We start from the raw sequence: 72,089 nt of genomic DNA, 5'->3' as shown, positions 1-72,089 counted from the left end.
AGTAATCTTATCTTTACCTCTCTATTGGGAAAGATTAGTGTTTTTCCACTGCAAATAATGTTGGTTTTTCAGATTAAAATGATTTTTTTGTGCCTGTGTTTCTTAAGGGTTTGGTTTTAGGTTTTTTGAGGCAATTTTGAGTGATTTGCCCAGAGTCACACAGCTGGTAAGTATTGAAGTTACATTTGAATGTCTGAGGACTCCAGGGCTGGTTCTGTTTTTTAAGGTTTTTAAGCATATAAGAATTAATACCCTCTTTGAAAGGTGAGGCTTTTTTGCATCTTTGTAGTTACCATATAGTAATCATGTTTGGAATTTGGAATCTCTGTAATATATCATTTCCAATAGGAAAGAAGAAACCACAATAAAATATTAAAATATAAAATAAATTTGGGGAAACTATTAGCATTTATATGTAATATTTTAAAAATCCAAGAACAAATAATAGAAAATGAAATCTATCCATAATAACTACAAAATATATTAAATGTCAAGAAGCCTATCAAGACATATAAATACTCTAGACATATAAATACAATTATAAATACAATTACAAAATACTCCTAAAAGAAATAGCATATGATAAATAATTGGAAGGATATTCATTGTTCATGATTATACCATACCAATATTACAATAATAACAATACTACTAACTAAACAATACTAGTTAACTAAATCGTATTGATTTAGTACTGTACCAATCAAAATAAACAAATAGATATATTACAAAGCCAGATAAAATAATTATAAAATTCATTTAGGGAGTGAAAAAACTCTAAGATTTTAAGAAGGATTAAAATTCGGAGGAGGGGACATACTTTCAGATGTCAAATCACATAATAAAGCAACAAACAACAAAACTATTTAAACAAAAATCAGAAGCAATCTAATTATAAAATAAGCCTTATTGGAAGAAATTCTCTGTTTGGCAAGAACTATTGGGAAAAATGGAATCAATTTGGCAGAAATTAGATTCAGATCAACAGGAAATCCTAAGATCATGTAATCATATGCCTAGGGTTAGAAAGGACCATGGAGTCTTATCTATTATAAGCCCTCTATCCTTTAAACAGAGAAAACACCTATAATGGCCTTTTCACAATGTGCCCCCAAGGGGTGGCTTCTCCAAGAGAACCAGTCTATCATCCAGGTGACAGTTCAAACCAATCAAGAATTGTCTCAGCTCTCTCCACAAAAATATCCAAGGGACACAAGACATATAGAAAGCAGAAGCTTGGAGGAGAAAGATAAATTGGATGAGGATGAGATTTCTGTGAAGTATAGACAAGAAAATGGTTTTGCTTTTAGGGTTTTCATTGTTAGTTATTTGTTGGGCTATTTATCTAGGCAGGTAATGTTGGAATCACAAAGTTTAAAAGAGTAAAAAGTGGGAAGTTGCAAGACATAGGATCAGGTAATTAATAGTTGATAAGGCCTGGATCTGTACAATGAAATAAAGTGATAGAGAAAAAGGGTCAATAAAACTTATATCCATAATCTTCCTATCTGCTGTGTAGAGGTATGTTCTGAGTAGGCTTTCTTCTAATCATTCAATGCTTATTTTTTAATGTGACCTGTACTTCAGATTTCAAGGTGCTGCTGAAGTATGAATTTCTTGATCAATCAAGCCCATGTCATTATTATCATTGTGACAATTATTATTATTTATTACAGGCAGTAATAGCTAGTACAATCCCCATTCTGAGAGACTCCTTTTCTAAGTGGAAGAAAAATTTGTACGAAGTTTGTTTACTTTAATCCTTTTTGCTTAGACATTTAGAGTTAATAGCTTTCTTTAAAGTGTTGCTGCTTCTAGTCTCATAAATGTTTTTCAAAATTACAATAAATTTTGGGTTTGAGTCTTTTTTATTTCTAACTTTTTCAAAAAGTTTTTCTCCTCTCATCTAAGATAACTAGCTCCTACAAAGGTTATTTTCAAGATATTTGTTAGTATCCAAATTGAGCAGTCAGCATAACATGAAATAACTACTGACTGGTTGTTATGATTAATTATGGGAACCATTTCTTGATAGATTTCCCCCTCTACACACATACATACGAGAGGTATCTACATATGAAGCTGCTGAGGTTTAGAAGCCAATCATAAATATGAAAAGGAATGTCTACTAGCTAGGTTAATGTACTCTGGCCAATTAAGACTGAGAAAAAAAAGTATCCATCAGTTCAGGGACATGTCCCATAGCTAACTGACACTTCAAAATTCCAAAAATCCTTGAAGAGAAAAGATTCACTAAGCAGTATGGTGTAGTAGATAGAGTGCTAGATTTGTAATCAAGAAGAGCTGCAGATGAATCATATTTCAGACAATTACTGTGTGATCTTAAGAAAGTTATTTGCTATCTTTGAGCCTCATTTGTAAAGTGAGTTGGTCTTGATACCTTCCAGCACTGGATTTATGATCCAATATCATAAGTAGAGCTTTTAAAAAAATTAGAATAGGAGAAATCTAGCCACAAATAAGATTATGGTTAGAGATTCATCTCCAATGCTCACACAGATATTAGTACTTACATTGGCATGAAAAAAGCTGGTATAGGATGAAAAGACTACAAATGAAGAGGTATGTCTTTTGGAAGTAACTGAAACAATGGCTGGCAGCAGTGTACACCTGATTTTCATTCAAAATCCAACAAACTATAATTCATCTCTCTAATAATTCAGATTTTCTAACATTTCACTGGAATAAATGTGAGCTGTATATTACCTTCAGTGGCTTAGGTGTATTAACTGCTAACCATTAGGTTAGAGCAACCTTTGAAATTAGCTTACAAACCTAGGGGGACAAAAAGGCATTTTTATATAAAAATTATTTCATCATCCTTACTTTCTGTTATGAAATTCAAGCCAAAGAAACTCCAACGTGCTTTGGAAATACCAATAATTCTCATTTGGTAAATTGCATAAATAAAGCATAATCTCTTGTTTAAACACGCAGTGAACTTTGTGAATAGAAGTGTCAACTATAGCACATTCATTAATATGCTAATTTTTCTATTCATGAGCACTTGCCAATATTATTCTGAATGTTACATATACAATAATTGAAGTCTGGCATCACCTTTATATTCAATTTAGAATAAAATCTGGCTAAGGGATTTAAAATTTTTCATGGTACTTCTAATATATTGAGGTGAACAGGTTGGCATTCAGCTAAGTTGGGTTTATATACCATGAAATATGCTAAAAGGAATATTTAAATTTTAGACATATGTTCAAGTGATAATTCCACACTTATTTCATTCTGTTTGCAAATGATTAGTTTGCAGCCATCTGGTCTTCTAGAGGGCAGAATGTCCTTTTCAAATACAGACACTTGCAAGTCTAGTGTAATATACACCGAAGAATTGATTTAGCACAAGTGTGAAGTTTTAAATATTTAGCATAACAATGGATAATACTATAAATTCTAATTTTTATATATTATTTACATTGTAATTCTTTTAATCTGGTGTTTATTTAAGACTGTATGATTTTTAAAAGATGGATATATTTAAAAAAGGCAAACGTTTTACAATACAAGTTTGTGGGAGGTATTTTTAAATTAGACATTTTAAACTCTTCTGCTCTATACTGTTCAAACAAATCTCTATACATGCCTATTGATAAAACATCTAGGCTTGTGCCAGTCTTCTCTAGACCACACTCTCTAAAAAACACTGTTAATAGTTGCTGGGAACTCTTCACCAGAAGTATGAAAAAATATTCCTTCCAATATGAAAATATTTATCTTTGACCCATAGACTTCCAAACTCACAAGGCCACCTACAATCCTGCACTTCTTTATCTCATTTAATTAAGATCTCTAGACCTTAGAACACAACACAAATACAAAATAAGTAACTCAAACTCAATTCAGTCTTGCTTAGAAGAACCAGAAAGAAACAAAATCTGAAGTTGATTATTCCCTTTTCTTCACCCATTGTGTCATAATTTCTTCCAGTTCTGTAGTAAATAAGGGGATCTTTCATTGATCCCATTAGTTCTGATTGCATACATGGCTAGAAACATCTCAAAGTTCTCAAGTGATTAGAGAGACAGAACCAGGATTGGCCACTCTGATATTGTTCCATAGTATGCTCACTATAATCTAATTCCACATAACCCTAAAAGAGCACTACTTTTAAAATAACTTTAAAAATGGCACAGAAAAGTTGCACCTGAAGGAAGAATAGCAGCAACTACCTTTAGAACAATATTCTATCCTATAAGCTGTTGTCTCTGCCCTACTGTATTTTTTGTGGTCCATAAAACTGATCTCACGTTTTGATGCTGAATTGTCACACAGCTATCCTAAGAATCTAGCCAAAGAATTGGCCATTAAAAAAAAAAAAGATTATATCATTGTTCTGACACTTGTACACTGGTCATGCAAGACAGTCTTGGAATGCTGATTTCAGCTGGCCTCTGATTTGTATCCCAAACTTGCATAGGGTTGGGAGAATATTCAAAAGTTCTCAAAACTTGCAAATTTGCTGTTGGGAAAGATGGATTCTGATTTTTCATGGCCAAAAGTAAACTTTCTTAAGAAAGAGAAGGCATTGATTAAAATTAGCCTACATGTCATTGATTAGTAAACCTTCACTAGTAAATAAAGGGGAAGTAAATAATGAAGAGTGATGCTCTCATAACAGCACACTGTACAAAGCAAGACAAGGAATTAGGTTAAAAGTGTAGAATATAATTATCAGAAGTAAAACCTGACCTGAGCCAACATAATCTGACATCTTGTCCTTTTTTTACAGCATGAAATACATTTTCCACACTGATGTCCTAACAAGACTAGGGTCATAAAAAGGTAATGATACAGGAAATATCCATAAGATTCTGGGATCAGAGATTGGGGATGGAGGAGGAGCATAAATAATTATAACTATGACTTTTCAGAGACCTGGGAAAAACATTTTGGAAAGCAAACACTATGCTAACAGTCTACAGAGTAGATATCAACGAAATTTCTTTTATTACACCCTTTACAAAATTTAGTACAATTGACATGAACATCTGCAAAAGCTGAACATTCTACTTAGTCAACAGGGAATTATGCAGGAAATGCAAAAATCAAATAAAAGCATTTTTTAAAAGGCAGAGACTACATTATCATACTAAAAATAAAAGACACTTCAAACTCACAATTGAAAATGGAAATAATTGAACTGGATGTCCTGTAGACATCTTGAATTCAATATATCAAAAAATGAATTTACAATCTTCTCACAAAAATTTCTTTTCTGAACTTCCCTATTATTGTCTAGTGTACCACCATCCCTCTCCAGTCAAACAGGCTGATAGCCTCAATTACCCTCATTGTCTCTTTCACCCCCATTTCCAAGCAGGGCTGTGGATTCTACATCTCTCCTACTTCCTTCTCCTGGCACTTTCCCTCCCTGGTGCAGCCCCATCCACCCCATGCTTCATCACCTGCAATAACAGACTAAAGGTTGATCTTGCTTGTCTCAGTCTTTCCCTATTCCAGTCCATCCTCCACTCAACTATCAAAATGATCTTCCTAAAATGCAGGTCAACCTTTCCTTCAACCATCAGCAAATAAACCCCAGTGCTTCCAAAATCAAATATAAAGTCCTCCTTGAGGCTTTTAAAGCCCTTCATAACCTGACTCTTTCATGTATTCCTAGTTTTCTTGTACTTACTTCATGCTTCCTCTTGTACTTCATGATCTAATAGCACAGGTTTTCTGGCTGTTCCTTGAACATTATAGTTCATCTCCAGACTCTCCACATTTTCACTGGTTGCTGTTTATACCTAGAATGCTCTCCCTACTGATCTCTGCCTAACTTTCTTGATTCCCTTCAAGTCTCAGCTAAATCCCACCTTTCCTGATTCCTCCTTAATATTAATGCCTTGTCTCTGAGATTATCTTCAATTTATCTTGTATGTATCTTGTTTGTACTTAATGTTTTTGCATATTGTCTCTCCAATTAGACTGAGAGCCAACATTACACCAGTAGCAGAGACAGGATGTGAACCCAGACCTTCTGTCTCCAAATCCAGTATTCTTTCTGTTAAAAAAGAAAATAAAGTACTTACTATTTGCAAAATTCTTAGAAGATAGGAAGTTTAAAGAAAATATCATCCTTGCCCCCATGGAACTTATATTACAAAAAACATATAGGCATAATTATATGGTAAAATAATGTTCAAAAATACATTAGAGTTCATGTAGAACATTATTTTAACTTCTCATGTATTTTTGAATATCATTTTACCTTATAATTATGTACTAAACCTGGGGCTACAAAGAAAGACAAAAAGACCACATCCTAATGTGGAAAAACATTATGCAAACAGTTAGACACATATAAAATGTAGAGTCTAGTTGGAAGATAATCTCATAAGGAAAGCTCTAGCATTGAGGAAAGCAGTAGAAATGACAATAAAGGAATATCAATTTAAGCCTCAAGAAAAAAATCAAGAAAGATCAAAAAAATTTCACTGATGGCTCTAGAAATTTATATAGAAATATACAGAATATGAACCATATACATATTAAACTAGAGATAAACATATGGAGATAAGTATTACTATATAAATATCCCTGCAATATGATGAAAGGAGACTTAATAACATGAATACCTTGGTAGAGAGTTCATAATACTCTTCTTCAAATGAAATGGAACAAAAAGAGGCAGCAGTGAAGTTGTACCAGAAATAAATAAAAACACTCTATTCGCAGATATCCACAAACAAGAGAGCAAAATTAAGCATAATCCTGAATGGGAAAAAAATAGATTTTTAATGAATTGCCAGACTTTAAGAATTCTGTTGCAAAAAGACCTGAACTTAATAGAAACTTTGACGTAGTTCAAGAGAAATATAAGGTAAGCATCAAAGAATAATTTCAAGGAACTCAATAAGGACAGATTATTTATATTTTATGTGTGGAAATATAAACTGTATGTTGAAGATTGTCATTAGTAACTAGGCACTTCAAAAGAAAGATTGAGGCACAGCTGAGTATGATATGATTCTAAAATGTAAAATTGTGGTAGGAAAAGGTAAAAAGAATAACACTAAGGGATTAGGAGAGCAAAAACTGACACAGAGGAATTAGATGGGGAAGAAGGGTGATAGTTCTGGAATCCTACTCACATCAGGAATGGTTAAAAATGGAACAGTACATCTATATCTAGAAAGGTATAAAAGTCTTCTAAATTTGTAAAGAAATAAGAGGGAGAGGAAGTATCACAAACTGGGATATAGAAGGGTGTATAGATTGACAGGAATGGGATATATAGATTAACAGGAACAGAATAAGAGGGAGGGAAAAGGTGGAGAAAGAGAAGGGAGAGATCCTTGGAGGAGGAGTAGGTTAAGTAATAACAAGGCAAAGTAGAGGTAAAAGTAGAAGAATCAGCAGGAATAGGAAATAAAGATAACGATCAGAAGTAGAATTTATTAGGGAAAAAAAGCAAGAGTAGTAATCACTGATCTCAAACAAAGTTAAAGCTCAAATACATTTAACCAAAAAATAGGGAAACTACACTATATATCAACCATATTAATCAATATTGATTTTAGACTATTTAACATAACTAGATAGTAAAAGGTTGGAATATTGCTGGGATGAAGGAAATGAGTTGATGGATTTAGAAAAATATAGAAAGACTTGGATTTATGAAGGATAATGTGATCCCACCTTTAGAGAAACAGAGGACAAACAAGCATACTACAGTCTTACCTAGATAGATGTATATGAAGATTTATGTGTATACATGTATGATTATAGATAAATATGTATGTCTATACATACATAAATATGTGTAATTATACATAAATATACCCATATTTAATTGTAGCCTTCATGGGGAGTGGGGAGGAGATAGAAAAGGGCAAAAAGAATAAAGGAAAATGTATACAGCAGAAAACAAAAGTTACAAGGAAGCAAAGAAATAATCTATAGATTTCTTTGAACACAATGTGTAGTATTTAATAAATAGGTTTTTTGGAATGGAAATTTATTGTTTCATATTTTGAATCCTCTTGTGTTCGACTGTGCATGTGTCAATGTTTTGTTTTGTAGGGTTGTGGGGGGGTTTGCTTTTTTTTCCTTTTTTTGTTTCTTTTTTCTATTGTCTGTTTGTTTTAAATAAACAAACTTCTTTAAAAAAAAAAAAAAAAAAAAAAAGGAGAATGACTTCCCCACCACTGAATCTTTTCAAGTTAAGGTAAAATTGACAAATAAGGTAATAACCATTACACAATGGTTCAAGAGTAGGTGTACATTGGACATCTGTAATAGGGATAAAGAAAACTTGAATTTCTTTAATGAAATAACCAAATTCCAATTTAATTTTAACTTCCATCATATTCTTTTCCAAAACATGAAATAATAATTCCTAATAATACATTCAGTTACTACATTTTCTTTTTCTGTTTCTGGCAAAATGTGTTTCTCCAAAAAAAACTCCATTGTGGTAATGACTCCATTGCCAAATGAGAAGGTATATTCATTCACATGCCAAGTTGGTGTGCTTACATTAAACCCCTAAAAGAAGAAACTCATACGACCTCTTCCCTCAACTGTTATATAGTCTTCTGCGATCACCACATGACTCTACTCAGCTATTAATTCCAGTGAACTCACTTTGGAATAATTGGAAATATTTTACTTACATGTTAAGGCCCCTTGGGCAAGATACAAGTTCAAATATGAGCTGCCTAAAAATTGTGTTATTTGTTCGAAGAACACAAAGAACCCCATAGATAAATCAACACCAAGAGCATTAAAAAAGATCATTTATCATGAGAAAATTGGAAGCAAACTGCTTGCAAACTAAGAAAATAAAAGAAATATGATCCATATATTATTAGTACAAGTCCCTATTGTATGTGCCTTAGTTTTCCTTTCTACTTATGTCACATTTTCCCCAGGCAAGTGGGGAACTTCCCCAGAGAAGTTAGAAAAACTATCCCCATTAGAGAAGAGCTAATATAAGTTAGTATGATGAAAATGATACCCTAAATGACTGCTTTTGGGTAAACACATCATTTTTTAATCCTAACAAACACAAGTAAATTATGTTTTTCATCAACTTTTGAACTTTCACTTAAATTTTTTTCATTTATTTAGTATTTTACTTTTCCCCACTTGCAGGTAAAAACAATTTTTAACATTCCCTTTTAAAACTTTTAGCTCTGGGACAGCTAGGTGGTACAACTGGATAGAGTGCCAGCCCTGAAGTCAGGAGGACATGAGTTCAAATCTGACCTCAGACATTGAACATTTCCTAGCTGTGTGACCCTGGACAAGTCACTCACTTAACCCCAATTGCCTCAGCAAAAAAACACAAATCAAAAAAACCCTTTTAGCTCCAAATTCTTTGCCATCTCTCCCCATTCCTATCCTGCATTGAGAAAGACAAGTAATTCTATCTAGAGTATACATGTATAGTCATGCAAAACATTTCCATAGTAGCCATGTTGTAAAAGAAAACAGACAAAAATCCCTCAAGAAAAACAAAGTTTTTTTTAAAAAAAGTATGCTTCAATCTGTATTCAGACACTATCAGTTCTTGCTTTAAAGATAGATAGTATTTTCCTTCAGAGTTGTCTTAGATGATTATCTTATAGGGAAAAAATGGTATTCAATGAAATAGAGGGTTTTCATCTTATAATATTGTTAATCATCTTATAAATATTGCTGTTACTTTGTACACAATACATTTCCCTTTGCATCAGCTCATGGTTTTTTTAGGCTTTTCTGAGAGTATCCTGCTAATTAGTCAATTTTTACAGCACTATAGTAATTCCATCTTAATCACATACAACAATTTGGTTAACTATTTCTGAAATGATGAGCATCCCTTCAATTTCTAATTTTTTGGACCCAGAAATGAGCTGCTATATTTTTCTACATATAGGTCTTTTTCCTTTTTGTCTTTTAACTCTTTCAGGACAGAGACTTAGTAGTGGTGTTGGTAAGTCAAAAAGGATCCTCTGGGCATAGTTTGAAGTTGCTGTGCAGAATAGTTGAATCATTTCACAACTCCATTAAGTCTCATTTTTCCCACATCCCCTCCAACATTTGTCATTTTTATTTTCTTTCCTTTTGCCCATCTAATAGGTATGAGATAATACCTCAGAATTGTTTTAATTTGCATTTCTACAATCAATAGTAAGAGCATTTTTTCATATGGCCATAGATAAATAGCTTTGATTACTTCATCTGAAAGCTTCATATTTTTTGATCATTTATCAATTGGTCAATGACTCTTATTTTTATAAATTTGACACAGTTCTCTATGTTTGAGAAATGAGGCCTTAGAGAAAGTTGCTTAATTTTTTTGCAATTATTATTGCTAAATATATTTCCCTCTCTGTTTTTTTCTGTTCTCTCTCCTTTCACCCTGTCCCACCTTAAAAATGTTTTTCTTTTTACTAACTCAGTCACCAATCTGCCCTCCCTTCTCTTTTTCTCTTTGTCTCTGTCTCTGTGTGTGTGTGTGTGTGTATCTCTCTCTATTTCTCTCTCTCTCTCTCTCTCTCTCTCTCTCTCTCTCTCTCTCTCTCTCTCTCTCTCTCTCTCACACACACACACACACACACACACACACATACATACATACAGACACCTTTCTCTTATCCTCTTCCTCTTCTCTTTCTTTAGGGTAAGATAGATTTTATACTCAATTTAGTGTGTATATTATTCCCTCTTTGAGCCAGTTCTGATGAATAAGATTCTCAATCCCCCTTATCTTTCCAATATTTCTTTCCATTGTAAAAAAGCTTTTTCTCAACCTTTTATGTGTAATAATGTATCTCTCTCTTTCCCTTTCTACCAATAGTTCCCTCTTTTACCTCTCATTTTTTTTTAGATACCATGACTTCATATTCAATCACATGTGTATTTTCTGTCTATATACACTTCTTCCAACAGCCCCAGTAATGAGAAAGTTCTTAGGAAATACAAGTATCAGTTGCCCATGTAGGTATGTTAACAATTTAACCTTATTGTTTCTCTTTCCTGTTTACCTTTTTTTGCTTCTTGTGAGTCTTGAATTTTAAAGTCAAATTTTCTATTCAGTGCTGATCTTTTCATCAAGAATGCTTAAAAGCCCTCTATTTCATTGAAGATCAATTTTTTCCCTAAACCATCAAAACTAATGGATAGGTAATTCTTGATTATAATTGTAATATTTTTGCCCTCTGGATTAGCATATTCCAAATTCTCTGATCTTTTAGAAGCTGATAATCTTATGTTACCCTGACTGTACCTCCACAGTAGTTAAAGTATTGCTTTCTGGCTGTTGGCAATATTTTTTCTGTGACCTGAGGGCTCTGGAAATGGCTAAATATTGCTAGTTTTCATTTTGTGATTTCTTTCCGAAGGCGATCACTAGATTCTCTCTATTTCTATTTTAACCTTTGGTTGTAGACTATCAGGGCAGTCTTCCTTGAAAACTTTTGAAAGATGATGTCTAAGCTCTTTTTGATCATGACTTTCAGGTAGTTCAATAATTTTTAAATTTTCTCTCCTGGATCTATTTTCCAGGTCTGTTGTTTTTCCAATGAGTTTTTTGTATTTTCAATTCAATTTGGTTTAGTCTGTTTTTTAGGTGTGATTCAGTACCAATATATGTATAATTTTCTTGGAAACTTTGGGTGCAGGAACTTTGATTTTATTGTATTCTGAGTGTGTTTTGATCTTTATTGTTACCACAGTAACTTTCTATGATCAAAATTTTTTTGTTACTTGCTCATTTTTCCAACCTGTTATTTAACTTTTAACTCTTGGTTAAAGTAGGACTCTGCTTCGGTGGAGGGTGCAACGTCCTAAGGTTCAGCTTTTTTCAGCTGTTTTCAGCTATTTTCAAAGATCCTTCTAGGGACCTTTAAATTTTCAGTACTTCCAAAGTAGTATGATCTAAGGAGAGTTGTTTATTATTTTCCTGACCTGTATGCTAGTCTGTGAGGGACCACAAGAACTCTTTTTTGCCCTGGAGTTATGAGGAGAGTCCCTGTCCACTAAGGCTACAGACTCTGGCTTGCTAGTGCTCCTTCTCACCCTGGAACTACTACCTGGTACTGCAACCCAGATCTAAGAATGGACAAAGCAACAGAGTCCTGCCTCAGGACTAGCAAAGACACCCATGTAATCTCCTAATGACCAGTTGTTCCATCTTGTTACCATCTATGAACCTCAGAAAAAGGCACTTTTTTTGCCGATTCATTGGCTCTCGAGTTCTGCTCCTAGTTTTCTGGAGCTAAGGCTGTGCTGGAGAGGTCTGCACTGGATTTTGCTCTGCTCTCAACCAGATGCTACAGAACTTTCCGGCAGGCCTTTTAAGTTGTCTTTGGCATCATCTGTGGAATAGGGGTCTAGAAACTACCACTCCTGCCACTAATTTGGTGGCCTCAGGCCTGCTCCTGTTTTGCTGAGACTCTGGTCTGCAATGGAATGACCAGCACTGTACTGCACTCCACTCTCATCCTGATGCAACAGACATTTCTTGCCAAACTTCTAAGTATCTTGGGCTGGAAAATTGTTTTACTCCATGTTTTAGTGGGTTCTGCCACACTTGAAATGTTTAGAATGACTATTTAAAGATATTTGGAGGGGGTTGGCTCTGCTCCCTTCTTTCATTTAAAAGTTGATTGTTACAGCTGGAAGCCTAAAATGCTGTTTGGATAAAAGAACAAATTACCATAGCAAGAACATATTAGACGTGGATAGCAAAGCCTCTCTGTCATACTTAGAAACTATAAGAGCTGGAAAAAGTTGTTGGTATCATTTGAAACATAGCAACAGCTGGTTTGTATCAAAAGAAAAGGTCACATAAATGAGCTAATACTTCACCACAGAATGTACACCATGCTCTGAAAGGGAACATTCACCTTCACAACTTAGATTTTTAAGCTATCCTGTTGCTTGACACTGTCTTGTTCATATGAAAATGTCCTGAGTGTTTTAAGAGCAAAAGATGAAAATGTTTCAGCTTTTAAATATTCAAGAGTTTTCATCAATTCTGCAGCTGTATATGATTATGAATGTAAATATGCTCAGGAGACCAATTCCATTTTCAGCTCTACTGCTTATGTATTACCTACCTTGAGACACAGTTCTAATGAAAATAATAGGACCTGACAACAATTAAAAACTCTTCTGAAGAAACTAATAAAGGTAAGTTGCAGAAAGGACAATATGTATTATAAAATGAATTGTTATTCAAAATACACTGAAGATACAGGCCCCATTTTAAAGGGGCCTTATTTCAAGGCATTTGGAAGAGTTGTTGGGCAATCATGAAGTTCGAGATTTCTCCGTCATTCTCTGGGAAGAGAAAAATGTTACACTTACCTTCCAATAATAGTAACCAAGTCTCCAGATTTCTGTTACAGCAGAGCTTTCACTGAAAGGTACAATATATTTAATGTTAAAAATAGAAGATATTGGCTGTAGTTATCCAAACTCAAAATTTCAATTTGAAACACTCTTCCAACCAACAGATGCTTCACTCAGATTTGCTGATAAAGAAATTTACAACCACTTCTCTCCAAAATCAGAGTACCAAATAAGCTACTTAATTATTAGGTCAAAAAGTAAGCATAAGAACCCTCTTCAAAGTCAAAGTTAATATAGTAATATCTTCTTTAGAAAAGAAGTAAATAAAACTGGGAACAGTAAAAAAAAAAAAAAATAGCCCAAAGCCTTTATGTACTAAGTAAGATGGAGTCAATCTGAATTTGATATTTACTTGTAAGACTGATCTTAATGGCTTTGCTTTTTGTCTCCCAAAATTTAGAAGCCACAAGTAAATTGCAAACATATATATATATATATATATATATATATATACCTCCACATGTACATATATACTAAATATATATATATATATATATGTATAAACATGGATGAACTTTTAGCAATGTAATCAATGAACTGACAAATGAAAATAAAAGCTATCAAAATCCTATTTTCTCTCTGGATCATAAATCTCCTTAACAACATCCTGTCCTATTCTATTTCCTCTTTATAATCCCTTATTTGTAATGTGTTTCAAGTTTCTCATGTACATTACTTGCCTCTCTATTGCCACATGTGTGATCTTGAACTTCAGTTCTTTGGTGAATATAGTGTTTCAGAATTTGCAGCAAGAAAACATCACTGATAGACTTTTTTAAATTATTTTTTATTTTAAGTTCCGAACTTTCTCCCACTTTCCCTTCCCCTCTCCCACAGCACTATGGGAGGCTACCATTTGACACAGATTTATAAATATAAGTAAAAATATATTATGCATATTTTTATTTCTCAATTCTTTCTCTGGAGATCGATAGCATCTTCCTTTGTAGGATTTTTGTAGTTAATTGGAGTATTTATAATACTCAAAAAAACTTGGTTCCTCAAAATTAATCTTTAAAAAAATATTGCTTTTACTGTAAATATAACATTCTCTTGGTTCTGCTTATTTCACCCTTATTTCATACAAATCTTTGTTTTTTAAAATCAATCAGCTCATCAGGTTCCACAGTAAAACAGTATTCCATCATAATCATATACCACAACTTGTTTAGTCATTGCCCAGCTGATGTGTATCCCCTCAATTTCCATTACCTGTCACCACAAAAAGAGCAGCTATAAGTGTTTATTTATTTATTTTTCCATTCAGGGAACAAAATCATTTTCATAACAGTAGAATAAAAAATATGATTACACATAAAACTACAATTGTATCATTTACAACTTGCTATTCCTTCTAAATACACAACAATGTTCATTGTTTTCCTTTTTTTTTCCCCTCTACCAAATCTAGAGATAGCTACCATTAAAAACAAATAGGTATGTACACATATAATTATTGTATACATATTTCTATTTATTAGTTCTTTCTCTGGATGCATTTAACATTGCTCTTCATGTGGTTTTTATTTTTAATTTATGTATTTATAATAGTAAAAAAAATCAGTCATTATTAAAATATTGCTATTATTGTATACAATGTTCTGTTCACTTCATTCATTTCTTTGCTATAAGTATTTCAGAACATATAGGTTCTTTTCCTTTTTCCCTGATGACCTTGGGAAACAGACCTAATGGTGGTATTGCTGGGTTAAAGGATATACAAAGTTTTATAGCTTTTTAATCATAATTCCAGGTTATTCTCCCAAAGGGTGAGTTCCATTAACATAGTAATGTCCCAATTTTTCCACATCCCCTACATTTGTCATTTTCCATTTCTATAATTTTTGCTAATCCGTCATGTGTGGTGATATTTCAAAGTTGTTTTAATTTGAATTTCTCCCAGGGGTCCTCAAACTTTTTAAATAGGGGGCCAGTTCACTGTCCCTCAGATTGTTGGAGGGCTGAACTATAGTAAAAACAAAAAATTTGTTTTGTGGGCCTTTAAACAAAGACACTTCATAGCCCTGGGTGAGGGGGATAATCGTCCTCAGCTGCTGCATCTGGCCCACGGGCCATAGTTTGAGGAGCCCTGCGTCTAATCAATAGTGATTTAGAACATTTTTCATATGACTATATATAGCTTTGATTTCTTCATTTAAGAAATGTCTGTTCGAGAAAGAACTCTGGGAGATGACTAAAACCATTACATTCAATTCCCAATCCCTATATTTTTGCCCACCTGCATTTTTGATTTCCTTCACAAGCTAATTGTACAATATTTCGAGTCTGATTCTTTTTGTACAGCAAAATAATAGTTTGTTCATGTATACTTATTGTGTATCTAATATATATTTTTAATATATTTAACATCTACTGGTCATCCTGCCATCTGGGGGAGGGGGTGGGGGAAAGAGGTGAAAAATTGGAACAAGAGGTTTGGCAATTGTTAATGCTGTAAAGTTACCCATACATATAACCTGTAAATAAAAGGCTATTAAATAAATAAATAGAGGAAAACAAAAAAAGAAATGTCTGTTCATATACTTTGACCACTTATGAATTTGGGGAATTACACATATTCTTATAAATGATGAAGTTCTGTATGTTTGAAATATGAGACTTTTATTTTCCCCCAATTTTGTCCTCTCCTTCTAATTTTGGCTACACTGGTTTTACTTTTACAAAACCTCTTAAATTTAATGGGACTGATAGGCCACTGTAGCAAAGAGAAGATTAAAAATTAGATGGTAATTTCCCAAAATCTATATATCCTCCTCTCCTACAATTAAATTCTGAATTCCTTTCTCTCTATTTTTACCATCTGTATGATCTTTATGATCTATATGTTGTTGGAGAAACTCTATAAATTGTCTACCAAATTGTCTAGACAACTGTCATTATTTATCCTCTTCACTTTTCCTGTATGAATAGACAAGCTAAATTATTTTGAGTAATCTCATTTAAGAAGCTCTGTAATGTTATAGGGAATGTTACAAGCAGCATAAAGCTATGTGCAAACAGGAGTGTCTAGAGAGCATGACCATAATGTCAAGGTTGTGAATTTAATTGGTTAGCAGGATGGTTGTGGTTTCTAAAGAAAAAAGAAATTCTGAAGGGGATAAGTTTTGTGGGGAGGACAGGGAAGGTAAGAAAATATAAATAATAGTTCAGTTTTGAACATGTTGTGTTTGAAACATCTATGAAATGTTATGTTAGGGGCCATGCTGGCAGAGAGCTTTAAAAACCAAGTGAAAATTGATGTTTGATCTTATATTCAAGAGAGAGCCATTAGAGTATACTGAGTAGAAGATTGTCAGATGTGCATTTTTAAGAAAATGTCTAGCAGGAAGATGAATTGGAGAAGGAAATGACTTAAAGCAGGGAAACAATCAGAAGTCAACTGCAATACTCGAGAAAAAAGGGTTTCATATGAGTGGGAAAAAAAAGAATATGAGAGTGATCACAATAGAGAAACGACAAGATTTGGCAATCCACTGAATATGTCAGATGAGGAAGAGTGAAAAGCCAAGGAAAATTTTAAAATTATAATTCATTGACTGAATGACCAAAAAGGCAGTGATATCCTCAACATAAAGAAGTTCAGAAAGAGAGTAGTTTGGGGGAGAAAAGTTCCTTTTGACAATGTTGAGTTTAGATACAATCAGTTTGAAATACCTAATAGACAATTGAAGATGCATGTCTAAAGCTCAGTAGAAAGGATAGTGCTGGATCAATGTAGATTTAAGAGTCATCTACAGAGTGAAAATCATTAAATTTATGGGAACTTATGAGATAAAAAAGTGATATAACATAGAAAAAATGAAGGCACAGAACATACAGAATATTAGAGGACATATGGATGAGGTGGAAAGGAAAGGAGACTAAGAAATTATCGGATGAATAAGAGGGGAACAAAGTGAAATTAGTACAAAAAGCCAGATATGAAAGAGTGTCTAGGAGAAAAGCATGTTCAATATTGTCAAATGAAGCAGATAGGTCAAAAACAATGAATTGAAAAAATACCTTAAAATTGGACAATTAAGAGATCACTAGTTCATCAATGGAAGAAGAGTTGTAGAGAGACAGCCATACTAATGAACTATTAGTGAAGCTGTGAAATTATACAATCAGTCTGAAAAGCAAGGGAAATGAGAGAAGTATCATGCCTTAAAAATGTCTAAATCCTTTGACCCAGAGATTTCGTGGCTAAGTATATACCCCAAAAAAATCAATGACAAAAAGAAAGGTTCCATATATACCAAAATGTTCATAAAATCCTTTTCTATGCTAGAAAAGAATTGGAAACACAGATATCCATTCTAAGTAATGATGAGCATTAGGAATTCAGAGAGGCATTAAAAGATTGAAGAAAAGACAGAAAAAATATATACACAATGATTACAATAATATAAATGAAAAAATAACCCGAAAATAATTAAAAGTGAATGTTATAAAATTATAAATAACAAGCTTAGTTCCAAAGGAAAAAATATAAAAGACACCTTCTCCACCCCTTTGCAGAAGTTGGAGTACATATATGTGTAAAATTATATATATGATTAATTTTTTTGGGGGGGATTACAATATTTTCTTTGGTTCTGCTCAATTTTCCCTTCCTTTTTTTTCTTTTAAAAATGCATTTATTGAACTAAATACAAAATAATAAACAGAATAGAAAAAAGACAGAAAAGGAACATTACAAAAAAAACAAAACATTGTCATGTGCCCAATAGAACATCAGGGAGGATTCAAAATATATGACAATAAATTTCCATTTCAACAAAGCTATATAACAAATAAAATTATATCATGAGTGTCCATCTTTTCTTTGCTTCCTTGTAGGTTATTCTTTTTTTCACTGCTGCACATTTTTTACTTTATTCTTTTTTTCCCTTTTCATTCCCCCCCCTTTCCCAAATAGGCTACAGTGAAGCACAAATATATATATCTATATATACATTACTATTAAGTTCAGCTTTGGTTGAAGCAAAGACGTGCAAATTGAATGTCCATTTTTTAATTCAACATTTTGGATATGGATGATTTTGCTGGATATGACATTTTTGACTACAAGGCCTAGCTTTTTGATTCCCAATAAATATTCCAGGAACTGCAGTCTTTTATTGTGGCTGCTATTAAATCCTGTACAATTCTATCTGTAGCGCCAGCATATTTGAATTGGGTTTTTTGTTTATTTCTTGAAAAAATTTTCTTTTTGATGGGGGAGGGGGGTTTTCAAAATTTAGAAATAATATTCCTATGTTTTTTACATAGGATATCTCTGAGGTGATGATAGTGGGTTGTTGTTTTTTTCTATCTCTACCTTCCCTTTGTGTTATACCAGTTCAAGACAATTTTCTTTGATTATTTTTTCATTATTGTGTCAAGATTCTTTTTGTGATCACAGCTTTCAGGTAGTGCAATCATTCTTATTTTTCTTTCTTCTTTACCTACTCTCCAGCTATTTCATATTCTATTTTTTCATTTTTTATATTTTGTTTTGTTATTTCTTGGTCTCTCATAATTTCACTAGCTTACCCTTACCCAAGTCAAATTTTCAAAGAATTATTTTCTTCTTTAAAACTCTAATCTCTATTTTTTTCTCATTTTTTTCCTGTTTGATCTGATTTTTCTTGAACAGCAAGATAACTGGAATATAAATATTTATGCATATATTGGATTTAGCATATATTTCTACCATGTTTAACATATATTGGATTACTTGCCATCTAGGGGTAGGGGTAGAGGAAGGGAAAGGAAAATTGGAACACAAGGTTTTGCAAGGGTTAAGGTTGAAAAAATTATCCATGTGTATGTTTTGAAAATAAAAAAGCCTTAATTAAAAAAAGACTTGTATCTTCTTTTCTAGTTTGTTATTTTTCATAATCTTTTTATTGGATGGTTATATCAAGATTTTTTTGATCATAGCTTTCAGGTAGTCCAACCATTCTTATATTTTTTCTTCTAGATCTATTCTCCAGGTCTGTCATTTCATATTCTATTTTTTCATACTTTATATTTTGTTTTGTTATTTCTTGGTCCCTTATAGCTTCACTGGCTTCCCCTTGCCCAAGTCTAATTTTCAAAGTATTATTTCCTTCTTTAAGACTTGCATCTCCTTTTCCAGTTAGTTTACTTTTTTATAATCTTTTTTATTGGTTTTCATTTTATTTTTTTTCCTTAGTTTTTCCTTAATCTCTCTCATTTGATTTTTAGTCTTCTAAGTTCTATAAATTCTTTCTGGGCAGGTGGCCATTTAAACATTACTTTGTGATAGAAAAGGCTTTTTTTTTTTTTAACTTCACTGTCTTCCTCAGAAGATGAATCCAGTTTTTCATTAATCCCAAAGTAAGTTTCTATGATTGAGTTCTTTCTTTTTTGCTGGTTCATTTTTTTAAACATAAGAACTATTAATGTAAGCACCCTAAGGGTGGGGTGGAGGGATGGTGTCTTTACCTTCACTTCAGCTCTCTCCTTTAACCTGGAACCTCAAACTAAAAGTTCCACCCTCCTTTGAGTGCCTACAGCCAGCAGCATCCCTACCTTCCTGCTTCTTCACAAACCTGGTGTGCTGACCCTTGATTCTCCACTGTGTCAAGGAGGTAAAAATTCCTGTGGTTCAGCCTGAGGCTCCAGTTAAACACAGCCAGCCCTACTTGATATTTCTGTGGAACTAGTTTGGAGGTGTTTGCATTTCACACTGGTTAATTCTCTTCCTGGGATCTTTCTTTGGGTCTTTTCAGGTTATCCCAGGAGGACCTCTGTTCTGTCCCAAGTCTTCTTTGTTTTTCACCAGTCTATGTTTGCCCTGAGGCACAAATTTGTTCTATTAGTAGGGGAAATTAGGATAGTTTGAAATTTTCTGAACTACTTCAACATCTTACCAGAATCCTCCCTCCCTCTTTTTCTTTTTTAAGAATTATCTGTTATGCAGCAAGGTGATCCAGAACAGTTCCAGTGCTCTTGTGATGGAGAGTCATCTGCACCCAGAGAAAGGACTGGGGACTGAGTATGGATCACAACAAATTTTTACATTTTTTGTTGTTTCCTTGCATTTTTTCTTTCTCATTTTTTTCCTTTTTGAACTGATTTTTCTTGTACAAGCATGATAATTATAGAAATATGTATAGAAGAATTGCACATGTTTAATATATATTGGATTACTTGCCACTAAGGGAGGGACAAAAAAAAATTGGAACACAAGGTTTTGCAAAGGTAAATGCTGAATACTATGCATATGTTTTGAAAATAAAAAACTTAAAATTAAAAAAAAATGTTATCTGTTAGGAAGTCTGAATCTTTGGGACAGAGAAGAGGGAAAAACAAAAGGAGAAAGGAAATGAAAAAATAACAATATCAATATATTTTATACTTCTGGCTCACTATTGAGCCTGCTCTACCTCCACACCAACTACCTTATCTCTTTTCCATAGGTGTTCTCACTCCACAACTTTCCAGCTCCCTTTTATGATTTGTATTTTTTTTCCCTATCAGAATATGAGTTCCAGGGAAGCATTTTATTTTCATTTTTTGCTTTAATTTTTTATCCCTAGCATTTAGCACAATGCTTAACACACAGCAAGTACTTGATACTTTTATTTACTCTAAGCTTTTTTAATGTTTAAAAAAATAGTAATCACTTTGGAGTGTAATGTCAGAGAAACTGAGGCGATTAATTGATTGACTGAATCGGAGTCTCATCTCAAAGTATTGAATGTTAGACTCCAAGGATTTTTATAGGACTTTGGTGAGAAGAGAAACAAAGGCAGAGAGCAAAGAGCGGGAATTTTCAAGGACAGATCATAAATTCATTTCTGACAGAAACAAGAGATGTTGTCCAAGTGATTTATTTGAGAGGTAAAGAATGGAAGAAGAGAGTGAGGACATAGTGAATGGTCTCTATTTTCACAGTAAAATATGATTAAGATGCCCAGTTGAAAGGGAGGAAAGAAGCTTCAGGGAAAAAGTTTGAACTGCAAGTATGAGATGTAGGACAAATAAGCAATTAGGGTAATGAGATGCAAGAACGCAGATCCCTTGCAAATTCCAATCCTGAAGTCCGTGTGACAAAAGGGAATTATTTTCACTAAGAAGAATACTTTCTTAGCAGGTAAAACTCCTGATTAGGAATTTGGCAAGGGTGGGTTAAGAGACACTTGATTATATCAGGTAAATTTAGGCCTTCAGGCTAGGGAGCAGTTTGAGTCACTCAATAGAGGATTATTGACTATGCCTCAGGCTGAGCTCTCCAATTGAATGAGACCACTTAACTGGGACCACTTAACTTGGGGAGGGCATTGTCTGGGAAAGATGTGTTTCTCCCAGGGTTTAAGAGTCTCCCCAAAGGGGGCACAATTTACATCTAGTCCCCCAAAGGTTAAAGGGACAGAATTTCATTTTTCCCAAAAAAGATCTGTTTACATCAAGGGGAAGAATAAAAGGATTATCTTGCTATGGAAAAGTCCTCTTCTAGATTAAGTATCATAAAAATTGGGCAGCTAAATGGTTCAGTGGACAAAGAACTGGGCCTGGAGTCAGGAAGACCTGAGTTCAAATCCAACCTAGTGTTTAGACACTTACTAGCTGTGTGATCCTGGGCAATTCACTTAATCTGTTTGCCTTGATCACTGGAGAAGAAAATGGCAAACCACTCCAGTATCTTTGCAAAAAACAAACAAAAAACAACCCATGGACAAGCGTAGTCCTTGGGGTCACAAAAAAATCAGACAGGATTGAACTAAACAACAACAAATCAGAAGGTGATAGTGGACCCAGTTGGCTCAGCTACATAATTTCCTCCAATTCCATTAATGTGTAATGGGAGCAATATCCCAAGCATCACCAGCACCACCACCTCCTCATTGGCAACTTCTTCCTTAAAAATATAGAAATCCTCTTCCTCTCAAAATAGTAAAGAAAAACACACACAAAATATAGAGAGAAAGATAGCAAAAAAAAAAAAAAAAAAAAAAAAAAAAGCAAGGACTCACATGAGCTTTCCCAAATTTACTTTCCAAACAACTTTAAATAATAACCTCAAAATAAATTTCTAAATGGCAGAACCAACAAAAATATGGGATAAAACAGCCCAACCCAAAACAACTTATAAGGTTATATACTATACACTAGAGTAGAGTAGAGTATAAACTTATACACTAGAGTGAGAGTAGAGCACAGTCAGCAATAGTAGGAGCTGCTAAATCAGTAGTTACAGCTTCTTCTTAAAGTTTTCAGCCCACAGATGGTAAGAGAGTTAGACAACAAGGATAATGGTCCTTTTGTAGGTACTGAGTTCAGTACTCTATTACATTCCTCATACAAAGGGCCAGGTCATGGTCCTAGGACAAAGAGGAATACTAACACGCTAGGGCTTACAGTGATATAAGGGCCTTCACACAGTTCCAAGGTGGAAAAGAGTGTTTGTGATTACTCACAGACCACAACATAAGCCAGTAGGAGTAGTAAATACACTTCTTAGAGCATACCATCTTACAAGAAACAAAAACTTAGACACCCTCTACCCCAAACTAACTCTGAAAAGTTGCACAAAAAAATCCCAGACTTGGAATTGTGACCCCTCTACCTTGAAAAAAGAGCTCAATTTTAACATAAAACTTAAAGTCATGAAAAAGGTTGGAAAACTGAACAAACAACAAAAAAGAACCTGACCATAGAAAGTTACTATGGTGACAGGGAAGACCAAAACACACTCTCAGAAGAAGACAGCAAAGTCAGGAATCCTATATCCAAAGCCTCAAAGAAAAATGTTAATTGGTCTCAGTCTCTAAAAGAATTCCTGGAAGAGCTCAAAAAAAGATTTTTAAAATCATAAAGGCAAAAAAAAAAAAAAAATGCAGGAAAAAATGACGTAATGCAAGAAAATTGTGAAAAAAGGATTGACAACTTGTTAGAGGCACAAAAATACACTGAAGAAAACACTTTAAAAAAAGATAATAGATTAAATGATAAAAGAGACACAAAATTCCATTGTTAAGAGAAGAACTCCTTAAAAAACAGAATTGGCCACATGGAAAAACATTTGCAAAAATTAACTGAAGAAACGAATTCCTTAAAAATCAAAACTAGGCAAATGGGAGCTAATGACTCCATGAGACATTAAGAAACAATAAAACAAAATCAAAATAATGAAAAAACAGAGGAAAATGTGAAATATCTAATTGGAAAAACACCTGAACTAGAAAACAGATTTGGGAGAGATTGTTTTAAAATTATTGGACTACCTGAAATCCATGACTAAAAAAAAAAAAAAAAAAAAAATCCTAGATACCATCATTCAAAAAATTATCAAGAAAAACTTCCCTGATATTCTAGAATGAGTGGGGAAAATAGAAATTGAGAGAATATACCAATCATCTCCTGAAAGAAACCCTCAAATGAAAACTTCCAGGAATATTATAGCTAAATTCCAGAACTACCATGTCAAGGAGAAAATATTGCAAGCAGATAGAAAGAAATAATCCAGATATCATGGAGTCATATTCAGGATAAAACAAATTTAGCATGTTCCATATTAAAGATCAGAGCATGAAAATGTAAAAGGAAAAGATAAACCATAAGGGATTCAATAAAGTTAAACTGTTTACATTCCTACATGGGAGATTTGTAACTTAAGAGCTTTCTCATTATTAGGGCAACTAAAAGTATACATAGATAGAGGGCATAAGTGTGAGTTGAGTTACAATAGGATGATGTCTTAAAAAATTTAAAAAAAAAAGGAATGTGCTAGGAAGAGAAAGAGAGAACTCCGATAGAGTAAATTATCTCATATAAAAAGGCACAAAAGAACTTTTACTATAGAAGGAAAGATGGAAACAGGGACATTTGAACCTCACTCTCATCAGAATTGGCTGAAAGAAGCAATTACATACACAGCTGGATCCAAAAATCTATTTATTCCTACAGTAAACTATGTAGGAAAGGAGAAAAGGAGGGCAGGTGCTGAGAGGGAGTGTAGAGGGGTGAAGTAGTGGTCAGAAGCTAAACACTTTTGAGGATGCACAGGATGAGAAGAGAGAGAAAATATGATAAACAGGAAGGGAAATAGGATGGAGGGAAATATATAATAATGATAACTGAAAAAATTTGTATCAAGTATAATATTTAATATAGAAAAACTGAGCCCCTAAAATGCACTTCTAATGGAATTGTGAACTGATTCAACTATTCTGAAGAGCTATCTGAAACCATGCTCAAAGGTTTATAAAACTATTTATGCCCTTTGATCCAGCAATATTACATGCAAGTCTATATCCCAAAAACATTAAAAATAAAAAGGAAAAGGATGCAAAGGTACAAAAATATTTATAGCAACTCTTTTTGTGATGGCAAAGAATTGTAAATGGAAGGAATGCTTATCAATTGGGAATAGCCAAACAAGCTATGGTATATGGTTGTGATGGAATACTATTATAATATAAGAAATGAAGAGCTGGATATTCTCAGAATAACCTGGAAAGACTTCCATGAACCGATGCAAAGGAAATGGATAGAACCAGAACAACACTATACATGACAATGATATCGCATGGTGATCAACTGTGAATGACTTAGCTATTCTCAGTAGTCCAATTACTCAAGACAATTCTGAATGATTTATGATGAAAAATGCTATCCATCTCCAGAGAAAGAACTGATGGAGTGAGAATAGAGATCAAATCATACTTGTTTAACTTTGTTTTTCTTGCTTTTTTAATCTTCATTTTCTTTTGCAACATGACTAATATGGAAATTTTCTGTATAGACTGCACATGTATGAACTATATCATATTGTTTGCCTTCTCAATCAGGGGAGAAGGAAAAAGAATAAAGAAAAAAATGAAATATGAGAGACTGGTACTTGCCCCATTAAGCTACAAACTAGACTATATCCTGAATGAATATCCATTCCTTTATTCTCTAAATGTCCTTCCCTTGCTGTGACTAAGTAAATATTTTTTAAATTATCAGATAGACTACGAGTATCTTATGCTATTATAGTCTTGGACTTAAAATATTATGGCCTGGCCTAAACCAGCAATTGCTTCATTTTTGTCTCTATTTCTACAACTGGGGTTGAGGAGAAATTCTAAGCTTATTTCAAAAGGAATCTAAGTCACAGAGTAGTGATTTAAGCCAACAATCTTATTTTGGTCCATTAGGAGGGAAAGTAGGTCTCACTAGAAAGGGAAAATAATTTTATCTTTAGGACTACTATGCCCACTTTGTTCTTTCTGCCATTGTCTAACTAGTGAAATAAAGGCAGCTAAGTGGCACCGTGGATAAAGGGTTAGGCCTACAGACAAGAAGATCTGAGTTGAAATCTGACCTCAAATATTTATTAGCTATGTAACCCTATGCAAGTCACTTAATCTCTGTCTGTTTCCTTAACTGTTTAGTTAGGATCCTATTTCAGAATCTACTATTATGAGGAGCAAATGAGTTAATATTTTAAAGTACTGAAAGTGTTGGCACATAGTGTGCTTAATAAATACTTATTTCCTCACCTTCCATGCTTATTATACATTGTAATCTTTCATGTTTGAACAGAAACTAGGAAACCTCTTACTCATAAATGTGAAAATCTAATGAAGTTCTAAGATTTTCAAAGAATAGTCTGTGTGGTGCAAAATGAGTCAAAGAGATTATGACAGAGGAAGAGCAGTCCACTACGATTAAATCTAGATTTATTATATTGAGACCTTAGAGCCTTGGCACTATATTACATTGCAGCTTTAAAGCTCAATCTTATTGTTTCTAGATACAATTTCTATTCACTATTTCAATAATTGCTGAAATTTTGTAGGTACAGAAAAATAACTGGCAAAGTAACATAAGGCAAAAAGTAGACTTGTACATGTAGAATATGAAACATTCACAATCTCCTCTAATTTTCTTCCTTGCTTAAATTTTCCTCACATAGGGCTGAACCATATGCTTTAATGTTGATATTGGTAAGCAGTACAAAGCAGCCCCCCCAAATGCACATTAATACTTAAAAGTAAGGCTTATCTCTCAATAAGGCTCTGTGTTTACTAAATCCCTGAAAAATGTAAAGAATGCTTGTGTCAGACAATCCGGTTGCCATATGAGCCAATCATTTAGCAAAAACTGAGTTTTTGTACAGATTAAAAAGGTTGAATGAAAATATACCCCAGTTTCTATAATGGAAATAATGTCTTTAAAGAGATCTCCACTTATATAGTAGGGGGAAAAGGGACAGCAAAAATTTTCAACTAAAAAACCCAGAATAAAATTCTATTCCAAGTGGGAAATAAAAATATAAGTCTTTGCCTCTTTACTGTTCACTCTTTATAATCATGAATTCATTTGTGGCAAGATCATTAACCATTTATTTTCTCCAATAGGTTTCACTTACTAAATTACTCAATCTGTACTCAATATTTATGAAACCACTCCAGGCTACAAAACTTAAAGAATGTTACAAATGTTTCCTATCTTACTCCAAAACCACAGTCTGATGAAAACTTTGAAATGAAAAAATCTGGCACTCAAAAGTCTGCTTGTTTTATAATTATAATTCATGATGACAGAAATAAAAAAGGTAGTTTGATATAAAACACTTTATAAGATACTCCAGTTTTTAAAAAAATAGTTTATACTGAGAAATAGAATATTCTCTGATGTGAGAAATAGGGCATACAGTAAGAATTTTCTTATTTCACTTAAACATTTATAAACACATTTTGAATGATAGGTTATATATATATATATATATATATATATATTTGTTAAAACAAAGACATTTATCATTTTTCACACTGGATATTCAATACTTCACCTTGTAGACAGAAAGGTAAATCATTTGAGAACAGAACCATTTCCCAAACCAGAAGTAGGAAATTCTATTCTATTTAAAAAAAAAAATATATATATATATATAAATATATATTAGAAATATTTATAAGTAGCTAAAAAATAAATTATTAAAACTATGCAGTTAGAAGAGGTTTGTCTAAAGGCTAATTAAAGTGACATCGATGGTGGCAGATCCTCTTGAACTTTTTATGTCGATATTATTTTGACTATAATAGTAATAGTAGTAGTTTATAATTATGGAAAAAGTAAATTTTTTAGTGAATTTAATTTTTTAATTGTCATTAATAGAGCAGATCTGAATTGGCCAAAAACACCTGCAGCCAAAAATAACAATTAACTTTGAAGTTAATTATAATAGTTTACTCTCACATTTATATAATGTCCTATATTTTGTAAAGTATGCTATAAGCATTATCTTATTTGACCACTATACTAATCTACTGTGATAAGACCTGTTAATATCCCTACTTTATCAAAGAGGAAACCAATGCTAAATTGATCAAGTTATATAGATAATAAGTATCTGAGTCAGGATTTGAACCCAAGTCTTCCTGACTACAGGTTTAGCATCTACTACATTCAAATACAAATCTATGAAATTAGTCAGTCCTAATATATGGAGATTATTTGATAACACAGTCAACAAATATATATATTGAATACCTTCTATATATACAGCATTATACTAGTTACTGGAAATAATATAAAACTTAATTTCCTAAATCAATAATCAATCAGTAAGCATATATTTTAGAAATAATACTATTAAAATAATAAATTGAAAAATAAATAGAATAATAAATTGAAATAATGCTTTAAGATTTGTAAAGCACTTTACATATTATTTCATTCAGTCTTCATAACCCTATGAGGTAGGTGCAATTATCCCCATTTGATAGATGACAAAACTGAGTCTAACAAAGGTTAAGTGACTTGCCCAGGATTACATATCTAATAAATGAATGAGGTAGGATTCAAACTCAGGTCTTTCTGACACCCAAGTCCAACTTATAGGTTTAAGATGTGCCATACATTGCACTAACTATGGAGATCAAAATAGCAAACCCATTCCTTGCCTTTCAAGAAGCTTACATTTCAATGGGCGTTATGGGCCAGAATTTGAAACAAGGTCCTAAGTCAGTGGAATTGATAGAGACAATGGTTAATTAGCATGGTGCTTAACAGTTCTCAAGTTCAGTACATGTACTTAATACTTAGTATAGTTCTACAAGATTCACACCTTTGATAAGAGACCATATAAACTCAGATAAACTCGGCCAGAATGAGAATTAGGGAAGACAGAGAATGGTGGCGGTCCTCCTGCCTCCCCAGAAACCAAGACACATTCAGGAGTACCTCAAGAAGCTCGCAGAAGCAGAGAAGACAAAGGACTGGTGTCAGGAACTTAAACTCTTGGAACCAAGGAGAGATAGGCCTCTAAGAAAGCTAACCGGGGCCCAGGAAAGGAGACAAGGCTTGGCAAGAGACAATAAAGCATTTGGACTTTAACCCCTGGCTGCACTGGTGGTGATTACTGAACTGAAATGAAGGCTGCTCCCAGAGACCCCAAGAAAACCTCAACAGAGAATATTACATTTTAGAGAGAATATTACAAATGGGAGTGGGCTACATATATCTATATGTAAATATTGATATAGATATAGATATCAATATAAATATATGTATAAGACCTTAATTTCTAGCAGGAAAATATGGCATATACATAGATAATTATGATACAAAGTAATTACTAGGTATAACATTAACGGCCCCAGTGGCAAACCTTATTTGCTGCATAGAATTAAGGAAGGCTTTATAGAAAAAATTATGGTTAGGTAAGGTCTTTAAAGAATGCTTAGGGGAAAAAAATGAAAAAAAAAAAAAAGAGTAATGCCTGGGGAAGAAGAAAGGGAAAGATTCTGGGAACCAAGAACAATGTGATAGCCAAAACTTAGAAGGAAGCACTAGGTGAATACAGGGTACAGAAACCAGTTTGTCTTGGAGTAGAATGAGACAGAAATAAGATTAGAAATAAAATTATGGAGGTCCTCAAAGTCATGCAAAGGAGTTCAAACTTTATTCAAACACACTATAGGAAACCCCCCCACATTTCTGAACAAAGAGTGACATGCAGATGCAGTGATATAAAGAGCATATGGGGAAAGAAAGATGGGGAGGAAGAAAAAAGGAAGAGATAATCACCATTAGGTATAATGTAATGCCTCGGTTTCCCTGAATTATTATGCCCTGAATAAAATTATTGTAACCCACTCCTTTGTTCTTTGCCATTAGGATTGGAAGCCCTGAAATACCACCGAGTCACAAAACTTATCCCAAATGCCTGCTGGTATAATTCCCCCTCACTGTTTCCTGTCCTTGACCTTCTTATCTTGTCCACTCACCCAGGGTCCTCACTCCTTCTTACCCTTATCCTGTCAGGATTGAGTTAAGATCCTTTCCTGGAACTTGTCTTATCCAATATCCTGAGCCCCAAACCCCAACCTGGCTTTGTTTCCCCTAGATATAAAAGTCTCTTGAATTAGTTGCTCCCTGCTGAATGCTTTGAGACAAGAGTCCCATGCAGCTAAAACTCTCCACAATTAAATTATTAAAAAACAATCTCTGTAATTTGGAACTATGCTCAAAAAGTTATCAAACTATGCATACCCTTTGATTCATCAGTGTTTCTACTGGGCTTATATCCCAAAGAGATCTTAAAGGAGGGAAAGGGACCCATATGTGCAAAAATGTTTGTGGCAGCCCTTTTTGTAGTGGCAAGAAACTAGAAATTGAAGGGATGCCCATCAATTGGAGAATGGCTAAGTAAATTATGGTGTATGAATGTTATGGAATATTACTGTTTTGTAAGAAATGACCAACAGGATGATTTCAGAGAGCCTTGGAGAGACTTACATGAACTGATGCTGAGTGAAATGAGCAGGACCACGAAATCATTATATACTTCAACAACAATACTATATGAGGATCAATTCTAATGGAAGTGGTTCTCTTCAACAATGAGAGAATCCAAATCAGTTCCAACTGATCAGTAATGAACAGAACCAGCTACACCCAGCGTAAGAACACTGGGAAATGAGTGTGGACTGCTTGCATTTTTCTTTTTCTTCCCGGGTTATTTTTACCTTTCTAAATCCTATTTTTCTTATGCAACAAGAGAACCATATAAATATGTCAATACATATATTGTATTTAAGATATACTTTAACATATTCAACATGGAAGGAAGGGAAAAGTTGGAACATAAGTGTTTGCAAGGATCAGTGTTGAAAAATTACCCATGCATATGTTCTGTCAATAAAAAGCTATTAAAAATGAATGAATGAATGAATGAATAAATAAATGAAAAAATAAAAACACCTATACAAGTTCTGACCCTGTGAGCTAGAGAGGCCACTATATAAAAGACTTTCATGGGAGAGGTATACAAGATTGTAAAACTGACGAGTGATGATTGTATTAGTGTGTAAAAGCAGCCCATATTCATGCTTTAAGTGTACCTCCTTTTTAGATTTTATTTTTCACTTAGTTCTCTGCTATTATTACCATACTGTGTCATTTAAATTTCATACATGCTAACTTTTCATTTGTATGATTAAAATAAAATTGCAATATTAAAAAAAAATCTGTCTTGCCTCAGTTTCTCTGGCATTACAGTAATAGCTCATGTGGCGAATGCCGTGAATATCTGAATCTCTTCAAGTCAGTTTTTCCCCAAATCTAAAACATATTTATTTGAGTGATTAAGTAAGAAACAAATTTAATTCTTAAATAAGAAGGCTTTTTAAAAAAAATTTTACTCCAATGGAATTATGATCTATTTGTGATAAATTGTCTGCCCATCCGATTTAAAATTCTCTTCCATGTTACCTTGATAAATATTCTGACAGCTTGTGTACAATATAGAATTGTTTGAGCTTATTAACAATGGAAAGGAAAAGGTAATTTTTTTTCTTACTTCACTTAAATATTTATAAAATTTTTTGACTTTACTTAAACATTAATAAACTGACTTACTAATTTCATGGTCACTGATGTTAACACTACTGCCCTTAAAAAAAAACTTCATATATTCAAAACTGTAATTTCATCACCTTAAATCCATGTAAATAAACTCAGAGGCTTTAAACCAAAAGAGAATTTTTTTAAACTTAAAAAGAGGGAAGATATAAACATTTCCAACTACACCACATTCTTTTTATTTTTTGAGTTAAAAGTAATAGAAATATAAATTACAACATGAATGTAAATTTTACTCAAAACTACATTTGTAAACAACATGTATGAGACTGTCTGCCTTCTAAGTTTATTGGCATATACTTAAAATACTTTTTATATGCCAAAACAGATTTCACCATCTGAAAATTCCACAGTAAAAAAAGTTATAAGTTTTGGCACAAATGTCTTGCTTTATTACTACTAATCTATAGTAAAATGGCAAATGATCATTTTAGTAAACTAAATTTCAGTTAAAGAAGGAAACTTGTGATTAGGAAACATAATTTCTTAACAAATGAATAGCTCAGTAAATGCCTAAAGTTTAAAAGAAGAGGTAAAGTGATTAAGGTAATTGTCATTAATAAAGACTTTCAAGACTGAAATTGACCATTATCTGGGATTGAAATGCTTAGAGGTACATGAGTAGAAAGAATTTAACTTGAGGATTCTCTAGAGACTCTTTTCAGCTCCAGGATGATATTCACAGTAAAATGGGGGTAAGAGGAGAGGATAGGGAATCGTTTCTTCATGCACCAAATGAACTCACAGAGTTTTAACATCTGGTTTCGTTTACATACTTTAAGTATGACTTTAAGCAAAGAAATTAAATTTAGGCACCCTGCCCAAGAAGAAGCCTGTCCACAAAAGGACTGCATGTACCATCAACAGCTGGAATTTGTATTGATCCACATTCTGAAGCAATACCTCCTACACACTAATCCATGACCCTTACAAGCCCTTAGTGTTACAAATCCAAAATGTCACCAAAAAGTATTTTCCATGTTCATGGAACTTTAACAATATGTAGTGAAGGAAAAAAAAGGAAAAAGTTTGGACAAGTCATAAGACTAAATTCAAAGAAATCTGAACAACTGCCAAAATGTGTTTCAGAATAAAGCAACTTATATTTATCTTTTTTTGGCGATTCTTTACTATCAGGGAAAGACTTTAAGAAAAAGTAATTTGTCAACTTCCAATAACTCCACATACAAATTAGTAAAACATAAAAAAGCCACCAACAGCCCACCCCCACCCCCACCCAAAAAAAAAAAAAAAAAACTTTTGGTTCCTTTTAAGGGATAATTATAACCTTATTCCTTAACAGGCTAGATTACAATGAACAAACTTTAAAAGTTAGTGTAACTTTGCTGCCATCATGTGGTAGAAAATTTTGCTGTTTTCATGATAAAAAAAATATGAAGAACATGCTCTTCTGCCATTATTATTAATTAAATGTTCAGAGTTCAGTGATACCCCAACTTAGTGGTAAAAGAATCTCTGCTTTTGTGACAACTCATATACAAACCAATAAATAAATATTTGTGATTTCCCCATGCAGAAAATGTCCTCTATGTCCTCTAGAATGAAGATATAAAGTCCCCTCAAAAAGCTGATAGTTGTAATATGAGCAAAAAGTGGTTCTCCACGGCATATAATGAAAAGGAAAGGAAACTGCTATTCTTTTGGAGAAAAATGCAAAACATGAAACTTTTATGTAAGTTTGTACCATGCAACGTTAAACTGGAAAAGGAAGTAACTGACCCATAGGGAAATGAAGAGACAAGTGGGCTCAGCCATACCCAGAATGAGCTGAATTGGAGTAAAAGTACCAGAACAATTAAGGCAAGACAGCATAAAAAGGAGACACAAGTTCAAGTCAGAGCCAGCTGAGGGAGCAACAAAAGAGTGTATGGGATGGCAGGACAAAGATATCCCTAAACCCTGATATAATCCTAAAAACTTCTGCACTAACCTGAAAGACTTCTGCAGAACACAAGGAGGCAGAACTAACTGAGTGGTAAACTCTTATGGACTCAGACACAAAGCCATAAGCCTTTGGGGATATTGTGAGAGGAATGGAGTTTGAAAGAAAAAGTATAATCCCCCTAGCACCCATAAGGGATTATTTAAAAAAAAACATTTAGAGCAGCAGAAATTTTTAACAATGATTCTACAACTTGACTCTTTCCTTTGTTGTTCCATGTGGCTTTATAGTTTAATTAAATGCCTTTTCAATTTGATTTATAACTTCATGATCCGGTAAGAGAGAGTATTCTATACTAAATAGGGACATGGGAACTTGAGATGAGATTTGGATAACTAATTACTCAAACCAGTCATTTTGATCCTGGAAAAAGGGGGGAAAAGGGTTCCCAGAGCAGAGATTTTGGAGCCCCAACTGTTAAGTTTAGAGAGGTAAGACTTTCACTTAAATATTTTGAAATATTTATAATTTACCAAAGTGAGCACTCTCTCTATTCATACTTTTCATAATTCTATTGCAATTTAATAGATAGTATTCATAAGTTACTTCAGTATTCTCATCTCCCAAGACATCATCTGGTGGTTAACCTTCTATTAATAAGCCTCTCCTCTACCAGCTAGGCTGGGTCTCTGAGAGCAAGAATATGAGTTCACAATATGAAGATTGAACAGTCAATAAATATTTATTAAGCAGCTACTATGGTCTGACAGGCACTGGAATGGGTGCTGAACAAACAAAAAATATTCAGTCTTGAGAAAAGACTAAGAACATAACAGTTTTCAAGTACTTTGTAAAAGGATTAGACTTGATTTGTTTGGATCAGAACCAGGATCAATGGGTAAAAGTTGGAAAAAGAAAAATTTAGGCTTCATATAAGGAAAAACTCCCAAATAAGTAAAGCTCTCCAAAAATGGCTACTTCCTGGCCATCTTCTGGCTATGTTTCATCATCCTCATTTCTCTCCCATCATATCTTTAGACTCTACCTCCAATTTTTTTAACTTTGACAAGAACCAGGCTTCCATGCCACTTCCCAAGCAATATCCTCACTATGCTGCCTATACCCCAATCATCGGCTTCATCTCTTCCCCTTTGCAGCTTTGGCCTCCATTCCTGGGTCCCCAATTCTGTTAAATGAATTTTCATCTGCTTTTGCTACAATTCTAAAAATTGATTACTGGATGACAAATGGGTAACTAAGACAAGGAAGCTTTACTCAGCTAAATCAACTTATTGGTCTCTATTCTTATTGAACAACTTCCTATTGTGGCTAAGTAAATGTTTTTTATTAATTGTTAAATAACCAACCAGAATCTAATTTTGTTCAAGTATTGAACCTAAATAAACTATCAGGGAGCTGTCCTGAATTAGGCCCATCCCAGAATATCACCTTGAAACTACTTTAATATCATACCTCTTTCCAATCCACCTTTCCATGTCTTCCCCCAATAAAATATGTAAGTTCTTTGAAGGCAGGAACTGCTTTTATTTCCAGTATCTGTATCTCCAATATTTAGCACAGTACTTGAGACAAAAGTGCTTACTTAATAAACTGTCTGTCCATTTAGCTATCTATCTAATGGATTACCCCTTGTTAGAGATCTTCAAGCAAAGACCAGAAAATCAATAATCAATAAATATTTATTAAGTGCCTATAATGAGCCATCAGAGCAGTTAGGAAATACAGAGAATAGAGTGTTGGACCTGGAATCAGAAAAATCATCTTCCTGAGTTCAAATCCTGCCTTAGATACTTACTAGCTTGTCACTTAATCCTGTTTACCTCAGTTTCCTCACCTGTAAAATAAGCTAGAGAAGGAAATGACAAAGCACTTCAATATCTTTACCAAGAAAACCCCAACTGGGTCACAAAGAAGCAGATGTGAAACAAGGGAATAAGGGAACAATAAAATAGTAAGTCAGGCACAGGGATATAAATACAATGGATTAGACAATCTTTGTTCACAAGGAGCCTAATACAACAAGTCCAAATCGGTACATAAGTAAATACAAAATAAATATAAAAGGAATAAAGTCCTTTATAACCAAGTCCCTCCCCACCACCTTTTTAGGTTTTTTAGACCTAATACTTTCCTATATTCTCTTAGATCTAGGATATGGTCTCCTTATTATTTCTCAAACTCCATCTCCTGATTTCAGATATTTTCACTGGCTGTCCTTTATGCAAAGAATTTTCTTTTTTCCTTCCCTTTATATCCTGGCTTTCCTACGTTACTTCAACTCCCAAATAAAGTCCTACCTTCTACATGAAGCCTTTCCCAATCCCTCCTAATTCTAGTGCCTTCCTCCATTATTTTCTATTTATTCTGTATATAGCTTATTTGTACATAATCTTTTGCATGTTGTCTTCCCCCATTAGAATGTGAACTCCTTGAGAGAAGGAATCAATTTTTGTCCTTTTTATATCCCCTGTGCTTAATATAGTGTCCGTCATATATAGTAGGTGCTTAATAAACGTTTACTAACTAATGGACTAAATAAAAAGTAATTAAATACAAAGTAGTTTGAGAGGGAGATCACTAAGAATTGAAGTAATCAGGACAACCTTCCTAAGCTTAGAGGGTAGTGCTTGAGCTAAATAAATCTTAGAGAGAACCTCGATGAGTTGGAGATAAGTAAAGGCTTTCTAGGCATGAAGATTACCAGTACCAATATAATAATACAGAGATGAGAGATGGAGGATGAGTGAGCACTAGAAGAAAAGCCAGGTCGACTAATCAGTTATGGGAAAGGAAGTAATATACAATGATGCTGGAAACAGATAAATTTGGGACTAAATTGTGAAGGTTTTCTAAGCTTATTTTATCCTAAAGCCAACTAGAAACAATAAAAATGAATAAGGAATAACAGGTAGATTTGCACTTTAAAAAAAAATCACTGGTGGCAATATGGAGAATGGAATGAGATGGGACAATAATCTAGGTGAGAGGTGATGCAGATCTTAACTAAAAGAGCAGCTATCCAATTAGAGGTGTTAAATGCAAGACATATTTGTTATGTAATTCAGTCATTCAATCGTTCAACTCTTCATGACCCTGTCTACCAGAGCATGGAAATATCATCCTTGGGGTTTTCTTTGCAAAGATGATGGAGCAGCATATTATTTCCTTCTCCATAGGATTAAGGCAAACAAATTAAGTGACTTGCCCAGGGTCATACAACAAGTAAATGTCTGCATCCAATTGTTGACTCCAGGTCCAGTGCTCTATCCACTGACCACCTAACTGCAAGAGATATTATTGAAACAGAAATGCCAAGATTTGACTCCTAACTGGACATTTGGGGTTGTTGAAGATAAAAGTAAGATTATACACCAGAGGCTGGAAGAATGATGGTGCCAAATGCCATAGTTGGATAAGGTGAGGATTTGGGAGAAATGCGAATTCAGTTTGGCTCATAGTGAATTTGAGATGTCTAGGACATATATTTTAAAATGTCCAGTGGTCAACTAATGATATGAAGTGGATATTTAGATGTGGAAATCATTAGCATAGAAATAATAATTAAACCATGAAAGGTGATAAAGTTATCAAGACAAAAATATAGAGAAAGAAAAAAAAACAAGAATTTTGGGCAAAATCTTGAAGAATACTCAAAATTAGGATATGTGACATAGATATTGAATCAGCAAAGGAGAATGAGCTAAAGTGGTTTGGACAATTAGGAGGAAAACAAAGAGAGATTAGTATCATGAAAACCTAGATAAGATATTGTTATTCAGTCATGCCCAACTCTATTTGTGGGGCTCTATTTGTGTTTTTTTTGGCAAAGATAGTGAAATGATTTTCTATTTCCTTCTCCAGCTCATTTTACAGATGAAGAACTGAGGCAAACAGGGTGAACTGATTTGCCCAGGGTCACATAGCTAGTAAAGATATGAGGCTAGACGTGAACTCAGAAAGATGAATCTTCCTGACTAGAGGCCTGGAATTCTATCTACAGCACTACCTAGCAGCTCCAAACAGAACAAAGTATCCAAAAGGAAAATTGGTTAGGTGTCAAATCAAGTAGACAGATCTGAAAGGTTAGCAACTAAGAAAAACTCTTACCTTTGGCAATATCATTGATAATATTAGAGAAAGGAGTTTCACTGAATAACAAAACTAGTTCACAAAGAGTTGAGAAATACAAAAAATTAGAGCAACAAGTATAGATTAACTTTTTAAAAGAATTCGGCTGGAAAAGAGGACAATATCTTGAAAAGATGGTGGTATCTAATACAAATAAGCATTGAAAACCTTCGAGTATGTTTGAAAGACATTGGAAATGAACCAGTAAATAGGGTATTGTGATTTGAGAATGAAAAGAGATGGATGAAGATGGTGGAGTGATATGTAATATCTTTCATGACCTCTTCCTAATAGATCTAGAAAATGCACCAAACCAAATCCAGAAAAAGTCACAGTTAAGTCCTCTGACCAGCTCAGCTTAGAACAGGGAGGCAGAGATGGAGATATACAAACATTGCAAGTCAGGACAAGAGCATACTACCAAGAAAAGTCTCCAGCATCTAAGAGAGGACTGTGCACCAGAGCAAGAAGAGATCTAAGTGCTATGTTGATGTAATGTTCTGGCTAGCTTTCTGGAGGTCTTGGGAGCAGCCTTGGTTTCAGCAGAATAATTACCACAAGAATAGTCAGGAATAAAGTCCAAAGTATTATCTCCTTCACAGTCTGTCTCCTTTGCCTAGGGTAGGCTAGCTTTCTGGAGGACCTTCAGATAGGCCTTGGGTCTTCTTAGTGGAGGAATGGAGGCAGAAGAGCCACCATGAGCCTGGTGAAGTCTTCTTTCTCCGTGGCTGAGTTTGTCCCCAGTTTATATGCTCTATTACAATTAAATCAATTCATCATACTGAATATAAACTAATCATTATGTCACTAGGGAAGCATTATTTGTTGTAAGATTAAATCTATCATACTGAACTAGAGAACTATTAATCACCATGCTAAACTAAATAATCATTGTATTATCAATTCCACTGAGTTAACACCTTGTTTCAAGTATACTTCTCCAGAGTTCTGGCTTTCTACATGGTACTCCCATCCATCTCAGGGCACTACAACAAAAGTTATCAATTTCCAGGTTTGTGGCACACTATCCAGGCCCAAGTGTAGATCCAGCAATCTTCTAGATAGAAGGGCCCTACATATAATTCTCAGATAAGAAGGCTATGGGCAATGTATGAATAAAGATGAAAGTTTAGAAGTTAGCAGAAGTAACCATAATAAGTGATATGGCTCAGACAGTAAAAAGGAACATTTTACTTCTATCTCTTAGCATAAACTGAAGAGGAATAACCAAGGTAGAAATCTCAGATGAAAGAGGAACCTACAATTCTGCTGCTCTGAATTATTCTGAGCGAGCTTTCTGACTAATAGGGCTGAGTCTTGTAGCAGTCTACTCATACTGAGACCTAAATCCAGGTCAGGATCTTCCAGAGGTCAAACCAGGGGATAGAAAATCAGACTTTGTTCTAAATCAAACAACTCAGAGGCAAAGAAAGCCCTCAAATCCCCAAACTGTCCCTGAGATCTTAAAAATATTGAATTCCTCAAGAAAGCAGCATCATTAAAAGTTTGGACCATTCCTATAGAAGAATGGCAGAACTCAGCCCTAACATTAAGCCCAAAGTTGGGAAGCAGACTGGAAGAACGGATCAAAAACCTAAAACAATCTATTATAAAAACAAATTTTAGTGGTAGGGACAATTAGGTACAAATGTAGGAGAGAATTCACCTTAGGAAAAAAATACAGATTGGGCAGAAATTTTTTTTTCCCTAACGTGAATTCTCTTATTATGGGCAAAAAAAGAGTCCTTCAGGCCTCTGAGACATTGGCACCTAGATCAGGGCTAGCAGTTCTTGATCTGGCCCTCAGAATCTTCCTGTCTCCATCAATGGTACCACAGCCCAATAGGCTAAGCAACCTAAGACCAGTTCTACTGACTAGTTCTGAACATCTGCCAAGTCAGCAGAGGGAAATTTTAAAATTGTCAGGATATTCTTCTAGAAAAAATTGTAGCTGTTAACATTTTGTGGCCCAAGACCATTGAAGCATCAACAGGATCTACAAATTTGAACCTTCTCATCCTGGAAGTTCCCTTCTCAACCCTTCCATAAAAATGAAAAGCATGCCTCAAGAGCAGTAGAGAACAGAACCATTTTTATGGCAGCTTCATGACTTTATCACTGCAGGCAGTACTACATTTTGATATTCATTTATAAGAAAAGTCCAGCTTCCTTAGAAGACAGCTTTGATTTTGTAACTCTATGGTGGATCCTGTCAGTAGCCAGGCAAGGCCCAAACTTATGTAAAAATCCCTCCCTCTTCTTTTAAGAGTGGGTGGGAAGACTGCTTTCTAATGGTATTATTAGTTAGAAGAAGTTGGAAATTTTATTCTGGTGGAGAATTTCTACTTATCCTGGGGGCTTACAGCCATACAATCTATGAAACAGTTCCATCTTTCCTTTCAGGACCCTCACTTCCCAGAGGAGAAACCTGACATAGGAGCAGACTATATAAAAATGATGGCCACTGATTATACTGGTAAGAAAATGCTAGAATAGCTTGTGTTTGAGAATCCCTGTCCTTTCAGGTTCAGGATCAAACATTATATTGAACATCCACATCAGCCCTTCCCCAGCTCTCCTCCCTCTGGAAAACATCAGAGATGTATAAGAAAAGTAACCCTGCTACCCTCCTATAGTGCTACTAGATCTAGATGAATAAGTTTCTATAATGCTGTTTAGTTAGGAGGGCCATTCTTCCAAATTAAGATGAGCCTCATTCAGAAAAGACTATAATATTTTTTTTAATAGCCTTTTATTTACAGGATATATACATGGGTAACTTTACAGGATTAACAATTGCCAAACCTCTTGTTCCAATTTTTCACCTCTTACCCCCCCCCCTCTCCCCCAGATGGCAGGATGACCAGTAGATGTTTACTATATTAAAATATAAATTAGATACACAATAAGTATACATGACCAAAATATTATTTTGCTGTACAAAAAGAATCAGACTCTGAATTATTGTACAATTAGCTTGTGAAGGAGATCAAAAATGCAGGTGTGCATAAATATAGGGATTGGGAATTCAATGTAATGGTTTTTAGTCATCTCCCAGAGTTCTAGAAAAGACTATAATATTGATCAAATAACCACCTAATCTTTACACTTAAATTCTATAATGTTACCATGATTTAAAAAAAAAAAAAAACTTTTAAAAAAATTATTAATACTTAGAATTCATTTCTAAGAGATATGGACAGCACTGTTTGAAAAACATAACCTCGTGGCTCAAATATTCTCAGATATCATAATTTTTAGTTATTTGAGAATAATCTAAATATAAATAATCTAAAAATAAACTAATAAAGGGTCTTTAAATGTTTTAAATTTATTTCATATGCATTTTACTCTAGCTCTATTCCCCTAATTGATCGAAAAATCCTTCCCATCAAGTGTATGTATATATATATATATACACACAGATACATTAACAAAATAAATTCCCAGTGTCTGCCATACAATTTATTTCTCTGCACTTGAAGCTCCTCACTTTTTTGGCAAGAGGTGAGTAGTCTGTTTTATTATTCAGTCCTTTAAACCTGTGGTTTGTCATTCAACTAATAAAGTTGTAAAAAATTTTTAATGGTTTTTCTACATAATGCTGTCTAGTTTATTTACCAAATCCTGCCCGTTTTGCATAATTTTATAAAGATGTTCCCCGTTTTTTCCTAAAAATGCCTATTTCATAATTTCTCATGGTAACAACAATAATCCATTGCATTCATAAAAACAAGTTGTTTTGTCATTTCAAACACCTTTATCCTATACATCACACACTCTTGCCAGTAAATAGCTAGCACAAATTTTTTTATTGGACACATTTAAACTGTTATTTTAAACTTAATCGCACCAACGAGTCACATAACGAGTGTTTTCTTCTTCCCTGTTTATCCTAGGACTACAGAGGGCAGTATAAACGGATTAAGCTGTTTTCTGTGAATGCTCATCAGCTTCCTGTTTTTTTGTCCAAATTTTGTGAAGCAGAAGAGTCTTGGGGAAAAGTCCCGGAGGCGAACTAAAGGGCTGGGGTCCACCTGCGTCGGGGACTGCAACAAACGTGGCCCCAGTCAAACACAGAGACCTAGAACACCGACCAAACGGAAAGAATGATGCCTTGACTAAACCTTTGCACGCCACGCGAAACGCCTTTGGCCCCTAGTTTTGACGTCATCAGAAAGCGCCGAGACTAGTTTTGCCAACGGGATATCTTCTACTCCGTTCACGGCGGGGCCAGGTAGGGGGAGGAGCCGACGTACGCCCTGAAAGCTCCATATTTACTGAGGGCGTAAGCGACTTTCGAGGCTTATTTCTTGTGCCAAAATGAAACTGCTTTTTTGCATACAACTGGGTGATGTTTATATGTTGCACTTTGCTTCAACTTTCGCCTACTTTGGCCTATTTCGGTCTCTCCCAGACGTACTATCGGGTCATTTACGACCTAACAAGGACTCTTCCGGCTAGAACAGCCAATGAGCATGCTCGTGTAGTCGGAAAGAAAAAGAAGGCCCCGCCCATAAAGCCGAAGGTCAGAGTTCAGAGGCTCCGGCTCCGGGGCCAAGATGGTGGCTGAGGAGAATCTTCGCGTGGTTCGCAGCGGAGGCAGCAAGTTAAATTTCCGTAGAGCGGTGTTTTCGGCCGATTCCAAGTAAGTGTTCCGCTGGGGACGGAAGCGGCGGGCAGCGGCAACGAGCCGCGTTCTCCCTCGCACGTGCCGCCGGAGAGGCTAGCTGCGAGGAGGACTAGGGTGGGGGAGAGCGGAGGGGGCTGCGAACCACGAATATGCCCGACGCACGCGCGATCTAGGCGGGCGGGCGGCAGAGCGAGCGGGGCAGGGTAGTGGATCCGGAGCGGTGCTCCGAGTGGCGAGGGGCGGGAGGGCCCGAGCCACCGAGGCTGATGCCTGATGCTTACACTCCCGCATGTGCCCACGTGCGCCGTGACAGACCTGGAGCGCACGCGCGTACATGCCGACGCACGCTCTTTGTAAATAGAGTCCCGGGACAAGCCCCCACGCATGATTTTATGGTTTTTTTCTCCTTAGAACCTCCTCTGTTCTAATTCTGCATTTAACCCTAGGGATGCTGGTCTAGTCTTTGGGGGTTTTGTTTTTCACTGAGTAGGGTTTTGGAGCTTTTTTTTCTTTCTGCATTTACTTATACAACATTTATTTTGCTTTTGTATTTTATTTTCAAAATACATGCAAAGATAGTGTTCGGCATTCATCCCTGCAAAACCTACTGCTCCAAACTTTCTCCGTTCCCTTTATCCTTCCCTAGACAGCAAGCAATCCAATATAGATTAAACATGTGCAAGTCTTCTAAACATACTTGCACATTTGTCGTGCAGCATGAGAAAAGTCAAATTAAAAAAGGAAGGGGAAAGCAAGCAAATAACAAAAAGGGTGAAAATATTATGTTGCGAGCCACAGTCAGTCTCCATAAGTATTGACTCTCTCTATCACAACTTTATTGGAATTGACCTGAATCGTCTCATCAACATTAACTTTGCTGAGACTTTTGAGTTCCAATTTTTTTTTTCTCTCCTTCCCTAAGACAGCGTGTAATCTGATCTAGGTTATACTTGTACAGTTATTATAAATATTTCTGTGAGTCATGTTGTGGAAAAAAAGTCATCAAAAGGGAAAAACTAGGAGAGAAAAAGTAACTCCCCTCCAAAAAAAAAAAAAACGTTGAAAATAATGATTCAATCTGCATTCAATCTTTATAGTTTTCTCTCTGCAGATGGCATTTCCCATTCTAAGTGTATTGGAATTGTCTTAGATTGATTTATTGCTGAGAATAGAACAGTCTGTTGGTTGATCATCACATAATCTTGCTCTTTGCTCCTGGTTCTGCTCACTTTTTCTAGTATCAGATGAACAGTATTTTAAATGACCTGGAGGCATCTTAGAGTATGTCCAGAGAAACCTCTGGGTTGCTGGCTTTCTCTGATATTTAATAACTCAGTGATGATAAGACATACCTTAGGATCAATGAACAATCATTTCTTAAGTTCTAGACTCAGTTCCAAGGACTGGTTCCTGCATAAAACAAAGTTTACATTCATTTCAATAGAAGAAGCATTTATTAAGCTTCTATTTGCTTGACACTATACTAAGTGCTAGTAAGAAATAAAAAAGCAGTTGATAAATATTTACTTTCTGTTCCTGTACTTCCTTCAAATCTTTCCTCTTTCCTCAAAACTTCCCATGGCTTCCCCTCTTCAAAGTCTCTCAGCTGAGAATTTTGCCTCTTATTTTATAGGAGAAAACATTTGAGGCTTTTAGAAGTGTTCTCCCTCTTTTTTTCTACCACATCTTATATTGCTTAAATGCTTTCTTCTCCTTAATCTTTGTCTCAAAAAAAATGTCTTTACTCCTTACCAAGGCAAACCTCTCTACCTGCACAAATGATGCCGTGCTATCACATCTCCAATAGATTCCCCTTTCCTTCATCCCCTCTCACACTTTCAATCTTTTCCTTTTGGTTCTTTCCCTACACTCTACAAACATGCTCTTGTTTTTCCACATCTTCAAAATACCCTCACTTAATACTTCTATCCTTGCTCACTTTAGTCTTCTCTCCTCTCCTCTTTGTGATTAAGTTTCTTGAGAAGACTGCCTTCACTTTCTCTTCTCTTAACTCCCTTTCTAAACCCCTGCAATCCAATTTTGGGTCTTTTCATTTTACTAAAACTCTGTCTCCAAAGTTACCAGTGATCTCTTGTCATATCCAGTATCATGTTCTTCCTCCTCGTTTTGACCCTATCACCCTCTTCCCCTTGATACTTCTCTAGATTTTTGGGACACCATTCTCTCCTGGTTCTACCTATCAGCCAGCCACTCCTTCGTCTCCTTTGCCAGAATTCATTGCAATCATGTCTTCTAACATTAGGTGGACCTTGTCTTTTCTCTTTACTACTTCACTTAGTGATCTCATCCGTTCTCATGGATTTAATTCTCTATGATGATGACTTTCTAACTTACCTATCCAGCCATAACCTCTCAACTAACCAGCTCTCCCATCTCCAGTTTTGTTTCAGACATCTCAAACCAGATGTCCAGTAAACATTTTAAGCTCAATATTTCCAAAACCAAACTCATAAACCCTTCCCCCTCCAAATTTCTCTTGTTACTGGCACCACCAAATTATAGGCACCCTAGCCTCATGACCTAGGAGTCATCTTAGATTCTTCACTGCTTCTCACCTCTCATATCTGATGTATTGCCAAGACCTGTCAGTTTTATCTTTGCAACATTTCTCAAGTTTTCTCCCTTTTCTCCTTTGTACTATCACCACTCCAGGACGTCAATCCACTGATAATGGTCTCATTGCCGTGCCATGAACAGGACACTCATTCTCTTGGTTCTAGGTATCATCCTTGGCTATGCTCTATGCCTGCTAGGCTTTCTTCCTTATCTCTGCCCCTGGCTTCCTTCAAGTCCTAACTAAAATCAGCTGTTCTACAGGAAGTCATTCCTAACCCTTATTAATTTTTGTGTCTTCCCTCTTGATTTTTTTCCATTTTATCCTGGTTATAGTATGTTTGTACATATTTTTTGCTTGTGAGCTCTATCGATTGGAGATTTTCATTTGTCTATTTTTTAAATCCAAAGCAATGACTATTAAGCATGTTAGACTCTCTTCAGTTTTTTCTTTAAAAAAATTTGCTAGCTTTTTTTAACATTACCATAATTTCCAAATATCTTCCTTACCCAGCAAACCATTCCTAATAATAAAATAACAAATAAATTCATAGAAAGAAACTAATATATTGATGACTGACATATAAGGGACATGGCTGTCTGTTCCCATTTATTCATCTTTTGGGTGAGGCAGTCAGGGTTAAGTGACTTGCTAGTCTCACGGCCAGTTCCAAGGTCCTCCTTACTCCTGAGCCCTTGCTCTATCGACTGCACTACTGTCCCAGCTCCCATTCATGCTTTCCTATTAATTATGCCCACAGATGACCAATGGCACTCTTGTCTTTGACATCAAAGGAGTCTTTGGTTCACATCTTGCTTCCATCATTCATTTCTAGGGTCCTGTACAAGTCATGTATCTTGAAGCTTCAGTTTCTTCTGCAAAATGGAGGCGCTCAAAATGACTTCATAGGAATGTTATAAGGATTTAAATGAGAGTGTCTATGAATTACTTTGCAAACCTTACCATTAATATGTAAATGTCAGTATTCATGGCAAAATTCTGATATTGAGTACACATTGTAGAAAATGAAAGTGATGACTAGGGGAACAGATGGCATACTATGACAATATGAGTTTTAAGTTTTTAGAATAATAGTGGGTAGCAGAACAGTAAATAATTCTTAAACTCTTCACTATACCTGAGATAAGAATAGTGGCTAATTTTTGTTTGTCCAAACTCACCATGATAACTTTTCGGACTTGGCAGTGATGTCATTGACATATAAGCTCAGAGGATCATATATTCAAGCTTAAAGAGATTGATTTTTTTTTTTTTAACTGATAAAAGGAAAATCAGAGGCAGGATTTGAATGCAGATTCTCTGCCTAAAGAGCTAATACACTTTCCACTTTGCCATTATTTTTAAAAAAAATTATAGCTCAACGCATGAACTATTTTGATGGCTTAGCTACTCTAATATTGTATATCAAAGACATCTACTCTCTAATTTGGAATCAGGGCCAGTTTTAACTCTGCTCTTTATTAAGCAGGTGACAAGTCATTTAACATCCATCAGACTCCTCATAAGATTGTGATGTCCTTGAGATCAGGGACCATGTTTTGTCTTGCTTTGTATAATATAGTGCCTGTCACATAGTCCGTGATCAATAATGTTTATTGACTGACTCAAGTCTTAATTTCTGTGTTGGAATAGATGACAAGACTCTTTATAGCTCTAAATCTACTTCAGTACTTCCACATCTTATTTTGTGTGACTATTGCTGATGGTTTTTCATAAATTTTTTGAAGCATCTACCTAATGTCATAGGAATTTTACTTTTTTCTTTTTATTATTTTAAAACTACTTACTATAAGGTCATGAGTGTGTCTGTTAGCAGTATTAATATCTCATTGATGAATGAGTTGTGAATAAAATTTTAAAGTATATTCAGAATATATTTTGGGTAAGTCAGGAAGTATATAACAGTTAATTTTAAAAGTTTCATCATTAAGATTTATTTAACCAGGATACTCCATTCTTCATACTTAATTTTTCAAGTGATAGTGGTGTCTTACCTAAAATACCATACTAGTTGAAATCACACACCAAAAAGGAATGCATGTGGGAAGTGATTTTTCTTAATTAGATCATTTTTGATACCAAGAGTACCTATATGACTAAAATATGAATTGTGTAAGCAACTATATCTGGTTTGTTTTTTTTTTGTTTCCAGGATAAAAAGATATTAAATGTTAGTTACCACTTGCACTACGTAATATTATTTGAATTTCAACATGGGAAATATAAGCACTAAATGCTGCTTTGGAAATTTCATGAGGACATGTTTTTTTCAATGCTGCCCTTCATATAGAAAATAACATAGCTCACCTACCATAAGCGTGGGATGCTGCTTTGCTCTGTTTTTCTAGTGCTGGCCATGGATTTAGCTTAATGTATTGATTCACATAGTAAGCCTAATTTACTTTGTGACCATAGCTCACTTATACTTTAGTAATGGAAAAAACATTGGAGTTGGAGTTCAAATTTCTGCCATTACACAGAATATATATATTCTGTGTTTGTGTGTGTGTGTGTGTGTGTGTGTATTTTTCCTATTTAATGTGTTTTTTATTTTTAGGTACCTTTTCTGTGTCTCCGGTGACTTTGTGAAAGTATATAGCACAGCTACAGAAGAATGTATATATGTACTGCAGGGACACAGCAATTTAGTGACTGGAATCCAGCTCAATCCTCAAAACCATCTACAGGTTGTCTGATTATTTATAATTGAATATTTTAGCATTTGCCTCTCTGATTGATTTTACTAGAAAATTGAATTTACTAGGAAATTTACTAGAAAATTTTACTAGAAAAAAGTTAGTTTGAGAATTTAGTGGATTTGTGCTAGGAACACACCCGAATGTCCATTTGGAAGTGAGGCAACTTTCAACAGTCTGAATTGTCTTAAGACACTTGGGTTGGAGATAATTTTATCTAAAAGCTGCTAAAAGGATCATAGAGCCATTCATGTGAGGTTAATTTACTTTCTTAGTCCCTTCAAAAATGAAAAACAGTCCAATATCAACTTGAAACTTTTTAAATAAGCCCACCAATTAATCCTAAGTAAAAAAAAAGCAAGTATATATTTTAGCCAAGATTTCCCAAATTAAGAAAGATTAAAAATGATAAAACTCTCCAGTATAGACAAAGGGGTAAGATTGCCTATTTTTCAAAGGCAGAAAACATGTCTTAATTCTTCAGAAGAATTATTTTTTATAAAAAGCTTAATTTTGTTTTTTGTCTTTTTTTTACTCTTTTCTAATCAGTTGTATGTTATTTTTACCTTTTCAGCTATATTCTTGTTCTCTTGATGGCACAATTAAGCTCTGGGACTTCATAGATGGCATTCTGATAAAGGTATGGCTTCAACATGAGATAATATGAGCTAATAAAATCACATCTTTTGTGATCTAGGTCTATTTGAAGTTGTCTTTGGAACATGGTCTTTAAGGGTGGAAAGAAAAAAGAAGAGTAACTAGAGAAGATACTCTGAGAGCAAAGTTGTTCTTTGTAATTATTTGTGTTGAATAGAAGGAAGGAAAGGAGCATTAAGTGCTTACTATGTGCCAGGTACTAGGCTAAGTGCTTTGCAGTTACCTCATGAGGCAGACAGATGAAATGACTTGCCCAGGATCACAGAGCTAGCAAATATTTAAGATCATATTTGAACTCTGGTCTTCTCAACTCCCAAACTTTCATTTGCCATATAGCTGCAGATATTTAGTAATCTAGTTGTCGAGGTTGTTTCCTTTTGTTGTAAAGGGATATGAATAATTTTTGAAATTTACATTGCTATCAATTTAGATCTTTTATTTTGCCCCTAAAGTTATGCCAGTGTGCAAACTGTTTGTGCAAGTGCAAAAAGTAAAAAGAAATGCCTCATAAGCATTTAATCAGTATTTTTAAAATTGAATATTGATGAAGCTGTTTGTATCTATAGAATCAAAGGCCTGTTGTTTGCAAATGACTTTTTTTTTTAACCATAAGTTCTAAAAAGAATTCTGGACCAAGTAATCTCTTCTTTCCAAAGCACACTTTGCAGAAGAAATCATATAGCTGAATCTTAAGTCGATTCAAAAATTTCCAAGTTCATTTTTTTTCTGCTAGATATTAGTAGTTGGGAAAATTAAAATATTGCAAAAATTGTTTTCTGACTGAATCATGAAAAATATACCATCCTTTATGAATTATGTTTACTAGCAAGCAAATTTTTTTTTGTTTGTTAACTTATATTAATAATTGATTATTTTAATTTTAGATTTTATAATATTCTTGTGTGGTTTTTATTTTTCAGACTTTTGTTGTTGGGTGTAAACTCTATGCCTTCTTTGCATCTGTCCATCTTGAGGACTCAGTATTTATTATAGTAAATAAAGAAATTCCAGGTACATTTTAATAATTGTATTAATGTTTGTTTTGGTAGTGTCTTCTTACTCCAATTCAATTATTTCCTATTATATCAAAATGCATTTTAGGGTTTGCAAAAGTTATTTTAATAAAAGAGGTTATCCTGAAAGGAGATCCTTTTATTTTTTTTTTTTAAATAAGGCTCAGAATCACAAAAGAGTCAGGGATAGGTTTAGAAATGGAAAACGTCTCATATAGCCCAACTCTTTCATTTTATAAATAAGGAAACTAGTTCCTGTGAAGGAGACATGATTCTCCTAAGGTCACACAGGTTATCAGCAGCAAAGCTTTTTAGAGATTGAATTGTAGGAGTTTTTCCAAACCAGTTTTCCAGTGTGTTCAAGTATCCATTTATCAGTAGAATTATTCTCCATGCCTTTAAACTCTGTAACTCTGTAGTCATCTTTTTACATGGTATAAGACTTTGGAAAGTGGAAGCTTATGGGAAGAAATACTTAAGCTTTCATTTATTTTTGTTTTTAATATATATGCTTCTGTTGCCTGAATTTCTACTTTAAAAGGAATATCTTTAATATTTTCCAAAATTACTAAACAATTACTAAGTATCACTAATTACCAAGCACCAAATGACTTTCATGTTATTAATGTAAATTTCTTTGTTTAAAAAAATGCATGTCAGTTCCTCTGTAGACTCATTAATACAATTTTCTTTGACTAGATGGCTTCCAGTTGGCTTCATTGAAACTTCCAAAATCACCAAGCCAAGAAGTAGAAGCTAAAGAGTTATCATTTGTCTTGGATTACATAAGCCAATCACCTAAGTGCACTGCCTTTGGAAGAGAAGTAAGTTTTATTTCTAAACTTTAATTTTTGTACATGTCATCTACCGTAAAATCAAAACATTTTACATTTTTGTTTAGAATTTCAAACCAAATATGAAGAAATGTCGCTGAAATCCTTAAAATGAATGGCAATTTAGTTTTGAATTTTTAAGAAGATGTCATCATTTTAAAGCATTTGTAGACCTTCTGAAAATGGTTGTCACAAAATCATCTTCTAATATGTAAAATACACTTTGAGTCTTAGACTTTATCTAGTGTAGAAACTAGGTCTCAGAGAAGGAAATTAGCTTGACTCTAGTTACAAAGCTCCTTAGCAGCAGACTTCCGTGCTACCTTTTAAGGTTTCTTTCTAACAAAAAGTTCTACTGACAAAAAGAAACCCTTGATATTTAGCCCCAGAAATGTAAACTCACTAAAACATTGGTAACAAATTAGAGAAAATCATCCTTTTACAATTCATGTTGAAATTAACTATCTCTGACCTACAAAATTGCTAAGTATATTTTGAGAATATCTGAGAATAATATGCTTAAAGATGAAAATTGATCCCAGGGGTGCTGATGAAATCACCAAATGAAAAGAAGATCTTTGTAATAAACATGCATAATCAAATAAGCAAGATCCTACATTAGCCATGTTGGAAAAATATGTCTCATTTGTATTTTAAGTCCATTACTTCTCTGTCATCTTCAGTCCTCCAGTTTATCATTGCATTGCTAAGAGATCTAAAACTTTTCGAATTTGTTGTCCTTTATAAGTGGGCACCAATTAGTTACTTTTTGGATGCAGACATCATTAACCTAATAAATATTAAAATGCTTTATTTTAGAAGAAATGTGGCACATTTATAAGGAGAAAAACATTTACAATTTAAAAGTTTTGATGCTTTGGTTTTAGGAACATAAACAGCTTATCGTGACTAAGATCAAGCTGTTTCTTTTTCAAAACAGGGCCAGTATGTTGTTGCAGCTCGAGACTTGTACATGTCTGTATATTTCTTCAAAAAGAAAAAGACATTTAGGTGAGAATTCATTTTGTTATTCATTGTCACTATATTTGTTTAATGTATTGAGTTTTTTTTCCCCTATGAAATTAAACTTATTCTAAAACTTAAGGTGGTTGTTGCTTAACCTGTAGTATTCTAAATTTCAAAAATGTTTCTTGCGTAATACTATAAAATGTATGCTTAGTCTTCAGTCATAGAAATGTCTGGCTCTCACCCAAACCTCACTAAATTTATCAGATTCAGAGGACACCTGAAAAATTATATGTCAACTTGACCATTTTATATATGAAGAACCTGAGGCCTAGAGTTTAAGCTACCAAACAAGGTAGGGACAAACCCTCTCATTTACAGTCTAGGAAACTTAAGATCCATAAGGGTGAAGCCCAGTAACACACCAAGGTCTCTTAGAGAATTAAAAAGTTTAAAAAAAAAAAAAGGTAAAATGTTAGATTCAAATATATGTTGAATTTGCATATTAGTGTTTACTTACCAAAGAAAATTTGTGATCTGTTTTTTGTTTACCTCCTAATCTTCCATTTAATAGATTTTGGAAATTGCAATTTTCATTCCCACTACTTGTAAGACTTTTGTATAAATATAATAGTACTAATATGATCAGAAGTTATTTTTATAATCATGAAAGTTTTTTTTCTTTAGGTTTTCCTTGCCTTCAGGAAATAAGAAGAATTGCAATAATATCTTTACTTGTATAGCGTGTCATCCTAAAGAAGATTGCATAGCATCTGGACATCAGGATGGGAGAATTCGTCTTTGGTAGGTTGATTCATGAAAGGTCATACTAATCTTACATATAATAGATTGCATTAGCTTTGAAGAACTCAGAATTGTATGTGTCCAAAAAAGAAAACACCAAAGACTCATTAAATTAATTGAAATTAGTTACTGTTATCTTCTCTTATTATTGCCTTCATTAACTGAGTTGTTTATATTGACCTTTTGGAGAGAATGGCTTTATCTAATTTTAAAAAGCAAAAAAGTGAATATAGGAGATGACTTGTAGCATAATTAACATGATGCTACAGATAAAAAGTGGTGAAAAAAAACTATTTTAACCTTTGCATGCTAAAAACAATCAGTCTTATGTGACAGTTCAACATTGTTAATTGGTTATTGTATACAAGACATTGTGGTGGTTTCTGAAGTTTTGACAAAAATTCCCTTCCCTTCATATATATATATATATATATACTCTACTAAAAAGATACAGCGTGCACAGATATTAAGTTGAAATTACATATTATCAACATTTCAATTTCACTAAAACTTTTGGAGCACCTGATACATATAATGAAATTTCAAGAGGAGGTATTTGAGATGATAAGGGACTACTTCATGGAAGAGATAGTATTAAACTGTTTTATAAATAAAACTAAAGGGGGAGAAGGGAAAATAAGAAGTGAGTGTATTCCAAACATAGAGGTCAGCTTCATAAGTCATAGAAGTAGATTATACTTTATGTATGGAGGGGGGGCCAGGGAGATATAGGTAAAAGTCCAATTTGTCAAAAAGAGAGTGTAAAGTAAGAGAAAAAAAGATTAAAATTCTTAATAGTAAATTGAAGTCATTGTGGAGGGCTTTAAATCCCTGGCTTTGGATTTGATATTCTAGAAGCAATAGAAAACCACTTGACTTTTTTGAGTAGGGGATGTAAAATAGTCGGATACGTGTTTTAGGAATCAGTTTGGCAGCTGTGTGGTAGATGGATTTGAAAGAGGAGAAATTGAAATCAGGGAGTAATTGGGGGACTCTTGTGTTAATCTGGTAAAGGTAAAAGTCTAAATTTGGATAAAAGCTATGAAAATGCAGAAGGGCTGAAGTAAAAAATGTTCTGGAGAATATGAGCTTTATAATTTGCCACATACTGGGATAAAGGATCAAAAAGAATTTCGAGGTAGTGAAACTGATTAACTAGGGTCACCTTCAACAAAGATTAGGAAATTTAGAGCAAGGGTAGGTTTGAGTGAAAATGTGAATTTCATCCATATGAGGATATTTGACAAATTATCACATTTCTGATTGAGCAACTGAAGTTGTCTTTTTCCTCAATAGGAGAAATTTCAATGATAATAAAAACTATACCTATACGTCTCTACATTGGCATCATGATGTTGTTATGGATCTTGCTTTTTCAATAGAAGGTAAGTATATATTAATATTTTGAATTCAGAGATGAATTCTGAGGAGTACACAATCATTTGAGTTGCTTAATTTGTTAACAGAAATGTAGAATTTTAAATTTTTTTCAATATATATATATATTTTCATATTATAATATAGTTAAACATGAGTCCTGTTCCCATCTTTCATTATAACATGGAGGGGACTCCTGAGGCATTGAAGGGTATGACAGGAAGACACAAGCTTTAGTAGACACTGCCAGTCTAGAACGGTATCAACAAGCATAGTTATACTAACATATGCCTGCTTTCAGTGAAGTAGTCTGACTGGATCTAAAATGGATCATCACAAGGAGACTACACTAGATAATGAATTCTATTGCTGTGATTACCCCTGTTCATCCACTTCTCCCCTCCCCCCCAAAAAAAAATTTTTTTTTTTTTTCTGAATGACTCTTACTCTTAGACAGCCCCCTTCTTCTTCACAATGACAGGGGCAGAAGAGGGATAAAGGATGCCAAGAATCACTCTTTTTAAGTCTATGAGTGTTAATTTAATCATAAACACTTTAAATGAGAAATCTCTACATAATGATACATAACACCGATGAGTTGCCATACTAGAGGAAGTTAATTATATTAATCTTAACATAATGATGAAATAAAAAGACAAAAGAAAGTTTGAATTAAATGGGAGGATGATTCACAGTCTCTCCATGAAGAGTTATATTTAACAGAATTGCCTTTGGACAATAACAAAAAAAAAATTTCAAGGGATACTTGTTCATCTCATATTGCAGTGCTCATGATGAGTTTTTTTTTGTAAGTAACAAAAAAACTGAAGACAACTGCAGCTTCTGCAGCAGCATCTGTTGAAGGGAGATTGAGAAGGAAAGGAAATTCTACAAAAAAAAATATATATATATATATATAAATTAGCATATTACTTAGTGATTTCAGTGTAAAGGTCAGTTTAGGTGTAGAGTATGAAAAATTGCTGAAAAATATGATTTGAAATTTTAAAAAGTAGTCAAAATCTTGTATATAGAAGACTCAGTTATCCAGTTTGCAAAAAGTAAGGGGGTAGGGTTTAATCAATAACTTGATTAGCTACTTAATAACTTAAAACTACGTAAGTTTTTTTTTTTTTAAGAACATTTAGAACATCGCGAATATTTTTTTCAATAAAAGAGTAGGGAAATACTTTAATGAACAATAATCATCATCCCAAAAAGTCACAATTAATGACTGGTGATTAATGTGGGAAGCATTTATGAATCAGTCAACTATGTTAACTTGTTGGAGTAAAGATCAAAATCAAAAAATCAAATTTTTTAAAGCAAAAATAATATGTTTATATTAACTATTAATGCAGAAAGCAGGAAAATAAAGGAATTTCATAGTATTACTATGTGGTTTTTATATTGTATATAATTATGATCATCAGTATGGATTAACACCATTTCTTAAAGAAGTTCAACTAATATAAATCAATTGGCACAGTGAGGAAGCCAGAACAAATATTAAACATGATATCTGAGCAGTGATATATCATAGCAAAAGAGAAAAATGATGTAGAATATAATCTCACCTATAAAAGAATTGAAACTAGAAAGATAATAGATGAAAAGTAAAAATAATTTAAGATTTGTGTAGTAATTTATTCACGAATGAGAAGAGAGAAATTAAATTTAACATCATAATTCTCTGTAAATAAAACTGAAGAGGGAAGCTAGGTGGCGCAGTGGATAGAGCACCAGCCTGAAGTCAGAAGGACCTTAGTTCAAATCTGGCCTAAGACACTTAACTCTTCCTGGCTATGTGATCGTAGGCAGTCACTTAACCCCAATTGACTCAGCAAAAAATAAAATAAAATAAAGTTATAAAATAAATAAAACTGAAGAGCAGTGTGTGTGTGTCTAATCTTGTTTAAATAGTACACACAAAGGAAATCCATGCTGAAATATAACAATTTTAATAGACTAGTTTCTTTTTGTTGTTATTCTGTGCTTAGTAAATACCAAATAACACCAACGTATTTTTCATTTTATGCTTAATACCAATAGCATTTCCATATATAAAGAACAAAAAAATGGGTATTGCATATGAAATTTCCCTTCCTTTTGTAAACAATTTGCTTCTTCAAATAAAAAAAATGCACGTGTGTATATATTATACAGTTGACTGAAAGATACAGAAAATACAAGATTTACTGAGTATATCCACTGAGCTATAAAAACAATTGAGCCAGTAATACAAAATGTTACCTTAAAGGCTCTCCTCATTAGTTTTGTCTCATGCATATGTTAAGGTCATAGAAAATTCCATGGAAGAAGCCACAATTGATAATTTTGTTTGACCGCCAGATCACTTTTTCTACTGATCTAGAGTGTCCAGCAGAAGATCTCCCTACAAGTCTTTTTAATTGTTGAGAATTCTCCAGAGAGCTGTTCTTGTTTGCTGTCTTGCTGATTATGTTGAGTTGCAGAATGTCATAGATTCCTAATGAAGTCCATAATTACTTAAGAATTTTGCCAAACTACACATAGGTAAAAATCCAAGGGCATGAAGAAAATCACTTGTGCAGAATGTAATATGCTCTTAGACAGCTCACAAAGCTATTCTTGGATATATACATGTAACATAAGCTTGGTTTGGCTGTGAAAATTTGCCAGTTACATTTTATGAGTTGCTTTTTATTTTTGGCTTATTAGCAAATGCATAAGAATTATCAATATGTCAGATTATTTCAACAAGTAGTATTTGATTTCAACACTAAACCGTACTAAACACTAACATCTACTCACAACTTAGAGGAAATTTAAAGATAAGTCACCAAGATCTTTACCATTAGATATTTTGTTTTTGCACTGTTCACTAATAGATTAGAAGGCTTAGTCATTGAAAAAATTCTTTATACATTTAAGTGATCATTTGTTTCCAAAGTAATAGTAAAACAATTTAAGTGGAATCTAAAACCTTAGATGTTAATCTCTCATGAATTTTGAAGTATTCATACATTAATGCTGTTTCTATTTAAAATTTCTCTAATAAATATTTTCTTCATTCCATATGTATAATGGATGGAAAGGCACCAGTCTTTTGAGTGGTGGACGTGAATCTGTCCTAGTAGAATGGCGAGGCGGCATAGAAAAAAATAAAGAGTTCCTGCCCCGTTTAGGAGGCACCATTGAACACATTTCAGCCTCACCAGGAGGTGATTTGTTCTGCACTTGTCACTCTGATAACAGTAAGTACATATTTAAACGATTTGGTGTAATGCAACCAAATAAAAAGTCAGTATCCCATGAGATAGGAAGCAGGATTTAAAATTAGTCAGGATCTTGAATAACTTTATAATGGCCAATTTTATTACTGTTCTTCCCCTTTGTTTCTTATAAAATAGATATTGGTAATTATATCAAAGCTTGATTTATCCATCTTTTATGTTGTTATTCCAAAAACCATTAAGATGCTAGTTATCATTCTTTAAGTGTCATTTAGAGAAGAAAACTTCAGAATCATTAAAACCAACTCCTTTCTTAGGAAATTTAAAGTACCCAAGGTTATATGGATAGTAAGTGATAAAGCAAGGATTTAAACCCAGGTTCTCTGCTTGCAAATCCATTATAACAGCCCTGGTAAAATTCTAGAATAGTCTAAATTTTTTTTTCTATTAGATCAAAAAATACAGGTATATTAGACAATATACACAAGTTTTGGTTGAAAGAAGAACTAATTTATCTTAGAAAAGGGGAGACTTAAGGACAAAATTTCATTCTGCACATAATCAGAAGCTTTTAAGGAAGGTGGATAAGACTTGGTCAGCGTGGTGGCAGGGGATAGAAATAAGACCCAGAGATGGAAGGTCCTTGAGAGACATGATTGAAAATTAGAAGGAACATGTTACTCATTAGAGCAATCTCCAAAATTAATTTTAATTGCCTAGGTAGTGTAAAATTCCCTTTGATGTTGCAGGTTTTCAGTTTTTGGTTGGAGTACCACTTAGGATGCTGTTACATGGAGAATGTTTTGATTCCTTCCAAATCAGTTTATGATTAATTTTTTTTTTTTTATAAGTTATTTGTTAGTGCTTTGAGTAAATAAAAATTAGTTGACCTCTTCATTTTAAATGTTAAAAAGTTCTGAATTAGTCTGAATTTAAAACGTGTTAATTTTCTCCCAACTCCTTTCAGGAGTGGGGAGTTCGTGAGTGTGGAACATTGCATGTAATGTCAGATTTTAAAATATTATTTTTTTTATGAATTGGTCACCTTTCACAAAAAAATTGAAAAGAGGGATGATGAAAACAAATCCATTTTTTAAAATATAAACAAAAAGTAGTCAAATCCTGAAGTCACATAAAATCATTGAATTTTTTTTTATTTTCCACAGAAATTATGATCATTCACCGAAACCTTGAGGTTTCTGCAATAATTCAAGGACTTGTGAAAGGTATTATCTAATAAAGATCATTTGTAATTGCCTATATTTATAAATTGTCATTTTCTAACTAGGAAACTACTTGTCACTTTTCCTTTGCAGACAGTGTTGTCAACACTGGTTTGATGATTGATCCAAGAACTAAAGCCCTGGTTATGAATGGGAAGCCTGGCCATCTACAGTTTTACTCTCTCCAAAATGACAAACAGTTGTACAATGTAAGTTTATATTCAGTGCACTGTCAGCAAAGCATTGTCAAAATAATTTACAAAAGATCCTTCAAGTCAAATTATTAATTGTACAGTAGTAATTATTAATTGTACAGTAGTAATCAGCAAAAAATTATATGCTTGTGTTTACTTGAACACAGTACCATCTATAACTGGTTCAACTAGTGATAAAGAGGTCACATTTTCAGATTAGATCTTCTTAAATTATTTAGTTTTGTTTTTCTTCATAATCATACAAGTAGACCTCTAATCCTGACAAACTTGCTCCTATTACTGCATTGGTAATAGGGAGACCAGATGAGATTATGGCTAGATCAACATAAATCTATCAGTACTACTTTTAAAAAAAAAAAAAGAAAAGAAAAGAAATGCAAAACATAGAACCTAGTTGTTTTTGAAAGACAGGTTTACCCACTTTTTTTTGTAAAACAGTGTGATATTAAGGCTTATAAAATGATTGTGTAAAAAAAGAGGTATCAAATAAATGTTTGACACCTGTGGTATATATAAGAGGTATAATTCTTTTTGAAAACTGAGTTGCAAATTTAATTATTTCAATATAGGGCATCAAGACCATTTATGATAAATAAATATCTTGTATCCCTAAAGATAATTAGTCATCAGTGAGTTTGTACTAAGCCACTAATATTTTAAGGTATAGTTTGCTTTCCTTTCCATTTTAAGAAGTTACATTAAGAATTTGGTTATTTCAGTTCTTCTGTACTAAGAATTTTTATGTCTATGAAAGAAAAATTGATTTTCCTATAATCTTTGTAAGATACTGAGAAAGTTAAGATTCGGGCAATCATGATTCTAGTTCCAGTACTTACCACTAGCCAGTTGATCTTTAACAAGATAATTAATCTCTTTGAGCCCTGGTTTCCTCACCTGTAAAAATGAGTCTTTTAGCTCTGATATTCTTGAATTCTAAACATTACACAGAATTACAGAATTGGGAGTTGGAAAGACCTCAGATCATCTAAACTCAATCCCATTCTTGAAAAGAATCCTCCGTGTAAGTTAAAAGAGCGATGTCTACTGGAAGGCCTCCAAAAGTGGGTAGTAAAGGGAAGAAGGGTGGAGCAGCCCACCTCCTTCTAAAGGCAAGCCTGTGCAGCTTTGGAACAGAAGAATCTCTCTTGTCAGTACAAGTGAATAACAGCATTAGGAAGATATCAGTGCCCTTTATCTTTGCTTTGACATAAAAATATTTTGTTTTATATTAATAAATATTTTTCATGTCTTTTTTCCCAAAAAACTTTAGTTAGATATCGTACAGCAGGAATATGTTAATGATCCTGGTCTTGTTCATATTGAACTAATGAAGGCTGCATTTAGTTCTCAAGGCAACTGGCTTGCAACCGTGGAACAACGACACGAGAAGGAAGCAGAGCTTGAATTGCAGATGAAATTGTGGGAATTTAATGAGCAACAACAAGGGTAATGCTTCCTGTATAACCAGTCCACAAAATGAAAGAATTAATGAGTTGACTTTTATCAACAAGTCTTTGAACTTGTTAGTCAAGGCTTTAAAATAATCTGAAAAGTCTTTTAAAAAGTAAATTGAATATGACAAATTTTCTAAGAGCAGAAATCTTGCATTCTGTAAAATTCCTTTTACTTTTCATATAAAAAACTCTTAAATATTTGGTGAGAACATTACAGTATACCTGTAAGTGGGACATACAAACATGAAAAACCCCTTGAGAACAGAGACCATAACCACAATTTTTAATAGATAGTAGGGTATCACTTGGCCTTTTCCCAAATAGAAATATATGCAAAGAAATAAAATTTTGTGTAAAAGATTTTATGTAAATGTTCATTTATAACTGACTACAATGTAAGAGTTTAAAAAGATTTTTCTTTTCCCTTGTTTAGATTTATTCTTAACACAAGAATCAACATGCCACATGAGGACCATGTAACAGCTCTGTGTTTCTCTGATACAGAAAATTCAGAAACTCCTACCTTGGTAACCACCAGTAAAGATGGCCACTTTAAAGTCTGGATATTAACAAATGACTCAGATATATATAGTAAGCTTTTTTTTTTTTTTAACGTGATGTTTTTTTCACAGAGCATTTAAAGTTGAATATGATATTTTGCTTGACATCCGAATAAATTTCCGATGAAACTATAATATTTTTGTAACAAATGTTTTCATTCATCTTTATTAAATTAATTCAACAAATTTTAAATTGAGAACTTTGTAAGCTGTCCAGGAAGCTTTATTCAGTTTAACCATATTACTGTTTAAACAGCATGTTAGAATTGTGTGCACTTGAGCTGCATCTTTGTAGTTTGAAATGTTGACAGTTTTGCTTTGACCCATTTTGCTAAAATAGAACTTTTGTATATATCACTGTTAATCACACTTTCTACTTATGTTACAGTTTTGGAATTATAGCCATTCCCGATGTTTAGCATGTCCAGAAAAAAAACTTAATTATGTTTTCCTCAAAACTACCCATCTTCCAAATTTCTCTTTTTATGTTTAAGATGCTCTCATCCTTCCAATCAACCAAATTTGTAACCACACAAAGTCTTCTTTGGTTGTTTTCATAGGAATAGATTTCAGATGGTTTTAGATAAACAATCTTTTAAGAATTTATGCTTTTGTTTGGGACTGTTTTATATTTTTAGACACTGTCTTTTTGGATTTTTTTCTGGAATTTATCTTTTTTCCACTTCAGTTCATTTCCACCAGAGGGAGCACAAACACAAAATAAAAGATTAAATCTAATTTAATAATTCAGATCAGTCCATTTTGCTTATGAGTAGATTAAATCAGTAATAGAGGAAAGTATTCACCATTGTTAAAGCTATATTAGAAAGAAGAATAATCTCTCTTCTCCCTCACCCCATCCCAATGTGGAAACTAGTAATTAATAGATTTATCCCTAATTGAAATAATTCACTTTTTTCAGGGTGTATTTCCATTTTGAAATTTAGTAACAGATGTTAGCATTAATAAGAGTGAATTAGAAAACTTCTATGCCAAACGCCCTCCTCTACATCATTGGAGGGAACAATGAGATCACATAATTAATTTTAAAAATATTTTTCCAACTTTTTTTTGCATTTCAATGGCATTTATTATACATATTTGAGTATGATAAGTTGTATTCACATTATATTAATACTTTTACTTTATGACTCTATGGATTTTTGAGACTGTTTTGCCCATTAGAATTTCATTTATTTTCACAGAACAAGCTATGGGCTGGACTTGTGATTTTGTAGGCAGTTACCACAATTACCAAGCCACAAATTGCTGTTTTTCTGAAGATGAGTCTTTGCTTGCAGTTAGTTTTGAAGAAATAATAACAATATGGGATTCAGCTACTTGGGAGCTTAAATGTACATTTTGTCACCGTCCTGGGAAAATAAAGTAAGTAATCTTCAATATTAGCTACAGTTGTATTTATTGTCATTTTTAAATTATGAAATAAATATTTGTCCAGAGAAATTTGTTACTATGTTTATTCCAAAGATAATATAGAGCAGAACTTGGAACCTAAAGTTCTGATCTTACCTGCAGGAGCCCTCTGTTAAATTTTTGTGTTCAAGATTTTCTTATTCTGGCTAAAGAAACATTCAACAGTGAGTCCATCTTGTTCCTGTATTTGGTAAATGGTTTGGGCAACCTCTATAGAAATGTATGATCAAATATAAGATATAAAATTTATGCTTTTTTTTTTTTCAAAAGTTACATGCTTCTCTTTTAAGAAATAAAATAAATTTCCTAGATTTTGCTGTCACATCCCATAACCCATTTTTCATGTGAATAATTGTAAATTATGTTTTCATGTGTCCCTTTAAAACTACATAAGACTAGTCCAGAGACTATAAAATGTGAAGAGCAAGAGTGCATATTTCCCTAGATTTTTTGTGTGTTTTGTTTTTTTTCCAGGAATCTTTGTTTTGGGAGACAAACTTGTTCTAAATACCTTCTGGGTACAACTGAAAAGAGTTTTTTGTGCTGTTGGAACCTCCTCACTTGTGCATGTGAGAACCTTTTCTAATTTACTCTGATTTCCAAAGAAAATACTTGCAACATACAGGAAATTGCTCTTGAATTCTGGAAATTATAAAAAAAAAAAAAAAAAAAATCCAGATTTTATTTTAGCCACCTAAGGTCACTCAGTTTTTATTGTTTTCCTGGCCAGATAGATTTCCCAGCTTTTGAAATACTGCACCTATAGATGATAAGTGTTAGAATATTTGTCAAGGGAGCAGCTCTGTGGTTCAACAGATAGAATGCCAAGGTTAACATCAAGAAGTTCCATCTTGCATTTAAATTTGGTTTCAGATACTTACAAGATATATTACTCTGAGCAAGTCACTTAATTTTTTGATCTGTAAAATGACCTAGAGAAGGAAACAGCCAACCATTCTGGTATCTTTGCCAAGAAAACTCTAAATAGGATCACAAAGAGTAGGACAAAACTGAAATGATTGAAAAACAAGTTTTTAAAAAGACAGTTAAGAAATAAATTCAGATTTTCTACTTTCACACTTCACACTCTCCAGTGGAAAAATACCCCCAGCCATGGGAATTTGATGAATTAGGAATAGTTTATTGACTATACTGTAGTTCTGCCCTGTTATTTGATTTCCCAGCATAATATTCCAAAGATTATTTAAGTCTATATACATATTTGAGATGGAAATGGGAAATACTAATTCTTTTCATTCTATCTTCTCTCCCGGGGAATAACCAAGTGACAGTCTTACATGAGTGAACCAATCAGTTTGAAGTCGGTATAAGCTTGGGGTACTTCATCATCTGAACTTTGAACAAGAAATTGTCTGCATCTTTTATTGTTTGGTAAAACTTACTAAGAATTGTTTATTCTTTTTTGTCTGGTTATTCTTACAGTGGAATGGAGTGTACAGCTCAGTGTTATAGTTCTGGAGCCTGATCCCAATTCAGATAATATTGCTGCAATGTCTTGGTCTTCAGGGGGTTCAGATTGTAAGTACAAGACCTTCCTTCATTAGCAAATGGTGATCAAAGTAGATGGCGATAATGCTTGATTATTTTTTTTAACCTGTGAGATAATTGAGTTAGTTTTTAACTTCAAAACAAATCTTCATTTGGAGCTGGGTTGCCTTAGACAGACTACTTCCCTTTCCTGATTTCCAGTCCCCAGGCACATTGTAAAAGCTCTGTATTCATACTTGGTTCTAAGAAAATTATATGTTTACCTGAAAATAGTTAAGGATAGGGACATACTTTCTGGAGCAATTCATAAGTTTGGTATACTTTGCAGTTCTTTGATGAGGGAAAAAATATATGTATTTAAAGTGAACTTTACCTTTCAGAATGTTAATGTGTGTGTGCGTGTGTGTTTTTTTCCCCCTCAGTATTTGTGTTTAAACCTAGTGAGCCAAGGCCATTGTGTATTCAAAAGAGTATGTGTAGAGAGAAAGTCCAGTGTGCTGTATTTGTTCCAAGAGATGTCCCTGAATCATTTATCTCAGAAGATTACCAGTGGCTAAACAAATCCCAGTTTTACTTCTTAAATGAATCACAGGTAACTAACAGAGGGTTTTTTTTTTTTTACTTTTAATTATTGACTAAATAATTGAAGTCCTATACTGATTAAAATGTATCTCCTACATCCATTTACTATCTTCTCTTACAGTGACTTATTTCATTAAAGTTTTCAATTTCCAAAAGGAATTGTGTTTTCTGAATTGTCCTCATTGACATAAATTAAAAATCATAATAACTCATTTGATTAGTGCTTTTCTTACAAAGAGACTAGTATGACATTGATTAAGGAGCCAGTCTTTAATCCAAGGAGACCCGAGTTCAAATCCCACTTCTGATACATACTGTGTGACCCTGGACAAATTACTTAACCACTCACTGTAAAAGAGTTGTTTAACACTGTATGTGGGAAAAAAGGTACTAACCTCTTTTGGTAGAGGGAGTTTATTCATCCTGGAGTACCTTATGCCAGTGCAGTTCTAGTCTCTCTCTCTCTCTCTCTATTCCTTTCTTCATGTAAACCTGTGAGATGAGTATTAGCCCAGTTTATAGATATGAAAACTGAGTCTTGGACTTTAGGTAAATTACCCATAGTCACTAGTCACTTGGGTAGTAAATACCAGAGGCAAGGTCTTTTTACTTAGTATTCTTGATTCCCCAAATTCAATGTTCTTCCTACTACACCGCAATAGATCCCCCCAAATCTATTTTATTTATAGTGCTTTTCCTCCTACAGACCTCATTTGACTCACTGCCATTACACAAATCTCCTGTTTTCTAGTTTTCTACTTGAATTGAATTCTTCTATAGTTTAGGCATAGTATCAGAAGCCAGGTATCAGAACTCCATGCCAAGGTGTGAATGATCTATTAAATATAGTAATTCTACACCTTGCAAGCAAAGGGCATTGATGTAAAGCCTGTTAAAGATTTCAGAAGTCCTTGATTTCAGCAGTATGAGTACTTCGTACACAAAGAGCAGTACTCAGGGTTTTGTGTATTTCTATAATGGGAAAAAAAATGGATCACTTTAAACTAGTTGAGTGATGGGTCTTTCCAGACTTGTCCCAACTGGGCATCTCCCTAGCTGAAATTATTCATAGTTTCAGAACTGAAAAGGATGGGAAAAAGTTCATCTAGTCCAGGCACTTCTTTTAAGAAATAGGGAAACTAAAGGTCAGGATGGTTAATTAACCATCTGTGATTGCCCCGCTAGTAAATGTTAGGAAAAAGACCTGGATTTGACTCCAGCCCCCTCTGCCTGATGCTAAAAATGCTGTACACCAATATTCATTGTCATGATTATCTAAGAATTATCTTTAATTTTACTAAATTTTATATAGTCTTCCAAGACACATTTCTAACATTCTAAAAAATAATGGTTAAATGTGTTTAAAGTTTTCTGGGGGGTTTTTTGTTTTGTTTTATTTTGTTTTGTTTTTGATTCAGACTTGTGGTTTTGGCACTAGGCAATTCTCGGTACAAAGCAAATCTAGTCTTAGGGAATTGAATGGGTTTTTGTTTAGGATCACATAGCCAGGCCTTGAACCCAAGTCTGCCTGATTCTTGAGCCAGCTCTCAAATCTACCAGACGATTTGCTACTATTATTTTATTATGAAGAAATCTATCTCCTAGAAGGTGCAAGCCATAATCTTATATTTCTTGTTAAGTATAACTTTTTGTTGCTATTTTGTTCTTTTTAGGATTTAATGACATTCAGTACAAAATCCCCAGAAGAGAAACTTACACCATCAAGCAAACAGGTATGTTAAAGCCATGCTGACAGTGAGGTACTGAAGCTGAAGCAAAAAAAATAAGGGGGCTCTTAGATTCTCACCAATAAGCTGACCTTACACAAAGCTAAAAAATAGTGAAATACTGTGTTTAGAGAATGCCTCTAGTTTTAAAGCTGTGTTCTTGTCTTAAATGAATGTATGCTTTTTATATTTTCCTCTATTTCTCCACCTCTGAGCATAGGATCATAAAATCCTAAATTTTAAGCTAAGTCACTTATTAAAACTCAGAGAACTTAAAAGAGTTACCCAGAATTACACAGGTGGTAAGTAAGCAAGCCCGGAATCAAAACCCAACACTTTTCTTACTCTGTTCCAGGAGTCCCATTCAAAAAAATTATTCATAGTTTCAGAACTGAAAAGGATGGGAAAGAATCCATTTAGTCTAGGCACTTCTTTTAAGAGATAGGGAAACTAAAGGTCAGAGGGGCTAATTAACCACCTGTGGTTGCCCAGCTAGTAAGTGTTAGAAAAAGACCTGGATTTGACTCCAGCCCTCTGCCTAATATGCCATGTTGTAGTAAGGAATGTTTAAAGATTTTTTTAAAAATAGGTTACTCATATGGTAGTGTTTTATTTTATCTCTTTTTTATAATATCGCAGTCATTTTTTAAAAGGGGGAAAAAAACCTTTTCCTGATTCTTAGATTGAATCCTCCCTTATAACAAAAGTAAATATATCCAATACTGTGACTTCCTCCGAGACTATAGACAAGGACATGTTGAGAGGCTAAAAAACATATATAACTGCCAATGTGTATATTTGTTACTAATTTATGCTATGGTTACTGATGTGAAAACAAGAAATATTATTTTACCTAGATTGATATTTACATGGTATAGGCACTCCTACCCTACCTATTCCTACCTGGTGTTGAGGAGGATGATAATAAATAATAACAGTTATCATTGTAATAACAACAAGTAACATCATGTGCTTTAAAGAATTCAGAGTACTTTTATGTACTTCATCCCATTTGATCCTCCTGAGCACCAGATTAAGAAAATATTAGACCTTATTCTTTAGATAAGACTATTTTTCTTCCCGTTTGTATTTTTAGTAATTTAGCACAGTGCCTAGTACATAATTAGTGCCTGTTGATAATGAATGAATGAATAAATGGGAAAGCTGAGAATCTGAAAAACCAGGTTAAGTAGTTTGCCAGTGGTCAGTCATAATAAATTCAAAGACAAGGAAATTCCAGCACTTTACTCCCATTGTACTATTTCAACCCATTCATGACTACTGTTGTGATTTTTATCTGTCATGGCTTCTTAAATTTTTTTAAACTTTTTTCACTTGCAATCTCTTTTCACCCCAGAAATTTTTACTGACCCTGGGTATATAAGTATATGAATCAAACATTTTCTGATCATAAATCATAATTTCACAAACCCCACATTCAGTTATGGATTTGCAAACTACAGTTTAAGAAGCTGAGATGTAGGTATTTGTACAAATCATCCATAGAAATCTACTCCGCATGCACTGGAAATTTTCCTAAAGGTTTGTTAATATGTTGTGACCCCTGTTTCACACTTGATTGGACCTGAGCCCTGTTGTAGTTGTGTGTTGACATTTGTAAGGTAACTGCTGATCAGATTTGAAGAGTGATAAAATCTGATGTTAGCTTATATGTACAAGCACCTAAGACCAAGCCAACAGTGATTTGAAAATGAGGACCATGCCCAACAACTAGTTCTCAGTCAACAAATAGATTTGCTAGCAAGACATGACTAAGAGGGAAGAGCATGGCAACAACAAGAAGGTCAGATTTTGTTTACATTTGATTTGACTGCTGTTTATCCATATATGTCACAACAGAGAAAGGAAGAACCTTTCTACTATTCAGATATGGCTTGAGACAGATGCCCTTAAGGTCATTTTTTTTTTTTTTTTTTTTTTTAACTCTAGTAGCAACCGGGAAATAATAAATTTCATACCCTATTTTAGAGTAAGCAAATAAATAAAACCTGCTATCTTTAGTCTTAAGGTAAAGCATAGTATGAAGTTAAAGGATGTTTACATTTGCATTAAAATAATCCCTGTAACTTTGAAGTAGATTCTATTCCATCCCTTACAATAGCCTTCACTCCACCGCACCCTCTTCCATTTCTTGTAGCTAATAGCAGAAGAAAGCCTTCCAACAACTCCCTTCTATTTCCTGATGGGAAAGCATAGAAAGCAGCAAGAAACCAATGAAATAATGGAGAATGAACTCATTTATCACCCTTCAGCAGAAGACATACCTGCCATCAGTGAGGTAATAATACTAATCAAAATGTCAAACTAATTGAATACAGTGAACTATGAACTACCATACAACTATTAGAAAAACACCATGGGCAAGGGAAGAGTCCTGGAAATGAGGAAAGGGAGAAGGCATGGAAACAATGATGGGGAGAATTGGTTTCATAATATTCAGTGTATATTAAAACTGGAAGAAAGTGGAAAGGGCAGCAATAGAGATGTGTATTTCAACCCTTGCCTCCATTTTACTGATAAGAAAAATGAATTATAGAAAGAGGAGATAATTTACTCAGTATCAGCTCCAAAGAAATGGGACCTGTCTTTCCAAATCAGAAGTCTAGTGTTCTAGGCAGTACACTATGCTGCCTGCTCATTAAATAATTATTTATGTAACATGCAAATTTGAAGTTTAAAAGGATAGAACAAGTTGTGTGCTGTTTTGAGACATAGAGAAAAAAATGTCATCATTCTGGGATTAATTGCTGTAGCTTCTTTAATGGAACTAGATAGGTTACATAGCAGATGAAGGTAAATGTACTTAGTAAAATGAGGAATTGAAAAGTGAGTAAAACAAAGGGAAAATAAATTAAAATTTGTTTTTTTTTTTTAAATTTAGCTCCTTCAAACTCCTGCCCATGTACTACCATCTGCCTCTTTTCTGTGTTCCATGTTTGTTAATTCGTTATTAATATCCAAAGGTACTAAGAGGTAAGAAGACTTGAAATTAATTACTAGTTCATGTGTTTTTTAATAGTAGTTCATGATAGTGGCTGTTAGAACTATTTGCTTGTTTTCCTCTTCTTCATAAGAATATTTGGCCAATATATTTTTATGTTAAAAATTAAAGCAATTTTAAAATTAACAGTAAACTGTAAACAAATGTGGTAAACAAAAGTTATAGAAAAAAAGGTTGTGTTTTTTTTAAACCATAAAGTAGTTTGTTACATAGAGATTCATGCACCAAAATCCAATTTATATAATGTATTTGCTAAGAAATATTTTTGGTACTGTTGTGTTGATGTATATCAAAATAAGTGTTATAAGAATCACTGTATAGTAATAGATTTTGTTTCTCTGAATAATTTTGTCTTGTTACAGTGCTGAGGAAATTCCTGATGATATAGAAATGGAAAGTGGAAAGGCAACTGATGACTCAGATGAAGAAAATGATATTTCTGAAAAAGTCCAGAAGGCAACAAATGACACAGTTATAGAGGACGAAATAATACCTCAGCTTTCTAAAACTCAAGAAAGAGAATTAAGAAAACTTAGAAAAGTGGACTACAGTTGGATGTGTTCTCTTTAACAACACAAAGAGAGACTTTGCACTTTATTTTTCATCATACAGTTACATCTGTCTTAACATTATTCCTTTTATAAAATAAATACCATATTTTGGCAGCCTGTACTTTCAGGAGATGGACCTTTTCGAAAAAATTATAGTAATATCTTGTATTTGTTACAATTGTTGCATTTTTTCCAAGTGGTCTCAACTGATTTAATACTTACAACTCTTTAAGGTAGGCAGGGCAGATATTTTCAAATCAATAAGAAAAGATATTAAATTATTAGGAAAAAAGCACAGATGCTTTCAGTTGGAAGGAGATGGATAAAAAAGCAATTAAAAGAACATTTCACATGCAATACCTTACAGCAGAGGTATCAAACACGTCATCTATGGGCCACATCCACAACACCCCTGAATACAGTCCGAACTATAGTAAAATGTAATTGAGAAATAAAATAATAAAACAAATAATACATTTTTAAATGAAGAATATGCAGCCCACAAGGATTTTTATATGTAGCTTAGTGGCTTCTGTTTGTATTTTAATCTGACACCACTACCCTACAAAATATAAATGTTAAGTTCATACTTCACAATTGGCACTTTGCCAGACGCTGAAATTGCAAAGACAAAAATTAGAATCTCTATCCCCAAGGAGCTTTTTATCTCACATCTTATAGAAAGATGCAAAAGATAGATGCTTCTGCCTGTGTTTATTGACCAAAAAAGAGTATTTGACTTGGTAGATCAGAATGTAGCCTTGGAAACTTTTTCTAGAGATTGTAGATATCTGAGAATCATGAAACACAAGTCTTCAGAGAAGCAAAATTGCCAGTGATCCAATGGGCAATGGAGATATTGCATTGAGTACACTCAGATATTTTATCAAGGACTTATTTTCAAGAAGTTATGCATGAAGTCAAGGAAACAAAGTGTTAACATGGAGATTTGAAGTGTACCTGCTGAATGTTAAAGACCCAAAAGGAGACCTCCATTTGCTGTGACAAGCCTGGAAGTATGAACAGAAAAAGTCCCCACTCTAAAAGAGGTTACTTTCTAATGCAGGAGATGGCACATGAAATGTGTCCAGTGGAAAGGTCCCGTTGTCCTTAAGTGAGAGTGGAAATGAAGATAATGTTAATTCTATTTGTAAAAATCATTTCTGATGTTGAACTATATGATAATATAGTTGTCCAAAAAAAAAAAAAAAGATAAGAACTTTGTTTTATGGGTCATAAGTAGATGTGACCATAGCTAGGCTCTATCATGCTGGGATTGCTTCCACCAGGCTGAATGATATTTTTCCAGAAGCTTAAGATTCAGTGTCCAAGGGAGATGATGGTCCAACTGATGGTGGGGGAAGGCCAGGCAACTGCCTGGCCTATGTTGCCACTTGTCTCCTGTAGGGGGCCCCACAGCTTCAGATAGACCCCACCAACCCTGTGAGAGGCAGTGGGATTGGATGGTCCCTTCACTTGTTGCTTCTTCAGATAATGGTTGTAAGGGCTAGATTAGAAGCAAAACTGGCAGGCTGAGGAATGCTTTGGCTAGGTACCAGAGGAGGACATGGGCAAGAATTCTGTAGGAGGAAATTCAAATGGGTTGCAGTCTCTACTGTTGGAGGGTGTATACATGTCAATATTTACATATTCCTTGAATTGCTCTGATAAGATGTAGGAAAGTAAGTTTGAACTTCCTAGCTACAGCACCTTACTGGTTCTCTTTACTTCTCTTTTTTTTGTCCCCTTTGCCTGATCATCTGCCTCTTATAAGAATTCTAACCTAGGGCCTCTTTCTCCCTTGGCGATACTTCAAAAGGTTTAATTCACATTTAAATGTTTATGACTCCTTTACATGTATATTCCATCCTATTCCATTCCACCAGTTTTACCAGCACCTCCATCTGGTGGTTCTGTTGGTATCTCGGGAACAAAATTCAGATTCAAATCTTCCTGACTCCCAAGTCCAAACCTCTATACATTTCCTCCAATCTTATGTGGAAGGGGTGTGTGTGTGTGTCTTAATATATATGTTTATATATATATATATATATGTGGATATGTATATACATACATATTATATACATAATGTCTTATGTTTGTGTGTATCTGTATACATACAAACTTTCTGGCAGTCTTATCCTTCACTATTTGGTTCTGTCTTCTCTTTAACCCATCACAGAAGCTGCCCAACCTGCTGGGGACCTTCTTTTATATTGGACAAATATCAGGTTGCCCATACCTCACTCCCCACGTGACAGGCTCATCATCTTTTCTGGTTTGTAAGATAATTCTTCTACTTGCTAAATATATCTAAACTGTTCTTCCCCAATCCATTTTATTTTCCTAGCTAAAAATAGGGTCAGATAAGCCAGTCTCCCAAATTCAGAACCTTAAAATCATCTTTCCTTTTGCCCCTTCCTGCCCAAACTATATCCATCCTACCATACCATTATTTTCTACATCATTCCACAATCCCTCAATGACTTATCAATACTTCAACAAATCCAACCAATTTATTTCTCAAAACTCGAGCTTTAAGGTTTATGTATCCAAATTTCCATGACAACTTTCCTAGGTGGTTTGCTCCCTCTTTCAGTCTTACTAATTGCTTTGTGCTAGGGCCAGTCTCTTTGTGTCTGCTGGGAAATGGTCCCCTGTAGTTTTTCTTACTCTGTGTTCTGTTGGATCTTACTGCTGCATTCTTCGGCTATTGAATGTTATTCCCTAATCTCACAAACATCTCAGTCTGGTGACCAACAAACTCATCTGATCCAGGACAAAGTCTGAATATTGCCTTAATGATAGGAGCATTGTAAGTCTTTCACCTGTGTTTGAATGAACAACACAAATGTGAGCTTGTCTCTGGTGGAAGTACTAGTGAACTAGTTGGATTTCATGTTAGGACTGGAAAACTTCAGTGATAGAACAGCAGGATGAGTCTTGACTCTGGACTAGATCTGGATCTCTGTTCCTTTCTCAAGGTCACAGTCATAGTTTCTGTGTGACTATTTACAGTATGTAGCCTAGGGCCTGCAATGATAATGACTGTTGCTCTGCTCTGGACCACCCTTCCTAAGGTGCAGAATGCCTCAGTCCTCACTTGATCTTTGTGAGCTATTATCAAGGGAGTTAGTTGCAAGTCAGCATCGGTTACTATTTCCTGAACAAGCTTGGGCCCATATGGACATTTCTTGTCCTGGTACTTACCTGTCTCCTGCAGGAAATTCCTTATTTGCTCTGCGCTAGACTCTTCCCCACATAGACACATTGGTGATAGCTAAAACCATTGGCAGCCTACCCCCTACTCCATATTCTCCTTAAAGGAAATCAGTTCTTGAGGAAAAGAGAAATTTAACCTACCTGGCCTTTCAGGAAGTGGTGGCAAGAGTAGTTAGTGTTGCAGTCCTGAGAAATGTCAGCGCAGTTAGCTGAGCCAAAGCTATTCCATCTCTTCCTTGACCAAGTGCCATTTGGTGCTTGCTTGACTGAATCCCTAAAGAGCTTGTGCTTTGCCATCAGCAGCTAATTCCCTCCAAGGAAAGGGATTAGTCTAGAATTCCCAGTTGATCATAAAATAGCTTTTTAAGGTTTGCAAAGCTCTTACACATTCTCTCCTGGAATCCCCTCAAGCACCCCCAGAGGTAAATACTATGGGTATTGTTATTCCATTTTATAGATGAAGAAAGTCTGACGCACCAGTCACTAGTCCA

The 72,089-nt window shown here is 34.0% G+C and overlaps 1 protein-coding gene across 1 annotated transcript; it reads left to right on the top strand.

Annotated features, from left to right (window-relative positions):
* The first annotated feature begins 41,522 nt into the window (after window positions 1–41,522).
* On the top strand, window positions 41,523–68,518 carry WDR75 (WD repeat domain 75). The gene is made up of 21 exons (XM_003764040.4): window positions 41,523–41,957; window positions 47,096–47,225; window positions 47,809–47,874; window positions 48,812–48,902; window positions 49,604–49,728; window positions 50,678–50,748; window positions 51,391–51,507; window positions 52,804–52,892; window positions 55,962–56,120; window positions 57,266–57,325; window positions 57,416–57,531; window positions 58,808–58,983; window positions 59,425–59,582; window positions 60,757–60,937; window positions 61,460–61,554; window positions 62,429–62,524; window positions 62,917–63,086; window positions 64,750–64,809; window positions 66,962–67,102; window positions 67,706–67,797; window positions 68,188–68,518. Exons 1-21 carry the CDS (start codon window positions 41,872–41,874, stop codon window positions 68,393–68,395), a joined length of 2,487 nt encoding a protein of 828 aa, XP_003764088.2. The 5' UTR covers window positions 41,523–41,871; the 3' UTR covers window positions 68,396–68,518.
* Window positions 68,519–72,089: the final 3,571 nt, after the last annotated feature.

Source organism: Sarcophilus harrisii, chromosome 3 (assembly GCF_902635505.1).
Source record: "Sarcophilus harrisii chromosome 3, mSarHar1.11, whole genome shotgun sequence".
Classification (NCBI taxonomy): domain Eukaryota; kingdom Metazoa; phylum Chordata; class Mammalia; order Dasyuromorphia; family Dasyuridae; genus Sarcophilus; species Sarcophilus harrisii.
The sequence above is the reverse complement of the archived record's forward strand: the minus strand, read 5'-3'. Positions and strand labels throughout refer to the sequence as shown.

Coding starts and splice junctions, on each gene's coding strand:
- WDR75 (XM_003764040.4), top strand. CDS start 41,872: ATGGTGGCTGAGGAGAATCTTCGCGTGGTTCGCAGCGGAGGCAGCAAG. Junction 49,729..50,677: donor GCACTGCCTTTGGAAGAGAA/GTAAGTTTTATT, acceptor TTTTCAAAACAG/GGCCAGTATGTTGTTGCAGC. Junction 67,103..67,705: donor ACATACCTGCCATCAGTGAG/GTAATAATACTA, acceptor TTTTAAATTTAG/CTCCTTCAAACTCCTGCCCA.